Source organism: Glandiceps talaboti, chromosome 1 (genome assembly GCF_964340395.1).
Source record: "Glandiceps talaboti chromosome 1, keGlaTala1.1, whole genome shotgun sequence".
Lineage (NCBI taxonomy): Eukaryota > Metazoa > Hemichordata > Enteropneusta > Spengelidae > Glandiceps > Glandiceps talaboti.
In genome coordinates this window covers 25,516,199-25,588,287 of record NC_135549.1, presented here as the reverse complement: position 1 = coordinate 25,588,287, position 72,089 = coordinate 25,516,199, and the positions used below count along the sequence as shown (strand labels likewise).

The window sequence follows — 72,089 nt, the reverse complement described above, 5'->3', positions numbered from 1 at the left end:
ACCATGGCAAGTAAATTTAGTAGGATCATTGTGTAAGGGTCTGTTCAAGAATTTTCAGTAGAAATGACTGACTTGACCCAGAAGTTGAAGCTGACCTCGTTTGACCGGGCAATTTTCCACAGCACCAGCAACGCATGAGTTCTTGATACTCACTAAAATCACACTTCAGACCCACTATAAAAGTTTGATGTTTTCAGATAACATGTAACTTGTGATTAATTCTATATTGTCGTGCAATTTGGAGTGACAGTGAACCAGAATGAAGACAACTCGAGTAAGCAAGGCAAGGCATGCCAAGGCCCTATCCTAGGCATGCAGTTGAAGTTATTACAGTACGTACAGTGAATCGACCAAACTTTGTTTATTGGCTTACAGTTTACATGTTAACGACATGAACATGTCTTGCCATTTCCAAAATGCAATTATTTGGCAAGTAAAAATAATTAAAATAATTACAACTTTAATTTGGCTTCAGACTTTGCATTATGTTTTGCTTATCTTTCCCCGTTTTCATGTAAATCCGAAAAGGTTCTCTCTGGTCATGTCAGTGATTATACCGGGACTGCTTTGAGTACGAGCGAGGTGAGGCATGTTGAGGTACTTTGTTGATAATTATAAATATTGTGAAATGTCAAGTACAGGGTTTAATTACAATGGAGTGATGAAAAAATAATTGGTCGAGTCTGCTGACAGGCGCCGGTCACAAGCCACTCCGTAAAATAAAATATTAGACGATGTTATGTCTACTACAAGTTGAATGTTGTTGACAATTATGGACAGTGTTTTTGGTAAATTTGTTAGAAAATTTAAATTCGAATTGCCTCAAAATTATTTTAGATCCCTAGTTTATTTCATTCATCATTAACGTTTTCCAGGGTTAAAGCTGTAAGACACTGGAATTATTTATAGCCAACCTCAAAAATCCTTTGTGTGTGTGCGTGCGCGCATTCCCAGTCATTTTTGCTGAGATTTTATGTATTTTTCATAACAGTAGATTTTTTAATAAAATGGTCACTATGGTATAAAAGTTCAATATTTTACCAACTTTCTGTGTAAAATGTGTTTTATAGTGAGACATCATATGAAACCACTAACCACTTTATTACATCGCTACCAAAATAAAAAATGATAAAAATAAAAAGAACAGCGGAGCTATTCTGACCGATAGGTCACTTGTTCCTTATCACTCTGACTCTGAGTAAATCATTTGTCAAAGTTGCTTCTTCCCCTTCTTCTTCCTCTTTGTTGGTATAAACTCATCACTTGCTTTAGTTATTGCGGGGTATTCTTTCCATATCTATGTACAATATTTGAAGATCCTCTGTTTAGTTCTTTGATACTTGTCTGGCAGCATCAGCTGAGAAATCTACTATCCTGCCATTCCTTATCTTCAAGTGTACTTCTCTCTCATCTCTTCTCTGTTTCAACTCTAGCCTCAATTTTCTATCTTTATCTTGCTCTTGCTTTGTTAAATCTGGTGAGATGTAAATTTTCTGGAATTCCTCTGTACTACTGTTTTTAAGTTTATATACCTTTTTGAGCACTTTGTATCTCACATCTGGCGACAGAAGCTTAACTCAGATGGGCCTCTGGTAGTTTTCACCACGATTTATGCCAAGTCTCTGTACATCAACTATTTGTATTAACTCTCCGAGTAAATCAATCTATTCAAAAATTTCCTGAATAACAGTGAGGTCATCTCTTCCTTGTATTTCTGTACAGTTCCGTATTATGACGTTACATCTTCTTTTTTCTTTCTCCAATTCTTCTAACGCAATGCTTGCGACGCTACCTTTCAGATGACTGCATACTGTCAAGGTTTTGATCCAAACTGTTAACCATACCACTCAATTTATATAACTCACTTTACATTTCAGACTGATTCATTTCCATGGCTGTAATTTTTGACATCATTTTAACATCGAATTGCATTTCCGGCATAACCAGTGTATTGGGCTTTCGTCATCATTTACATTTTCGCTGAGAAATTCGTATACCATTCTTGAGATGTTTTCACTTCCAATATGGTGCCAAAAAATACAAACGCCACAAATCAATGCTGGAACATCATCCTTCACAATTTTCCTACAAGTACCAACCTCTTGCACTGTTCAATCTACTGACTCTTTTTGTCTTTGACTTGCCATGAGTTGAACCTGCACTTCCACGTCTCGCATGCTCATCCTGGTTGCCGCCATCTTGGTTTCCGTTCCGACTCAACTTTTGCCATTCGGTGATCGTCCACGGACTATACATTTCTCAGAAACGACTTCTGCCACAACATTTGTGTATATAGTGACGGTACTTCAGCAAAAACCTCAATAAACGTTACTTTAGACTGCCACATTCAGCACAAGGAGCTCCTAGAAAACACATCCCCCTCTACGAAGTGCCCTCATATCGTACTCGTCAGTATGAACTTGTCAGAAGGGATTAAAACACTTTCTATTTTGGACACTACAAATCATCACATCTCATCAGATTCCAGTTTCCAGTATACACTAGGTATGACCACCTAAAGTTCTCTAACATACCGGCGACTTTACTATACATGCAATACTAATGCCCCTATACCAAGGTTACGGACCAATTTTTATGTGAACTCATTTAAAAGTTACATTTACGTTAACTTTTCGGAGCTTGGAAATATTACTATGGAATACTAATATTACTTAGACTATGAATAACCTAAACATTGCCTGAATAGATGCAAAAAATCTGCCAGGGGGAAACCCCAAGGACTCCGTCACCCCCAGAGGTCACTCATGCAGTCTTTTAAATATCGATGAGTTCCGAGCTGATCTTATGGATAGGGGTAGATTGTTCCATAGAACAGCACCACTATAGTGAAATGCCCGTTTCCCATATTCCGTTTTAACTGTTGGGATGTATATGTTACCTTTACTGGCCTGTCTTGTGTTATGAAGATGAATTTGGTTGGAAAGATTGAACATTTCAGTGAGGTAACAAGGTGCATTGCCCGTTACGAAAACATGGTCATGGTTTTACTTGTATTCAGTGTTAAATTGTTTGATCAAGCCAGGCCTTGACATGCATTATTTCTTCTGTGAGTGTCACTTCAATATCAACAACTGAATTGCTTGAATAGAAAATAGCCAAGTCATCTGCATACATAATTACTTGAGCCAATGATCTTATAAAGTAGATGGAAGACAGTCAAGCAGTCCACACTGAGTCACTATCAAAAAATACCTGTCACGTGAATATTATTGGGGGGGGGGGGTCATCATGTTTTAGAATTAAGTGATAGGGGGGTCAGTCTGTTTTTGGTTTTACAGATGGGGGGTCAGTGATTTTTTGTAGGCCAGATTTAAGAATATCCCTCCCCCCCCCCCCCCCCAGGCTGGAGAAACTGACCAGTCCCAAAGCATGTTTGTTTTAGGGAGGTGGATTTTTTACTGATCGGAATTCAAATTATGGCATTTGTTTAGGACATAAAATATATACTACTCGCATTTGGTAGGGATCAGATTATTTTGCATATTATAGGAAAACATATACTTATTATTATTACTGGGAAACATTCATTGTTGATACTAATTTGTGATTACTCTGTTGTTGATATTTGTCAGCATTTATTGATTGTTTGTTTGTTTATATATTTGTTTGGTGGTTTTCGTAAACAAAACTAACTGAGCCTTGAGTTCCCTGTGAAGTGGCGAAGGAATTTCAGAATAATTGACAAGGCTGACTTGCGTGAGAAACTCGCGGTCAGCACCTGTCATGGACGCCGAACACTTTATATTTTATCATGAAACTGTTAGGAATGTACTGGATGCGAAAAAGTCGTCACCCACAAAGTCTGTGTCCCATAGTTTTGTGAGGAACTACTATCACTGAGTAGGTTTAAGAATAAGCGGCGCACCTCGCTTCTCGAAATCGATCGACAAATCGTCTGTACCACATACAAGTAAGAATGCCTTCTTACTTGTCTGTATCTGTACTAAGCGGGTTGAATACTTTCGTCGTTGTGATGAAGTAAAGTCAGCTTCCACTTATTCTGTATCAGACGAGATCTATAATAAATATAGATGATGCTGATCACACCAAAACTATCTGTTCATAGTTTCCTGGTAGGCTAGACACTACTCAGGTGTCGACTAGGGAACCGCCCATCAAGATTGGGAGCACAAAATCTGTCTGTGGACCATCCAACCATCATGTGCTGACTATGTGACCCCCCCCCCCCCCATGCTTGCACAAACACATGGCCTGCTAAAAACAAAGGCAACTCACAGACCAGATCAGTCACTGAGGGCACGATTCCACGGCAATACGAATGATCATGAGGTTTTATTGAATAGACTACAATTTAATTTCGGTATGACAGGCATGACACTGTCCTGGTTCAGATTTCAGATATTCCAATCGCCACAGGTATGTAAGTTCATTCCACTAATTTGTCCACGTCACATTTGAAATATGGTATTCCACAAGGATGGGTATCAGGGAGCGATCAGTTTTTATGGCTGCGGGTGGGCCGGTGAGTTTGTGTTCATGTTGTACTTAAAAATAGTGACCCCCTCCTGCAATTCATCCACAGAACAATCCAACCCCTATCCCTTTGACAAATAAAAAACCAAAATGACCCCCCCCCCCATCTGTTGGCAAGTTACACTCTTTTTGTTCTTGCAAAAGACACTCTATTCTCAAAGCATAATACTGTACACAGCATAGTTAATTTTACATGTTACATTTTCAGTAATTCTAAGTGTATCTGGTAAATTGTTAACCAAAATCCATTGTTTCACATGTATAAAGCTCTTTAGATAGGAACCCTATGAGAAGTATGATTGTCTGTTCACGGACATACAAAATATTCATGGTTTAGTAACCAAAAGTTCTAGGATATCTCTTAGATTGAGTGAACTATTAATATTGATTAATTCAGCTAATTGTCAAGTACAATATTATAGTAGTAGTAGTAGTAGTAGTATTTTATTTATTATTGTGACCTGCAACTCTAACGAGTTGCCCAGCCCTATGGACTTATAAGTCACCATTACATCTTAATAAATACAATAACAGAAAGTGAGAAATAAATAGATAAGTTATAAAAGTGAATCTCATCGAAATTAAACATACAAAATTATAAATGGAGTTAATATACTTGTAAACCCATGTCAATAACTGGCACACATAATGATGTACTTGCATCATATAATGAATTGTTTACATCATGTAAAGATATGTTCACATCATATAGTCAATATATTGTTTTCTTTAGACTTAACACAACTGCGGCTTTCCATACATGTTTGCACTCCCCAAGGCACTTGTGTGTCCTATTCATAATTGTTCAGTTTAATCATGGCACTGACTCAAAACGCCACCCCTCCCCCCTCATTCATTGACCACACTGCTAATTTTAATCAACATGATAGCCTTGAAAATAAATACATTGTTTTAATACCAAGGAAATGTAATATTATGATCTGCTGACAAACTTTTACTCGCAGTATAAAGTCATCACTCAATGTGGATACTAGATATTCTAGGGGAGATGATAATCTAATTTTCCTCATAACTTTGCACCGTGTCAGTACTATAAAAGTCCTGACTACAGTAAGTAGCCCTTCTAAGATCATCATCAAACAAGTCTGTGTTTATAACTTTGTTTATCAGTACGTCATTCACATAATATATATTATCCGAGAATCCGATTAATATTGTGTTCACTTTGGAATATATTTCTCCCTGAAAGTGAAACACAAACACAGAAAAGTAATTTTTGATAAGACATGTAGTTCATACTATAGATGGTGCTAGATGATGTTCAATTTACACAGAATGCTCACATAAACATATGATGTTTCAGTCATTTTTTGAAGATTTCCAGGCTTGTGGACTGGCGTATATCCTGTGTCCTGTGGTAGGTCATTCCAAAGCTTTGGAGCACAGATTGTAAAGGCGCGACCACCATAGGTTTTGTTGTTAAATGTACGCTGAACTAACAGGCTTTTTTTAGCTGATCGAAGGGAGCGTTGTAGTTTATATTCCTCGATTAATTCTGAGATATATCCTGGGGCTTTATTGTTTTGAGCTTTGTAAGTCAGGAGAAGGATCTTAAATTCAACCCTGAAGTGGACAGGCAACCAATGTAGGTCACAGAGAGTTGGTGTGATATGAGTGAATTTCTTTGACCGAGTGACTATTCTGGCAGCAGTGTTGTGAGTACGTTGAAGCAGAGCAATAGAGTTATCAGGGAGACCATAAAGGAGTGCATTTCCGTAATCCAGCTTCGCTGACAAGATAGTATGGATAAGTGTTTGACAGGCTTTGTTTGTAATGTATTTTCTAATTGATCCAATTCGACGGAGATGGTTATAAATGGAATTGCATGTATTCTTGATATGGTGTGTCAGCATATGTGTGTTGTCGAAAGTAACTCCGATATTCCGTGCTGTGTTCACAACAGGTACAGATGCTGATCCAATTTTAAGATGGTCTACTGGATCAGGCAATGTGTTGAATTTTGAGCGAATAAGGAGAATCTCTGTCTTTGAGTCATTTAGCTGTAACTTGTTTTCTGTCATCCATAGTCTTATGTCACTGATGCAGGTTTCTGTAGAGTAAATGGCTGTGGAAGCATCTTGATATGAAAAGGCGAGGTATACATTGTTATCATCAGCGTATTGATGAAACTGTAGGTTATGCTTGCGAATGAGATTGCCCAGTAGAGAGATGTATATTGTAAACAAAAGAGGGCCAAACACTGATCCTTGTGGTACCCCACAGGCAAGGTGTGATGGTTTACTGTGGGTATTTTCAATTTTAACTGACTGGTAACGTTGTTGGAGATAGACCTCAAACCACTTTAAGGCCATACAAGTGATGCCAAGATTAGACAGTCTGTTCAGTAATATGTTGTGGTCGATGGTATCAAAAGCAGCTGAAAGATCCAATAAGATAAGGAGGACATATTTACCAGAATCGATTGATAAACAAATGTCATCATTAATCTTGAGCAGGGCAGTCTCTGTACTGTGGTACTTTCTATATGCAGACTGGAGTGGTTCGAGAAGATTGTTGGTCATAAGATGGTTGTTTACTTGAGTCGACGTCGCCACTATCTTCTCAAGGACTTTAGAGAGAAATGGCAAATTAGATACCGGTCGATAGTTCTTTAATATGTTGCAGTCTAAGGATGGTTTCTTGAGTATAGGGGTGACAATTGCAGCCTTGAGCGCATCTGGTATTATGCCATTTTCGACAGAGCTGTTTACAAACATTGTTATGAATGGAAGCAGTGGGTCAATGCAATCTTTCAATAATGAAGTTGGAAGAGGGTCAAGACAACACGACTTTGAAGGCATATCAATGATGACTTTACGAATATGTTGAGTAGTTGATGGCATAAATGATGACAAAGTTAATTGATGTGGTATGGACTTCATAATCTGTGAGCTGAGTAGGTATAGTACTGGAATCAAGTCTATGACGTATATCATCTATCTTGGTAATGAAGTATCGATTGAATCTTTCAGCAAGTTCTGGAATCGAGTTATGGCTTGGCAGTGGAGTTGACTTGTGAAACAGTGTTGAAACAGTTTTGAAGAGTGACCTTTGATCATTGGCATTTTCCTCAATTATGTTGACATAGTAGTGGCATTTAGCTTGACGAATCAATTTGTTGTAAATGTGACATTTCTCCTTGAAAATCTGCTTATGAATCTCTAATTTTGTTAACCTCCACTTTCGCTCAGCTGATCTCCGAAGCTTTTTGGCTTGATCTACTTCAGGAGTATACCACTTTGTATTTGGACGTACAGAAATAATGCGTTTCATTATGGGTGCATACTTATCGAGAATACCATTTAACGCTGAGTTGTAAATACTTAGGGCAGAGTGTAGATTTGTGACAGGTACATGCAAACTTGGAGTAGCAATAATATCATTGGAGAAATCACTTATTTCGATGGAGGAGATACAGCGATAGACAATTTCACGTCTCTCAAGGGGTGGTTTTTAATGTTTAATCTGGCATGGACAGGACTGTGGTCTGAGAGAGACTGACAATCTACTGATGTTGAGCTAATGACATCTGAGTTTGAGTTGACTAAATCCAGGATATGGCCATGCGCATGTGTAGGTTCCTTAACCCATTGTTTAAGGTCACATGAGTCAATTACCTCGATGAACTTCTTGGTAGTTGGATTCGAGAGATTATCAAAATGTATGTTAAAGTCCCCAACGATACAGAGTTTACCAGCATATGAAGCATATTTCTCGAGGATTGATTGAAATTCATGTAGGAATTGCTGTACTGTGAATTTATTCTTGACGCTGGGTGGGGGTCGATATACTATAACAAGCTTTAAAGCTACACCTTGATGTTTCAAAGTGGCTTCAGTTGCTTCAAATGACATAATAGATTTCAGTGGTTCCATGAACACAGTTTCAAATTAGACTTGTAGATGAGGGCAATCCCACCACCAGATGTGCATCTTGGTGAATGTTGAAATGAATATCCACTTGGAGTGCATTCTTTGATTATGTGATCATTTCCATCATCTTTCATCCAAGTCTCAGTAAGAGCAATAATGTCACTGTTTTTCTCTGATATGAAGTCACCAACTTCAGTTGCTTTATTACAAATGGATCTCACATTCGAGGTAGTGAGCAGCAGTTTGCAATGTCTAGTGATTGGCTTACAGTTCTCATCAGAGGAAGGTGTATGAGATGGAATTTCATGTTGAATGGGCATTGGTGAAATGTGAATATGTTTAGTGAGCACAATTCTCTGCACAAGTTTTAAATTTTTTAATCTAAATTTTTAAAGATGGCAACATATTATGTACGTAAACTTAATTTTTACTGACACCTTTACTGATGACATGTACATTATTGCCAAAATGTATCAACCAACGAACATACAGTGACTGAACTTGGGGCTATCAATGTCTTGGTGGCAAGTATTTCAACTCTATTTCACATATTTTTCCCATTAAAAAATTGTGCAAGCAGAGACATTCCAACTTCCATCAAAAGTTTGTGAAGCAGATTCTTCCCCTGTAGTCTCAATGGTATTATTTCAAGTTTGATTGAGTCCGTCCAGTGTCTTCGGATCTGAGGCTATCTGACGCTATCTGAATCTGAATCTGAATCTGACGCCAACTTTATACTCGTTAAGCTGCTCTACACTGCACTGAGAAAGACTTTGTTTTCAGGGGTTTCGTGCCAACATTATTTTGTGTTTTCCTTGGATCTGCATTCTGCATTTGCTGGACAAACACTAGAAAAAAGAAGACCGAGGCGGGGTATTTAAGTGATTCAAACTCACCAGAAAACATTTTTATTTCTTGGCCTTAAGATAGGTTTACAATGAGCACGGAGTTCACAAACAGGTGAAATATTTATCATCGTTTCAATTTCGTAAAATATGGACATATCATTTTCAAATTTCACACTCTAAAGTGCAGATGAATAAAGAGAAATCATGTCTTTTTAGGTTTTCGATTAGAAATTTAGGAAGTACTATATTGTCTTCGAACCGTCTCCTTTTTAACGTGTTCTTTTCCGATTTCTCTCGATAACAAACTACCATTGTTTGTTGCAAGGCTTGTACATAATCTTTTATCTAGCTCTGTATCTCAGGATATAAATACACTCTCACATATTTATCAATGTAATAATCGACTTGTAAACTCATGGTGGGACAGAAGGAGGTTCAACACGCACATGCCATATCCCGGGTATGTAGGGATCACGAAAGCCGAGTGAAGTCGAGGATGGCAAGCTTTCCTGTGCTGAGAATAGGAGGTGGGCATTTCAACAACATTTTTGACAACTAACTTTTATTGGGACTTGACGAATCACAGATATAGACCTAAATTTCTTGCATAAATCATGAAATTGCAAGACTATACCCTTACGGAAGGCATTCAGTTTAAAACTGGTTAGTTGTTACAATGCATTAAGACGACAATTAGACTGTAAGATTCATACAGACTAAATTGACCCTCTTCTAAACTTAATAATCATTTCCTTATAGTTCGGGTCACATCATCTGACAAATCTACATAGATGTAGTTTTTGTTCTTGTTTTTTAGTCATTTGCATAAGTAGTGAAAATTACAAGTTAAGTTTAATACTATGTATGGTAGCTAAGAATGACTAATAATGGATGACGAAAATTAATTGAAAGACCTTACAGAATACATTTAGTTTACACACGGTTTAAATGTTATGAAGATAGATGCACATCCATCCATCCATCCATCCATCCATCCATACATATGTCACAGATGACATATTTATATTTCAGTAAACTGAATATTGTAACAACATCGCATGGCCTAGTTTGACTGAAAGGTCAATAGACTGTCTCAAGGATATTGGATTTAGACCACACAGGATTCCAAGCATACTCGAATACATGAGACGACAGTCTGCATTTCATAAATATCTAGGATTCATAGTGATCATTCATCAATGTTTTAAAATTACTTTTAGGGCATGGTCACGCCCAGAAATAATTATTTGGCCATTGGCCATGCGTTATGTATATTTAGACTTTAAGGACGTCACAATAAAGCACACTGAGACAGGCACTTCAGCTCAGATTTGGCAAGAGGACTTGGCTTGGCGGGAAGTCAATGAACGAGGCACTATGCTGGGTGTTTGCCTTCGTCTCGAGTGTAGATTTACACACAAACTGTGTAGTCTGAGCTAATTCCCTCTAAAGTTCAAGTGTGATCCTGGTACGTACATACAGAAGTTGAGTCGGATATGAGATATGAGAGTGATTCGGGCGTTATTACTTGGTCTATCAGCTGTGTGCGAAGATCAGTAGTAATATTGGTGGCGATCCGGGGCTTGAACAACCATTTGTGTGTATAATGAATCAAGTTTGAACCTTACGAAGACTTACCGAAACCTGATAAGAAGACAACACGTAACGCCATTGGGTGAGTAACAAAAAAATACTACATCAAATGTAAAATGGATGAACTGAATCAACAAAACGAACATGGACATGAGTTTGCTGATGTTATTAATGATCTGCGTCAAAGGATAAATACAATAGATGTTGTTTCCGACATAGTTCCTCCAAAATACAGTGGGAATGACAGTCCTGATTTATGGCTTCCCAAATTTAATGCATATGTTGCATTCAAAGGATACAATGACAGACAACGCAGAAATTTGTTTGGTTTATTTATGAAAGGCAATGCCGAACTTTGGTTTGCGACTTTACATGATGATATCCTAGAGAACTGGAATGACTTAGTGGAGGCATTTTTGCTACAATTTCATCATGGCAAACCTAGATGGAAACTTGACAATGAATTAGACTCTCTACGTCAACAGCATGGTGAATCTGTACAGGAATATGCTATTCGTGTGAAACACATGTGTCATCAATGCCAACGGAATCAAGATGAATTATTAAGTCGATTTATTCAAGGATTATGTCCCTCGATTATGAAGTTTACTGTGACAAACAATCCGGTTGACTTTGAACAGGCATGTGCCTTTGCCAGAAGATTTGAAATTATTGACAGTTTGTCTGACACTAATGGAAATACCAAGGATTTCAAGAAGACAGTACAGAACAACTGTGACAGTAGTAAAGACAGTGTGACCTCCGAGGATAAACATTTGACCTCTGTGAACTCTGTGGACAACATACAATACGGACAGACAGTTGAACAGCTGCAACAGACATTGATTAGTCAACAGGTGCAGCCGCAACGTTCATTAACTCAATGGGATGAACGGGAATTCCTGAATGACAAAGTAAGCGAGGAATACATTCCTCACAATTATTTTCAATCTGACTCTAACTTTCAGCCATTTTATCCAAACCAGTTTGAATGTCCAAGCTGTGACGGACAACAACACCACAATTGTAATAACAGAAATCGTTTTAGTCGATCATCTTCTAAACATTTAAGACGAAAATGTTATAACTGTCAGAAGCATGGTCATATTGCTAGTAAGTGTCGACAAAAGCGACCATTTCATACTTCTAACTCTACTGTAAAGCATGCAGGAGGTATCAAGGTAAATACATCCAGCATGCTAAATAAACCTTCTTTAAGTAATATGGAAATTGATGACTTTAAAGTTTCAAATAATAACATGATAAATGTTGACATATACAACCACAAAATTCCAGCACTGATTGACACAGGTGCAACAAATTCAGTTATTTGTACTACTTTGTTGAAAAAGATACCTAAATTAAATCGTTTACGAATTTCGAAATCACAACATCGATCTATAAATTTACCTTCCGGTCATCAATTGCCAATTATTGGAACTATTGTAATTCCAGTCAGATTTGGGAACCGTTGTATCAATATGCCAGTCCATATAATTAGAAATTTACACAAGAATCTAATTATAGGGATGGACTTTTTGACTAAACACAAAGCTGTTGTGGACATAGCCAGTCGAAAATTGTCACTGCGATCAGCATTATTAATGCGCGCAAATGAGAAATGTTTGATACCTGCTAATTCAGAATGCATTATAACTGCGCGACTTAGGAAAAATTATCCTAATGGTGTTTTAGGTATAACACCGAATATAAGTTCATTAAGTCATTTAGGTTTGGCTACAGCAAGAGTGTTAACCAAAACACACAACAATTTGGTTTCTGTTAGAATAGTCAACACAAATGACAAAGACATAATTCTCAGAAGGAATACTCGTTTGGGGTCATTTTCACCACTACCAAATGACACTGAACTATACCATTTTGACAGTGACCTACATACCAGAGACCGGACAGCTGTTAACACCACAACTACACAAGGACAAGACGAATTCTTTTCACAATTTAATCTCAATGAGGATGACTTGACAGACCAACAACTACATGACCTTCGCTCAATTCTTTGGAAGCACAGGGATGCCTTTGTAGATAAATCTGGTAGATTAGGGTACTGTGATTTGATCAAACATCGAATTGAGTTGGAACCTAATGCTAGACCAGTATCTAGACCACCATATCGTGTTTCACCAGAGAAAAGAAATGAAATTAGACGACAATTAGATAATTTGCTAGATCAAGGAATAATTAAACCCTCCACATCACCATATTCGTCACCATTACTACTCGTTAAGAAACCTTCAGGGGCGGGGTGGCGCTTAGTTGTTGATTATACAGAATTGAACAAACAAACAGTACCGATAGTATTTCCGTTGCCAGGGGTAACAGATGCAATCGATATGGTGGGAAGTCAGGCTCCAAAATACTTTACTACATTAGATATGACAAGCGGATTTTGGCAATTGGCTATAAATGACAAAGATTCGTACAAAACCGCGTTTGTTAGTCTTGATGGGAAATTTGAATGGAAGACTTTACCACAGGGATTACGCAATAGTAGCTGTTCGTTTCAGCAAACAATGCAGTTTCTGTTCCGAAAAATGCTGTGGGAAAACTTAGTAATATATGTGGATGATTTAATTTTGTTCAGCAAAACATTTAGTGATCACCTAGATCACCTGGAAATGGTCCTCACACGTTTGCGTTCAGCTAATCTCAAACTTGGTCCAAAGAAATGTCATTTTGCCAAACGAGAAGTTAAATTTCTAGGACATATCTTAAATGAGAATGGTATTGCAACTGACCCAAATAAAATACAAGCCGTCAAAACCTTTCCAGTCCCGAAAAATGTGAAACAGTTAAAGTCCTTTTTAGGCTTAGCCGGCTTCTATCGTAAGTTCATAAAGGATTTTTCCAAGATTGCGGGCCCATTATATGATCTATTCAAAAAGGACAAAAAGTTCGTCTGGGATGATAAATGTCAACAGGCATTTGATACATTGAAACATGCACTGGTCAATGCTCCGCTATTAGGTTATCCACGATATGGACAGCCATTTATCCTTTATACCGATGCATCTGCGTATAGTGTTGGCTATGTTTTAGCACAAAACCAGGACAATGTAGAACATCCAATTTGTTATGGAGGAAGATCGCTTAGCCGTGGGCAGCGAAATTATACAACGACTGAACGTGAGGCTCTTGCAGTATTGCATGGTTTAGCTCAATGTGATGCATATCTTCGTGGAAACCGTTTTACAGTAGTTACTGATCATGCAAATTTGCCATATCTATTCAAAACAAAAACATCTAGCGGTCGTATAGCCAGATGGGTATTAAAAGTACAGGAATATACATTTGATATCGAGCACAGATCAGGTTTGAGTATTCCACATGCAGATTGTCTATCAAGACGTAAATATCCAAAAGAGACATACAAAGATTCAGATTTTAGTACATCTGATACTTGCACAAGTCAGGCCACTCAAACTGACGATGTCATTCCCTCAGTGTTAACTCTGGAGATACCAGACAATACTATCATACCTGAAATTGCACATATGCAGACAAACACAGCTGATGATTCTATTGTTGATATAAGGTATTTATATGAGAAATCTGATAGTGAAGTTGCATTAAGCCGGCAAAATAACTCGCGAAACTCAGAGATTACTTCTTCACTTAATAACGTTATAGATGTTGATGACTTCGACATAAGGTCGGAACACATGTCAAAATTGCAAAGAGCAGACCGGCACATAAAGCCTATTATAGCTTATTTGGAGAATGGTGAACTACCAAAAGAAGCAAAACATGCACAAAAATTAATTCAAGGGCATGCGAATTATGTGTTATTAAACAATGTCCTATACCATTTTTGGTCCCCCACAGGAAAGTCGTACAAGGCGAAAGATTGTATTAGACAACTTGTCGTGCCTAAAACATTACAACTTTACATACTAAAGCGAATTCATGATGATGTCACAGGAGGTCATTTGGGAACTTCAAGGACATTACATGCGATCAGAACAAAATACTATTGGGATAATCTACTTAAGGACGTCAATGATTATGTAGCTTCATGTTCTCATTGTCATATGAGAAAAAGAGGGCGTCGTTATAGAAGTCAATTATTGCCAATACCTGTTAATGGTTTAATGGACCGCATTGGTTTTGATTTCTTAGGCAAATTAAAGACTACGAAACGCGGAAACAGTTACATTCTGGTAGTTACAGAATATCTTTCCAAGTTTGCATGGGCCTTCGCTCTTCCGAATACTCGGGCGAAAACAGTCGCTAAGGTATTATTTGAGGATATCTTTTGTGTATATGGATTCCCAAATTCCTTGTTATCAGATCAAGGAGCATCGTTCATGTCACATCTTATTAAGGAAGTATGTAGATTTTTTGATATTACAAAGACACGTTCATCTGCATATCACCCAGCATGCAACGGGCTCACTGAACGTATGAACAGTACGCTTTTAGATATGTTATCAATGTATACATCAGACGAATCTGATGATTGGGATGTATATCTCCAATCTGTGTTATTTGCATATAGGGCCACACCCCAAGAAACTACGAAAATGTCACCTTTCAAAGTGATGTTCGGTACTGAACCTAGACTTCCGGTTGATGCTGAAATATTACCGCGACTAGGTGTATCAAGGAATGTCGATTTTCATCTTCATGAAATGGCAAGATGTAGAAACATGGCGATACAGTTAGCAAAGGAGAACATAACAAAGGCACAAGCAGATATGAAATTGCGTTATGATGCAAAAGCGAATACATCACATAAGTTTACAGTAGGTGATATAGTGTATCTTCATCATCCAGCCGTAAAAGTTGGATGCAGTCCAAAGTTTCATCATCCATTTCGGGGACCTTTTCGTATCAAGGAACAAGTCTCACCTGTCAATTTCAAACTTCAATATATTGACAGTTCTAAGAAATACAATAAGGTGATTCATGCAAATAGGTTAAAACATGCCCGTTTACGGCCAGACCATCTTCTAAGTGGCAGAAATACTGACATGCACACTTCAGACGATGTAGAAGATAGCCAAGGCATTGATCCGTTAGTGAACCAAAGAACACAAAGTACAAACTACCATTTACAATCTGATACAGAATTGTATAGCATCCCACAGGACCAGAGTGCTCCTGAAACAGGAAGCAAGCAAATACAGACAACAGCCTCTAAAACTTGGCGTAACAATGTACGCACACGTGCTGAGAGACGGAGGTTAGAACAGAGTGTTGAGAATGACTCTGATGTAAATACTGATAAAGACGACGATGATAACTATTTTGGTATAGAGAAAATTATGAAAGGACGGTACAAAAATGGTCAATTGCAATATCTAATCAAGTGGGCTGGATTTTCATCCGACAAAAACTCATGGGAACCTAGTCAGAATCTGAACAAAGCTGCATTAGAGGTCCTCAAACGTGCACCAGTTCCAATTATGGGGTCACCAAAGGGCAAACAAAAATGTCCATAATCATTTATAGATACAAAGAAAATTGCACCCATATACTCGATGAGAAAGGACTATTTTCACTTGAGCAGCGTGCATAATTTCTAGTGGTATTGATTCAAAGGGTATATTGAATTGCAATGAGAAAATTGCCAACCTACTTATGGTCAATCAGGTTACTTGTAATGAAAACTAAATTGACTTATTGGATTAATATTAATGGTCTTAATAGTTCTGTATAAGTCGTTAACATACTGAAGATGTCAAATTTTAAACATGGATGAACAGCTAAGATGCCTGTAATGTTTAAATAATGACGTAGGGTTTCTTACACGACAATGATGGTGTTGGCGCAACTGACTTCTCTTGATGACTGTAACAGCTGATTAGTTAGTGTAACTTAAGGATAGCTGTAAGACAATACATTTAGGTCAGTGTTCTTGATAGCTGATATCAGGGTGAAATCACAAGTTACTAGACTTAGATTACTTGAATAACATTGACTGGTTAATTTTGACTTCACTAAACAAAGACGACGTCACTGACACACACTTTTATGCTACACCATTTTTCATAATATTGATTTCGTCTGCAGTTAAAGATTCAATTTGGAATATGATCACGAATATGGCATGCTGACCGTTTGCCAGTGACAATTTCCAATATTGGCGTGATGAAATATTTAAGAGTTAATATTTATTCATAGCATAGATATTTAATGTCATCATTTGATTTTACGAGACAGATACCTACATTACTTTCAGATAGGAATAATTATGTTATAATTTAGTAATGGACACGATGAATCGGGTATAACTTGGTCAACATTAGAACATTCTTCTATTTATATTTCTTTATGTTCAACTTTCAAATGCTGCAGATATAAAATTCCTAGCAGAGTTCTTTAGACCTGAGAATTCTATTGATGACTGTACTTGTCTGGTAGTGTTAATGAAAATAGAGGGGGCCCGAACAGTACGTTATGAATGGTCACATCGATCAGTATGATTGTGTGAATGATTGAAAAAGACTGGCCAGTCGAACGTATGTTTGTGATGTGATTGAGAAGTACACAATTCAATAGCCAACTCAGGATATAATTATTCTACGATTCAATTTTCGAATTATCTGTGATGTCTCTCTTTGATGTCATTTATTCATTGAAGTACATGTTGACTAAATAAGTATATCTGGTTTGGAATTTGAGAGATTTTAGTAATCTTAGTTTTCAAGGGTCGTATAAATTTTACATTTCTAACACTTCATACGAAACAGCATTAATTACTTCTTTTCAATTTTTATTTATGAAGGGTAAATTATTTTTTAGATATTTTAGTCTGTAACGAGGGCGTTACAAATTTTGGAAAGAGGGGAAAGTGTCACAGATGACATATTTATATTTCAGTAAACTGAATATTGTAACAACATCGCATGGCCTAGTTTGACTGAAAGGTCAATAGACTGTCTCAAGGATATTGGATTTAGACCACACAGGATTCCAAGCATACTCGAATACATGAGACGACAGTCTGCATTTCATAAATATCTAGGATTCATAGTGATCATTCATCAATGTTTTAAAATTACTTTTAGGGCATGGTCACGCCCAGAAATAATTATTTGGCCATTGGCCATGCGTTATGTATATTTAGACTTTAAGGACGTCACAATAAAGCACACTGAGACAGGCACTTCAGCTCAGATGTGGCAAGAGGACTTGGCTTGGCGGGAAGTCAATGAACGAGGCACTATGCTGGGTGTTTGCCTTCGTCTCGAGTGTAGATTTACACACAAACTGTGTAGTCTGAGCTAATTCCCTCTAAAGTTCAAGTGTGATCCTGGTACGTACATACAGAAGTTGAGTCGGATATGAGATATGAGAGTGATTCGGGCGTTATTACTTGGTCTATCAGCTGTGTGCGAAGATCAGTAGTAATACATACATACATACATACATACATCTAACCGGGAAAATGCAAGAGGTGGGGAGTAGCACTTTACATTCACAATTCTCTATCTTCTTATCTGACTTGAATACTACATCTTGGCAACTTCTCTATGACTGCACAGACCCAAATATTGCCTACGAAGCCTTTTACAACATATTTTATAACATCGTATCAAATCTCGTTCATACCAATACCGCCCGCCATTCCAATAGTATCCACAAACCCTGGCTCTCTAACGGCTCATTACCAGTTCATAAACTTAGTATATTTCACATCTGACTCTTTACTTTTGATTTGTTACAAAATCATTTTGCCCAAGATGTAAATCGCTATTTGGATACAATTTCACATTCCTATTCTACTCGTTCCGCTACACATTACAATTTCTACGTACCCAAAGTTAACAGTGTAAGATATGCAGCCACTCATCACTGGAATTTATTACCAAGTCACATTAAAGACATCACTGATAGGAATAGATTCAAATCAATTTTAAAGGTTCACCTGAGTAATTCATAGAAAACACGACATTTTTTTTCTCTTATTAATATAAACTTTATCTAAGTTATTATGAGACTTGCAAATGTTATGTACAATTATTGTATCGTATTTGTAGATATCCCTTTTCTTTCTTTACTTACTTTTTGTTGCCCAGTTAAACACTTGTATTTTTTCTGTATATTTATTTGTCAGGGTCACAGACTAGACTAGTTCAGATCGAACTATTTCTGTGGCCCTCACCAGATATCATCCAATCAACCTCCTTTTTTAAATGTACATAAAATGATATTCTGTTTTATATCTGGTGAATTAACAATTCAATTCATTTTTTTATTTCAATTCAATTCACATACATACATACATACATACATGCATGCATGCATGCATGCATGCACGCACGCACAAGCACATACATACATACATACATACATACATACATACATACATACATACATACATACATACATACATTAATCACGCGCGGTTGTCGTTCTGTTCCATAACATTCAGCTATATTCAGGTGTTTATGTCTTGCCTTTGAATACCTTGAAAAAGAATTTTTATTCGAAACGTTGGATTACATCTATTTTTTCGGACTGTCTCAAGTTCCTTATATATACATGCTGACAAAACTTACATTACATAGAAATATACGAAGCTGTGGGTCACAGCCTAAAATTCTGTGGATAGTCGTAAATGCGTTAAAAGAGCAATAAACAGTACATCATCATCATCATCATCAACAACAACAACAACAACAACAACAACAACAACAACAACAAAAGGCTCAGAGTTTCTATCGAGACAACCACGTCCCCAAGATTCGAGGGGCAACGTGACATTCCCTTCTCAAGCCCATTATATTTAGATGTCTTTTTTAAAGTCATAATGCCACTAAACTAAGCTTGTTTTGATTATTTCAACCTATGCATGAAGAGCCAGCCGTTCTTAATATATGGCGTGTGTGTTTGTGTTGGGAGAGGATATCCTCTTTTGCTTTTAACATAACAGGGAGAATGGGGGACAGAGATTTTTTGTCTTCCCATGAACTAAGCCAGCGCCTCCCCTCCAAACGAAGACAAGACATATATCCTACCTTGTTGTCCAAATAAGTCTTTCGAAGCACCAGGAATATCAATCTTCTACAGTGATTTTTGACTTTGGAGTTTTGACTCTTCAAGTAAATCGTTGCAAAATGCACTGTCCAGAGTAATTTTGCAAGATGTAAAAGTCAACAGCAACTAGTGTATTGCGACATCGAATGACGATCATTGTTTATGCTGAACCAGACTATGGTTGCTAATAGCGTCTGGATGGCTAGCTAATCTGATTGGACGCTGTGGTCAAATAACCGTGCAGCAGAGTCGACTTTGTAAAGGGGAAGTTAGGACATTGTTTTACCAAAACTAGACCTATTTTGAATTAGTGTAGAATTATACTCTATCTGTAGTACAACTTCGCCATTGTACTAATTCACTTGATTGTAGCCGGTAAGTAAACATTTATATCGATCTGTTGCACTTAGAGGCCGGTAATTTTAGATTGTTGGGGAGAGAGAGAGAGAGAGAGAGAGAGAGAGAGAGAGAGAGAGAGAGAGAGAGAGAGAGAGAGGGGGGGGGGGTTGCATGGTTTTGAAGTTGGTCATGTGTTTTCTAAAGCTGACATCACCATCCCAGAGCCGATGACCAAAGCTAAAGTGACCCCCCCCCCGACTGAAAAAGAAACTTTCCTAAATCATCCCAATCATATGCATATTTTTGACATCATACACATGATACAAGAACAACGTTCACATGTGAATGTAATTGAATATTGTTGTTTTAGAACGTAAATTTCTTTTGATAAAGTATTAATTTGGGGAATCTATGAAAAATACATATCGTTTATCAGGATATCTACACAAATGGTAGACATATATTTACCAACTGGTGACAGACACGAAGAGTTAATCATCTAATAATGCTACCTATACATAAGTTTATGCCTGTTTGAAATTTTACGGAAGTGTGCAGAATCAAATACAACTAACTGCGCTATTAGTATTTTAAATTCATTTATATGCTTTTTTATGGTTTCTGTCTGTTAATACATTCATATATCACTGTTACCACAATCCACCCTCAATTTTATTTCAGAACAAATGTTTATTTTGAGCATGGCAATGATTTTTCGATAATTGGGCACTATTTTAACTGTGCTAGCTCCATTTTTCATATAGTTTCGTATATTTAATTTTCCAATTAAGGGGTATATCATGTATAATAGAATTTTGCATTCCAACAAGTGTGAGACCAAAAAGATATGATTTTGCGTTAATACTTTGTTGAAAACCCATGTTCATATGGGGCAGAGAGACCTCGTTTGGCATATGAAATTTGAGTTCAAATAAAACGACAAGTATAAATCTGGTTAAAACTTCTGCTTTATTCGAATCCCTATAAAACTGCAATGTTTTCTTCCTACCAGGGACACTCCCTCCCATACCAATGACCTGACCACAAGTGGCATCTTGCTTCGTGAAGCATGTACGATTGCCATTTTCAGTGTTTATGTATGGTGAATTATTCGAAAACTCAAGTATTTTACATACACATTCGATGATATGTGTTAAATGATTTGTCATAGTGTAATATAATGTTGTACAAATGTATAGAATATCATTACATAGTTAGCTATTTGACTATGTTTGGGCTAAGTAAATTTGATCTTAAGTTTTCATTTTATGAATATGCTATATGGAAATTGGTAGATTACTTATTGTGGAGGTGTAAATAGATAAAACTGGTACACAATACAGTCAACCTATTGGGTCAAGGACTTCCAGTCACAATTGAACAATAACTTTATTGTGTCAGAGTTCAACAGACAACCCGAGGATATCACAAACAAGAATAACATGTTTACTTGTAAATATTTTCAAATACCCAGAAGCGGTCACCATTTGTTGTAACGGGGAGACAAACAAACACGCAGAAAATACCCGTTCACTTTAAATTGGTAAATATCGTTCCCTGTGTAAATTAATCGTAAACCAACTATGTCAATAAGATTGTTTGGACTCAGAGTTATAAATTTATATATTTACTAGATTATTATATGAAATTTGCAGAGTGCATTCGAATGATACCAAACTACAAAACCAGGTGTCAAGTAAACTGAAATGCTTTCTATGAGGATTGTTGTTCCTAAATCATTTGTTATCATCTATGTTATGGGAACAAGTCATCAAATCTAAGAAAAAGTACATTTTCTGATTCTGTATTTGTCTGGTTTTATAAGGTATCAGCGAGTAGAGCGTACTAATGTCCAAGACAAGTCTCCAAAGAACAAACAGTTCCCTCAAATACTTAAATTCTATCTGACTAAATGTCGACATGGTTTAAAATAAATACAACAATGTCCATGACATACAGATAATGGTTGGATTTTGATACTGACTGCGGTAAGGGTCAAAGGTCAAATTCTCAAAAACAAAGTTTACACATGATTTTTAATCCCTGCTATTTTTGCAATACATGTGATCATTTGGCTGTTGCCATGGGCGTGGTCTTGCTGCTAGGCATATTTGCATACACTTTTTGAATGTTCACTTGTCTAAAAATCCCTGGTGTTATCTGTGTGAAAAACACCACGGTTTGTCTGTTGCTATGGGCGTGATCAAACTACTCAGCAGATCAATCTGAAATTTGGTGGGAACATTCTCAGGGGTGTTTAAATTAAGAATTGTTCATGACATGATGATCCCATTTGTGATATGTAAATTAGGTGTAAAAATGTGGGGTTTTTGGTCAAAAATCTTAAATTCCAAAACCACTGGCAGATTAGCCTGAAATTTTGTTGGAATATTCTTCAGGGTGTTTATATTAAGAATTGTTTATGACATGATCATCCCATCTGTGACATGCAAATTAGGGCTACACAGTGTTTGATATTAAATGGAAACATTCTTAGTGCTGTTTAGATTAAGACTTGTTCATGACATGATGATCCCATAATAGTGATATGCAAAGAAGGTCTAAAATGTGTCATGTTGATCAAAAACTTATAATTCCATAACTACTGAGCAGATTGGGCTGAAATGCTAATGGGAGGATGCATCTGGGGATGAGTAGATGAAGTTGAAGTTGATGAAGATGAAATTAAAGATGACGTGAAGATCCTATGAACAATATGCAATTTAGGTAAACAAAATCTCAATTTAGGTAAAATCTTGAAGCATGCTGAATGGGGTTGAAAGTTGGTCGCGATGTTTCTGGAGGAACTATTCTGCAGTTATTGTTGAAAATGTTTCTACAAAATTGGCTCAAACAACCATGACCACGCCCTTACCAACAGTGAAATGACACCTTGGTATAATTGGGGAAATTGACAGCAGTTATCTTGGTAACAGTTTTTTTGCTATAAATCAACTTCATATATACTTTTTTCATGTTTTTCGGAAAGATATTGTATGTTTGGCTATTTTCTGACCGACTTACAGCTTTTCCAGTCATACCTGATGGAAGTATACAGAAACGTTTCAGTGAATGTTTCGATAAAAGTCCAACAAATTAAGGTGACCTTGAATTTTGACTATGACCCTGAACTCGAAGGTCATGTGATCATTGTGTTCCATGTCCCTTCAAATACAAATACTTGAATTATGATTATAGCATTTCTGAGGAACGAGATATGGCATTTTAAATGTTTTAGCATCCTTCAAAATAATGTCAATGTTACCATGGAAACCTCCTGTGGGTTTGCGCAAGAGAATCCAGAGGAGCAACATCAGTTTTCTGATGGCCCAGATGTTACTCTAATCAAATATACGGCCAAAAATTGTACTTCAAGCTGGGCAATTTTTATTTCAAAATTTCAGCCTTGGCGCCTTATCAGGTACAGCTTTCCAAGAGTTGGTTGTCTTGAAAATTGAAAAGTTTAAACTTCACAAGAATTGGCTAATATCAAACATTTTAACCTAAATAGAATTATTACACATTGATCTTCTTGCACAAGCTGTCATTGGTCAAAATCGAATCACATGACCTACTTTAAATAGACTATTACCTGTGCAGTGATATTGCCTGCGCATGCAGTCTAATGCCCGGCACTATTGCCCCTGAATTAATTTTGACCATTGTACATCTATTTTGCGCATGTTTTCCAGTTTTACGCACTCGAGATGGAAAACTAACTACAGTAAGTCACACAAGCTTATTTCATTCAGAAATTTGACTAAATACAATTAAAGATTAGCTCCTACAAATAATGCATGCCATGTCCGTATTTGATGCTTAACTACAAGTACAATTTGGAAATGCAACTTGAAAGGGAAACTTTTCCATCGATGATGAATGATGATGAATGAAGAGTAGATATGTGAATGATTGTACAAATGAATAGTGGATCGTGTAATAAAATTAACAATACCATGCGCTCAGGAAATATCACAATTTAATGTGATTTAAATTTACACATCAGTCTGAAATTTAGACTATCAATGCGCGTCCTCACCTTCGGCTTGGGCATCATCAAATCTTGGTAATGAGTGCCAACCCTTGTGCAGGCACTAAATTGTGATATTGCCCTCGCTGGCATTTGTTTTTATTTAATTAAGTTTCAGTATCATTGACCGAGTAATTTTTGAGATATATCTTTTTGACCAAAATTCACATTTTACACATAATTTGCATATCACTGATGAGATCAGTATATACTTAATATTTCTTCATCTATACACCCCTGATGCATCTTCATTAAATTTCAGCCCAATTTGCTGGGTAGTTTTGGAATTAAAGATTTTTTACCAATACGACACATTTTAGACCAAATGTGCATATTCCTGATGAAATTATCATGTCATGAACAATTCTTATTCTAAACACCCTTAAGAATATTCTCTCCAAATTTCATATAGATCTGCCCAGTAGTTTTTGATAAAAAAAATCACCCTTTTTGACCCAAATCACACACCGGTGGTAAGATCATTTTGATTTGAACAATTTCCCAACTAAACACCGAAGGTTACACACCCACCATTTATTTATCATTACAATCGGTCAGGCGGTTTTTGACTTTAAGTTGTTCACACACACTCACAGACAGACACACAGACAGACAGACAGACAGACAGACGGACAGACAGACAAAGTTACTGTGCCATGCCTATAGCACTACTGAAGCTTAGGCCTAATATAAAACATTGTGTTGTTCTGATTATGCTCAATTTTAGAAAATGTGGTTACCTAGATTTTTTATTTTATTTTTTTTCTGTGCAAGTGTCTAGTTCAGGTTTTCCATTGTTTTCCAAATGGTCCGTGTTGTTTATTTCTTCCTATCAGATGTACAGCTGTTACAGGTTGGAAGAACAATTTTATTTTGTTTCTTTAAGTTGACATCAGTTTCCGCATCCACTATTTCTCATGAGACTTCACAATTTTTGCGATTTTATTTTTTTTCTGGAATATGTAAAAAAAAAAAGTTTAGGGTCTGCAGTGAAAATCTAGGTGGGGTTGGGTAACCGAACCAAACAATTTTTCTTTTTAGGTCTTATCAGTTCAGTTTTGCTAAAAAAGTAAACATTAAACAAAAAACTAAAGATTTGTAAACATATATGGCCAATTCCAAGCCCCTGTTGTTTAACTTGAATATTAGGAACTGCTGATGTTCACAGACTGTCAATTTCTATTTCTTCAAATATTTTTTAAAATATGATTTCTCTAAAAGCTGGGTCCTTGGGTAAATGACACTGTCTAATCTGTCTTTCATCTCCTTTGTTGTTTTGCAAAGGACAGTCTCATAAAATGACAGAAATTATATTGTTTACACTGGCCATGGATTCTGAAGTAGCCTCCAAAAGACAATATTTACCCAAGAAGGGGTAGCATTATGAGACTAGAATAACTTTAAAGTTTACATTTCTACATGGCTATGCTAAACATTGTCTTATCTAGCTAAGAATGTTCTCTCCAAATTTCAGACCGATCTGCCCAGTAGTTTTTGAGTGTACTTTTTTATACCAAAAAGGCCATTGTTTGAGCCAAATCAAATGCCTGTGATGCGATCATTTTACTTTGACCAAGTTCCAAACTAGACATCAAGAGTAATGTCCCCACCAAATACCAAGGCAGTCAGTCTGGCGGTTTTAAGCTCAAGTCGTGTACACACACACACACACTACACTACAAGTACTTTACTTAGATATTACGGATTCCTGCAGCATTGTATGCTCACATATTGAATTTGCTTTCCTCTGAAGTAGTTCATCTTGTTTTTTTCCCAACTTGTAGTCTTTGTGTGTGCAAACAAGTACCCCTACAGCCCCAACCCCTGCCCCTTGTCAAAAGAGGATTTAACTAATGAAAGAACAAAGGTCATTCTGCTATCTTCTTCCGCTGGCAATGTCTTATGACACATGATTAAAACAACAAAGTATCCGAAACTCACACGTCATATGTCCTGGACAACCTTAAAGCATCATGCAACATAAGATCTCTTAAATTCCACAGTGCTTTAACTGTGTCACCCCGTGGACCAGGTCCATTGGCTAACCACTGGGATGGTAATTTAGCTTTCTGTTGATATGATAGTGGGACATCAGTCCATCTAATATTCAGATTTTTATCCCAATCACTCACCGTGTTGGGCTCAGTATGAAGCCTTTCGATGTACCTATATGCAGAAATGGAGTGAAATATTCTGTAAACCTAACCGAAGGATGTACATTCGAGGACCTGAAGATACAGTGCCAATTAACTTTACAAAGTCGGAGGTGGCGAGACTGTAAAATACACTATACTAAATGCATTGCGATTTATATCCAGCAAAAATATAACAACAAATTGTACAAAATTAAGGTGTATTCGTTTCATTAACACCACTTCAAGAGAGGATGTGTACTCAATGTACATGTATATGATTCAATTTGACAGTTTATAAAATAAAGGGATTTTTGAGGGTAACTTGCACTACTATTTATAACATGTTTTAGTAGAATTTGTACTAAACACAATTAGCTGAAACTGTCTTTGTACTAAAATAAATTAGCGTCAAATTGGAATCATTTTTACACTAACTTGCAAAATGTATGGCAGGTACAAGTAGAGCCTAAATGTGAAATATCTTCTTTATGGTCAGGCAATTTGTTTGTGTGCATGAGCAAAATACACTAGCACCAGACAGTTACCTGAGATATTTGCCTCTGAATGTAACAGTGACTGTTTTGGGATATACTGGTGCAAGCATAAGTGCTGACGGTGACTGGGGTGCTACAGGAATTTTAGGATGGTAAGGGAGTACTGCAGCATTGAATGGCATATTGGAAACTTGCTGGATGACAACCTACAATGACATACAATACCTCACTGTCAGAAAACAAAATCAACGAAATCTCTTTCTGCTCTCAGAAAATACACAATTAGCGCTTTAAAGACAATGTTGCTATGGCAATATATCAAAATATGGATATTAGCATAGTCAATGGACTTCCACTCCTTTCCCCAGGCTTAATAATTTTACAGAACATATGAAATATTTATAACAAGTACATCAAATCATGTATATCAATTTGGTATCTCATATGACACAATTTTAAGCTTTCTAAAGTTTTTGCTAGTAAATATTTACTTTTCAGATTGAAAATTATATGAACTAATCATATTTTTTCACATCACAAAATATATACAGGCATCATTCGTATATATGATATTAGTTTGAACCATCATCAAAACATTTCATAGTGTAGTCCGTCACTTTGGGATAGTACAGGTAAGTGAGGTATGATGCACATAAAAACAGTCTGTTGAAGTATTAATTATATTGCTGTGATCGATTCCTATGCAGTTTTCATTTTCACCTTGCTTTTGTTTGGAGATCCAAGGACCAAATGCCACTGAGTATTGTGAAATGATATATATAGTGCAAGGTAGGGAATAACTAATAATATGATACCATTAAAATCCCATCAGAAGAACACAAAAATACTTGTTAGGATTGTGAATTCTAGTTTGAACTATAGCATTGGTCCACATCCCTTCAAACAAAATATACATGTATACCTTGGTCAAAGACAGGACTAACCGGTCCACTATGTGTACTATGTGGACTGGGAAGTGGAGATATCAGTCAAAATAGCTCCACTTTTTGTTTTATTTGCTACATAAATGGTACAGAAGATGGACTAAATGAACGTCAAATGTTGTATTAGTAAAAACATGATAACTTTTAAAAAAAAAGGTTTCACCACATGGCAATGTATTGATATGTATTGAAATTTATTCCCCACAAGAAATAAACGTACAGAAAAGAAATAAATGATAACATCCAAAAGGAAAATGATTTCAAGTTGTGGGTGAGAGACTAGAAAATAGTTTTCGGAAAACTAATCGAGTCTAGCCACTCAATTTCAAAAGCATCGAATTGCATATCATAAAAAATGTTGTGACTGTAGTTGCTCAAATTAACACTGATTACATAGTCAGAAAACAACTAACAACAATTGTTTGCATTAATAAGAAAACAGAAAAACGAAATGTACATGTAAATTGGAGCATAATGAAAACAAATCACTACAAATCTATTCTTGTTACCCATGAAATATGCACATCATTACCTTTCGTAAGGAAGGTTTTAATTTGTATTAGGGGTTGGAAAGTCTGTGTGTGTGTCACCATTTAAAAAAAGAAAAGCTGGCTCAATTCAAATGAAATTTGGTAAACGTGTTTCGTAGGGTAATGGCAAGAACCGAATAGGTTTTGGCAAACATCCCATGAATATTAATGAGCAATTTACGTAATTAATGGTTTTTGGTAATTTACCTAGATCTCAAGAATGCACGCTTCAAATATTCATTTTAACATTTAAAATATATTTGTGATACCAAAGCACACCTGTTCTGGAAATATTATCGATTTAGCTTTTACCTTTAATAATTTATTGGTATATTTCGGTAATTAGACGCCATGGCCACACAAAAGAATGTTGTTGTTTCTGGTCAGAAAAAGTGACTAAAGTGGTGTGGCAACGCGAATTGTTTTGTTTATTGTTCATGATTAGTTCTGCAGTTGTCTTCCCTGAAGTAGCAACTGATGTAGGGTGAGTTATTTTGTGTTTTCCCTTGGATCTGCAGTCGGCATTGGCTGTACAAACACGAGAAAAAAGAAGATACAAGCGGGTAGTACCACCACAGTATATTTACGTGAAGACACTGTTCACTATATACCACATGGTTGTCAGCAGTGATATGCTGCCCTCTGTGAGAACTGATTGTAAAAAGTGACCCACCCTCTGATTCCCCCAGCCCACTTGTAATTACTGAAAGCTCCCTTAACATTCTCACCTGGAACTTGGCCAATGAGATCCAAACAAAGGAACAAGTTAATGCAATGCCTTCAAACAAATACACTGTAGTGGTAGTAGTTGAGGAAATGACCAATGCCCTTAAAACTGTTAACGTTGTGGCAGTGGGATTAATTCCTTGGATTCTGGGACTAGTGTCCTTTTCCATGTCTGACAGCATTTAAACCATTAAAAAAATAGTGTAACATGGGGGGGGGGCATATTCTAGAGAAAGGAAATTGAGGGAGGGTCACTTTTTAGCAGAACAGAATCAGGGGTGGTTTACATTTTACGCAATGCTCGGGCGTGATCTCCCATAGCCCTCCCCATTGTAATTACTGAAGGCCCCCTTAGACAGTTGCTTTTGGTGAGGACTTGTTGTCATGCAAATTTGCATATATCTTTTGAATATGTATTCATTTGCCTACCGTTTCTGTATTTACCTATTTGATGATTATTATTTGCACATATTTTTTGAACGTTTATTCACTTGACCATCGTATAATGTTATCATCTTTTCAATATGTACCACCACTTGGCTGTTGCTATGAGCATGGTTATGTTTCAACAAAAATTAGGGATTGTTTTGTATCAAATCTACTCAAAGGCACACACACCCAATATCAAAGCAATTGTGCCATCAATTTGACCAAAGAAATACCCCCCCCCCCCACCGCCAAAAAAAAATTGAAACCAAACCAAACAAACAAACAAACAAACAAAACGTGAACACCAAATATCAAACAAATCCGACCAGCGGTTTTGGAGAAAAAGTCGAAAATATTATTTTTGAGCAAAAATACGAAAACAATTTGCTAAAAATAGAAAATGAATCATATCAACCTGACATGAACAAACCTGAATAGCCTTCCCCAAAGGGGTATGCATACCAAATATCAAAGCATTTTGAGTGTTGCTTTTGGAAAATAGAAAATAGCTAAAAAGCTAGTAACAGTCAGTTGTAATGCTAATTTCAAACCCCAATTGCAACAAAACAAAGCAACAGCTGATGTTCACCAGAATGTCAATTTTAATTTTCCAATCTGCGAAATATGCATTCTCGAAAGACATGGGTTCTTGGGCAAATGACTCGGTCTGCCTTTCATCTCTTGTGTTGTTATCCAATGGAAAGACTAAGTTTATAAAAGGAAATATATTGTTTGTACTGGACTGGACAATATTTACAAAAGAAGTGGCATAGGAGACAAGAATATCCTAACAGTTTAAATATGTACATGTTTGTCGGCATAATGGTGACAGTTGTCATGATGTAAGCAGAGAGCTGTACAGTAAACATTTCTTGTTATCAGGTCTCCTAAATGAGAGCTTTGAACTTTGGCCAAGCAGTACCATTTAGTTTGCTATGATTGACAAACCCTGACCTCAGCCGGCCTACCACATTGTATAGCTAACCCCACATTTCTAATGTGTACACAAACCCAAGAGAGATAATCGATAACTGCCAACACAACGCATTTTATTTGCTACTGGTACTGTGCATTGGGTTTGTTGCTTCAATATATTGAACTGAGGAACACATCACATCATTTATAAAACATGCGAGTTGTTGGGGAGGCGGTGCTCAGAGTCCGATCGATGGACAAACCATGCCATAGGCCACGAAACCATGATCACTACTATAGAAAATAGGAATTAAGTTAATACAAGGACAGCATATAGTGCAATTCTAGAATATGGAATACTTTCAGTGATAAAAAGAAGAGGAATCCGAGTTAATTAATCTGATTCAATGTGCATGTAAAAATAATTCAATCTGAATTGAAGAATTAATGACATGATATTACAAACCATGGTCTACAAGACAAGGAAAGTTGACAGAAGGAATCAGAACAAACAGTTGTACACTGAAAAATTAAAATAAACTGCCTACGTGTTTGATCAGAGATCCATGGTAGAGCTCCAGGCTTGCTCGTTCTGTTAGATTTGTTAACAAGAGCATGTATCGTATGAAGCTTGTTAGGGCAGCTTTTTAACCCTAACGAGTAATTTGCTTATTTAAATATTTTTATTAATTAGGGTATATCTTAAGAACGCAAATTTCAAATGCGATATAAATTGGTACACACATCATTGTGAATTGGGACATCAATATCTTTGTTGGCACAAGGGTGTATAAAGCAATGGAGCAGAGAGTTGATAAGGATGGGCTGATACAAACTGACCACAAATTGAGTGATTCATGATCGACACTCATATTTGTTTATTTAATTCAAAACAAGATAAACTTGTAATGAACAAACTGTTTGGCACACACAAATCTTCGACCCATAGCAAACTGCAAAGGATTTTACAGCAAGTGACTACCAAGGGGACTGTAACCTTATGCTTATATTCTTTCTTACAGTAACCCATTTGAACTTTATGTTGATCAATTAGTTGTTTCACCTGTATGTAATTGTTTTAATTGCATATATTAACATATTTTCTATAAGTTGCCTTTTCTGTACAGGGAACATGGTTCATTAAGAATGTTGGTTAACAGTTGCTATTTCTATTGCCTTGTATAGTTGTTTATATTCACCGATGCTATGTACAATACAGCATACTGGTTGGCCTTGATAAAACCTTTACTACTGAGACACACACACTCGGACTAACAGACAAATTATGATGGCTGTTCTACCATTGAACCTTTGTACTGTTATGGACAAGAAAGGGTTAACTGCATTTCCACTGCTTTTTCTTTGACTGAGACTCAAGTCTTACTAAAAGAGATAAATCCAGTTATTTGAGTTTGACAATCATAGACAAGGAAGACTTCCTTGTCTGTGGTTTTATTTATAAACACTGTCAAGGGATGAAATATTTATATAGGAAACAAAGTGGCTTTCATTCTAAAACTCATACCATGCCAACAAAAGTACATATTGTCAAAAAAGACAACAAAACCAATAAAATAATCAACTTATATTGTTCAATTAACATGTGACTACAATTCTTGGATACAAATAGTTGTTGGAAACAGCTTTACAGCCCCCTTTGTAGATTTCATGGTTTGGTATTTGTCTGGTTTGACAACTCTGTAAAGAAACAGAAATTGCAGAAATTGCTTATAGAGTTCATAAAATATGAACAATGACCAAAAAAAAAATTGATCAAAATATAACGAAGTTTGCTGACTTTCTGATGTTGTAAATTTGTAAACAATCTTGCACGCTGATGAAAGGCTAACTTATTATAGTGAATGAATGCATCACATCTGTGATTGTATTTAGTTCTCCATAAGATCTAGTGTTTTACACCATCTTCAATCATACTTCCCCATAGTGATAGTATTTACAGAATGATTACATTTAGAAATACCACGTACTTGACTGATGATTAAAACAATTGAAACATGCTTTTGAAAATGACATGGATGCTATAAGCAATAATGACACACAGTGAAATAACTTTTTTAATTTAATTAAATTTTATTATTTATTAATTTTTCATATACAGACTTCATTGTGTTCTCCCAATGGAAACTATTGCAAGATACTACATAGAAAAACAAACAAAAAGGGACAAACTAGCATAAAAAGTTAGAGACACACTATACTTTACTTAAAGGGCCACTGCAATTCTATTTTTCACTTTTCATCAAATCAATAAAAAATAGCCACTTAAATTGTTAGAAATTATGCTGCTTTCACATTCATGACACCCTCTGCTGAGTGAGTATTTACATTTGCATATGAAGCATTCCTGTTATGTCGTCATAGTAGGAACACATAACCTTTAACTTCACCTTCCTAACATGCATTGCTATGGGGGCTCAGTCACAACAACAAGTTCTAGAAACTGTATCTTTCGAACGGCACGGTGAATGTTCGTCAGATTTTTCAAGAGAAGAGGATCACAGACTACATGTAGCTTTCATCGTTGATGGTGTTATTGAACCCTATTCCTTTGAACCGGATGGGACGTGAAAGTGCGACGGGGTGGTTCCGGCAATGATGATCTTAACAGGCCACCTACACAAGATCAAGATAGACTTTTAAACAAGAATTGGTATTAAAGTTGTCTTCTATAGTGTCCTGTCCTGTCTGGTACTAGTATGTCTTTACAATGTCTTGTTGTGTAGTCGTGTTCCACGGTATTCAATTCACTCCAGTGCTTTCTAAGCAGAGTGGCACATCGAAAAAGAATGTTTGAGCGACGGTGACGCATCCTTTGTTACATACTAGTAATACAAATTGACCTTTGCTAGCTTTGGCTTCTTTTCACTTTGTGGAGGTTGACTCTGCTGTAAATAGAAACAGTTCGTCATACTAAAAGGCAATATTCAGGATGATAGAGTTTACATGTGTTACAGACTTGTCTTTGGTGGTGATAGCTATTGACCAAATTCAAGTTGTAATCTCAGACGCACACAGTCTATCTCAGAGGTACCAGAATCTCAGGACACATATTCTGTGGATAAACTCACAAACACTCAAAACATTAATTTTGGTTAAGATGATGTATGCTCAAATCAACAATACGAGAGCTTTGGATTCGTTTTCCTTCACTTACAGCAGTCCAGACTAGACTGAGGCAATTAGTTCTCCGTAATATTTCTACTATGACACAGATCAGTTACCGTAAGTTAAAGACGTCTAGCTCTCCCGTTGCCCCACAACATCTCTACTCGTATAAGTTGGCCTTTCAGCATACACCATACATTCACATTTATTCAAATTCAAAGCTTCATTCCGTAATACAAATATGGTTAGTAAATAACCTGTTTACAATAAACTTCAATTCTTTTCCTTATTTAGGAAGTGTTTATGAAGTACAGTTAATTTAATTCAGAGATAAACAGTTTTGAAAATACCCTTTTCTACTATAGTTGAATTCATTAAAGTTGTGATTTATCACTTGTAGTGACACTTGCAACATTCACATAATTAAATATAATAACATGGCCTAGCTCACGTTACCATCTCAATTAGTCATCACACAGTCGGGTAGCCTACAAACAATTACTGTTTGTTTATAATACAATTATATACTTTGTAATGCCATCCCCGTCTCCATAATGTTTTGTCCCCAAAACAAGCAATTGAAATTGAAAAGAATAATAGAGTAATAAAAGGTATAGAAAATGTTAACAATTTGAGTAAAATTCAAAATTCAAAGGCACTCGGTGTAAGGCAAAATGTTATCATAGAATAGAAAAGTCGGTAATAATTGTTTTGTTTTGTTTTGTTTTTGTTTTTGTTTTTTGTTGTTGTTAAAATGTAAATGTTATTAACAGTTTAAAAGTCACTGAAAACACTTAAATGTTAGAATGTTAATAAAAGTATGTTAATAAAATTATTGAAATCACTTATGTCGACAGAAAATCACACACGTCGACATTGAAAGTTGAAAAGTACGTATCCTAAAATCGTAAACACTCTTATCCAAAATACCTTAAAAATGGACAAAGTTTCTTATTAAAACGCAAAATACTTGTCTTCAACAAGTTAAAACATCACTTATCTAATCTTAACGCATTTATCTTAATTATTACTCAAAATGTCCATGGTTGAAAATGTTTCTTCTCATCAGTAGAAGTTCAAAGTTGTCTCAAAGTGTAGAGTTCAATATTATTTCAACAGTCATAGTTGAAAATGATCTCAACATTCAGAGTTCAAAGTTCCTTATTTCAATATTAATGTTCAAAAGTAATAATATTCAAAAAATTCAGTAAAATGTCACAAATTGACATCAAAATTGAAATCATCATTATAAATAGGTACCATTAATATAATTTAAAAGTCAGAAATCAAAATTGACTATAATCATCCATCAAAATTCAAGTGACGCTACCTTTATAGCAAACCACGTTAAGCTCAAGGGGTCACATTGTGAATTTTCCTTATCATGTTTAACTGGAGTATGTAAGGTCTTATTAGCGCTGGATTTACTAGCATCAACACTATGAGGCTGTGTGATAGTCACATCTGGTATGCCAATATTCGCATTAGGCGCATCCTTGTTTTCTTGAATGAAGGGGCCTTCTAAGGGGTTGTCATGAATTGTACAAATAGTCAAGGTTGTCATGTCCTTACTACTATTGTTCCTACTATCATTAGATTGAGTGGGTAGCATCGGAATGGTGGACATCTCAACGGGACCTTCTTCATGATCTCTATTCTTAATCGTTAGTTTTCGCCAATAAAGTCTAAATGTACGAAGACAGTATTTGTAGGTGGCCATGAATATTACACAGAGAACAAAGATACACAGTGCTTCAACAATATATTTAATATAATCAGTGTTCTGCGTAGGTTCAAATGCTTGTGTAGGCGATGGGATCTTAGATTTAAACCAACGAATTTGCTGCGCTTCAACTTTTTTAGTCATTAAGATTTGTAATGCTATATTCAAATTTCCCATTTTCCACATCAGATACATTGTTAGTGCTAAGTTAAAACATGACAATGCCAATGGTGTCCAAGTCGGGGTTGAGAATAAAGTAAAACCCAGTGGATCATCACTAATTTTGATAATTTCCCTGCCCAAGGTTTGTTGCCATTCATTTTTACCTCCCGTAAGGGTACGGGAGGTATTAAAAGGGGAATGTTTGTCTGTGTGTCTGTCTGTCTGTGTCATCATTTTCTAAAAATCGGCTGGCTCAATTGTAATGAAATTTAGGATATATAATCTCGGTATAATTGCTGATCGAGATTGACATTCCGAAGTAGCAAAATTATACTTGTATCCCAAATCCCTTGTTTCCATATTTCAATGATGGTCGATCCAGTTCATTTAGACAATGTCGTAATGCTTTCAGCTTGTACTTTATACAATAGTTTAACGTTTTAATAGAAGCAGAGAATTCATCACACATTGCATCAGTAACATTTAAGAGACACACCTGTTTATGTTGAAACGTTGACGTAGCCTTTGTGATTTCAGAGATATCTAGCCATGGAACTGCAATGGTTAGTGACCAGCTGCTGGCGGAAGCTTCAATTACTGCAACTTTTTCGAAAATCACTCTATAATTTAGACGTTGGACATCGTCGGTTGCGACGAAATCGTCAGACCATTCACTTTTGGCATTTAAAAATGGTAAAAACGTGATGTAGAGTAAGAAAATTGTACCAACCATTTTAGATAGAAATGTTGTTCGTGCCATGGTGAATGATGAAATAAACATTTAGCAATAATATCAGTGGGTGGTGTGATCATGTCGGATTTTAGAAATAGCGAGACTGGGGTAGTCAAAACTTTCCTTACCATATAAGGCAATATTACGACGAATTTGTAGATAGTGATCTATATGAGATCCGAAGAATGCAAGAAATGTCTATCTCTAATTAGTATTCACTGTTTTGTTTGTTTGTTTGCTTGTTTTTTGCGTGGAAATAAATATGTGTCATCTATTTGTGGATAAGTTACCGTATTTGGATTGCCATGAGAACATGAACGAGTGTTACCACTGTAACGTATGGCTGAGAATGACTCTCTTTCGGGTACTTGGCAGGGATTGTCGCCGTCCGGAAACTAAGATGGCGATTAATACATTTCTTCCATATTTTATTGTATTCTGATAGAAATATTCTGAGCCATAACTCGGGAAACAAATGCCTGTGAAGCAGCCCCTCGCGGTATGATCACTGATGACATGACGAGAGAGAACCTTTTCGGATTTACATGTAAAACGGGGAAAGATACGCAAAACGTAATGCAAAGTCTGAAGCCAAATTAAAGTTGTAATTATTTTAATTATTTTTACTTGCCAAATATTTGCATTTTGGAAATGGCAAGACACGTTCATGTCGTTTAACTTTACATGTGACTTTCGGCCAATAAACAAAGTTTGGTTGATTCACAGTCCGCAGTTAGACTGCTCTTGCATAACTTCAACCGCATGCCTAGGTATGCCTTCCTTACGCAAGTTGTCTTAATTCTGGTTCACTGTCACTCCAAATTGCACAACAATATAGAATTAATCACAAGTTACATGTGTCAAAGGCCGCTGATAGATCGAGGAGGACAAGCAGAACACTTTTGCCGGCATCAAGTGAAGTGCAGATATCATCATGGACTTTGAGTAACGCTGTTTCGGTGCTGTGGTATTTTCTATAAAGCGGACTGGAATTGTTCACACAAGACATTGTCTGAGAGATATGCATTTAACTGTGTTGCGACAACCTTTTCAAGGATCTTGGAGAAGAATGGTAAATTAGATACTGGACCGTAGTTTTTCAAATTAATGCAATCAAGCGATGATTTCTTCAGTAATGGTGTGACGACAGCCGATTTGAATGAATCAGGGACAATGCCTTGCTGGAGAGAAGAATTTATGATTTCTGTAAGAATCGGTACCAGTTCTGTGATACATTTCTTGAACAAAGATGTTGGGATAGGATCAATACTGCAGGACTTAGACAGTGATTTGGTTATGATCTTGTGTACATGATCTGGGCTGAAAAGTTGGAATTCATTGAATGTGGAGGTTGCATTGGTCGTGATGTTAAATGTAGCCTGGGTTTCACCAAAATCAAATGAATTCAAGTTACGGCGCATATCTGCAATTTTGTCGATAAAGTAAGCACTAAATTGTTCAGCGAGTTCTTGTGGTGAGTCATGACTCGGTAGACTACTGTTATGCTTTGAAGATCCTGAAAGTGTGGAAAAGATTTTGAACAGAGCTTTTTGGTCATTGCTGTTGTCTTCTACTAGGGAAGTATAGTATAATTTTTTGGATTGACGAATGAGTTGTCCTACTTTACGACTTTCTTCAATGTAGATCTGGTGATGGACTTCAAGTTTTGTTTTACGCCATTTCTGTTCAGCATGTCTTCTTTGCTTTTTTGCATCATTGATGTCCGTGGTGTACCATTTTGTGTTCGGACGAATGACAATAGTGCGACTCTTTAGGGGAGCATATTTATCCAGGAGATTAGACAGATAGGAGTTAAATGTCATGACCACTGTTTCTACATCTGTTTGTTGTATGGATAAGTCAGGCATTAATTTCAGATCTTCTATGAACTCATTTAATACAGGGAGGGACTTCAAGTGCCGATAAACTATTTGACGTCGAAGTAAAGGTGGTTTTTGGAATACAATTCTCGCATGTACAGGAAAGTGATCTGATATCTGTACACTATCAATCATTGTAGACTTGACGTTTGCAGTAGAGTTTGACAGGATGACGTCCAATGTATGACCTTTGACATGGGTCGGATAGTCTATCCACACACACACACACACACACACAGACACACAGACTTCATCGGTATATTATAACCTTCCTTACGGAAGGTAAAAAGGGAACTACCAACCCACTAAACAATAGTTTCAACAAATAAAGTCTTGAGAATAATCTCCCAATATGGATAGAAGAAAATTTTCAAAACAAAAACACGGAACACACCTTAAACACCTTGGTAATTATAAATAAATCCAAGAGAAAATATAAACGGTGGTTTTCCTCTAGTAGCCTCTGTTTGTAGATGTCTACAAACAAATGTGGTTGTAGTATGGGCTCACCAGCTTCTCCAGAGATAGATGACATTGCATTCCACAAACTTGAGTGTCGCATTATTGAAACATACATGGATAAGATATCACTTTGGACACGTTTCAGAGATGTATATTCATGCTATGATTCCATTTCACACAAACTGAACTCAATATTCTGAGTGAAAAGATAAATGAAATGCACCCAACATTTAAAGTTCCATTGGTCAGCTCAGAAAGTTAAATTACATTCACGTCTTTCTCTCACACAAGACAAATTTATAGTCAACACAGAGGTGGTTTTATACGAGACAAAATGTAACATGAAGAACAGAAGAAAGTCCAGATTTGGCAAAGCAAATCGACTAGCGATAGCGATGAATCTGAAAATAAACAGAAAAATGTCTTCATAAGTTAGAGTGAAAAGGACAAAATTTTAACGATCACTGCATGACACGAGTGTCAATAAGCACGTCCAGTCGGCAAGTGTAGGACAGCCGTCAATGGTTAAGCGACTTTTGTCTGTGGTTATATGCATGCACAATGGGTCGCCATCTTGAAAACATTGAAAATCAACAAAAAGTAGTGACAATTTATACAAATTATAAAGCGGGGTATTCGGGAGATCGCTACAGAACCATGAAATTCATGACGATAATTAATAGAAAAGTGACAAAAGCATACACTGAAACATAATTTTGTGTTAAAATGACCGAGGTGAAAAACCTGGAAATGTAGACATCGATAACATTGACTTGTCGAGTACCAAAGTTTGTGTTCGTTTTAGACACACTTCTATAAAAACTGAAAACACGATTACCATGTTGCATTACACTTGTAAAGGTCATTTTAAAAAATACTGATCGTCTGAATGAAAGACTAAAGACGCAAATGGTATGAAAACAGATAAAAGAATGAGGTATTCACCTAGGTCATCAGCGTATGCTCTATCGTGAAATGGTCACATCGGTGTCACGTGAGATCCTTCCGGCCCCTTCTTCAACTCGCCATTGCTTATTAATTTTGATCTTTTTTAGCTCCGCTGTCAGCGAAAGCTGAAAGCGTAGCTTTAGGTATAGGTGGGTATTGAGGTATAGAGAGTAGAGTGAATCATAGGTGTCCGTCAAACTTTTATATTTTTACTATCTGCTCCGGAAGTGACAGTCGGAATTCTTCGATATTTGGTGTGCATGTTCCCTGGGGGGAGGCTATTCAGATTTGTTCATGCCAAGTTGATCTGTGCCATTTTCAATTTTTTATGATTTTTTTTCATAAAATGTCATTTTCATCAACTCCTTGAAAACCTCTTATTAGATTGCTTTGATATCTGGCGTGTTGATGCGCAGGGGGTAGCTTACTCAGATTTGTTAATTTCAAGTCAGCACATCCTCATTTTTATTTTTTATGATTTTTTTTTTTGTAATTTGAAAAAAAAATGAATATGTTAATGAGCATAATGACCGACGCCATATTGGAAATCAGTCGACGAGACTTTAAGTAAACTGCCACTTTTCAAAAGACACTATTGACGTCAAACAAGCAATGTAATATGTGCTATAGTCATAATTCTACGCATTGGGCGCCCAAATGACAAGCGTTTGTTCGAAACAGGGTTGTAAACTTCAAATCCAATTCTGCACCTTTCTACATAATCAGCCAGTCCGCAACATCCTCATTTGCATACTCTATCCTGATTCGACCAGAAGCTGAAGGTGACCTCATTTGACCGAGCGATTTTCCACAGCAAGTATCTTGAGTATCAACACAGGACGTTCTTGGTACTCACTAAAATCACACTTCAGACCCACTATAAAAGTGTGATGTTTTCAGATAACATGTAACTTGTGGTTAATTCTATATTGTCGTGCAATTTGGAATGACAGTGAACCAGAATTCAGACAACTTGCGTAAGGAAGGGCATGCCAGGCATGCGGTTGAAGTTATGGCCGACAGTTCACATGTAAAGTTAAACGACATGAACGTGTCTTGCCTTTCCAAAATGCAAATATTTGGCAAGTAAAAATAATTAAAATAATTACAACTTTAATTTGGCTTCAGACTTTGCATTATGTTTTGCGTATCTTTCCCCGTTTTACATGTAAATCCGAAAAGGTTCTCTCTCATCATGTCATCAGTGTCAGTGATCATACCGCGCGGGGCTGCTTTGAGTACGAGCGAAGTGAGGCATGTTGAGGTATTTTGTTGAGAATTATAAATATTGCGAAATGTCAAGTACAAGGTTTAAATACAATGGAATGATGAAAAAAATGGCAGAGTCTGCTGACAGGCGCCGGTCACAAGAAACACTGTGAATTAAAATATCAGACGATGTATGTATTAATCGCCGACAATCCACCCGTATGCACGAGGGACTAACCCGGAAGCAAGTCGTTGTCAGCCATACATTACAGTGGTAACATCGTCCGAGAAATCGCTGCGTTCAGAGTGTCATTATTCACAGAATTGTTGTTTTCGAGTGAAAACCCGTCTTGAATTGTATAACTCTAACAAATGAAGACATGTCAAGTTATATTTTGAAAGTTGTATCGCTAGTTTGAGACGATTTTCTCACGTACTATAGTACTATCGAGGCTTACTTGGAAGTAGTAGGACCTTACTCCAGTTCATCGGGAAGTTTAGCCAGTCCGATAATTCTTTCTGGTTTAGTTTACAACACTTTTGATCACGCAGATTTTGTTGTTGTGATGAAAAGAAATAAAAAAAAAGATCATTTCAACCATTTCGTTGTGTTTTCTTTGTGAAAGGTAACCGAACATGAACGAGTGTTACCACTGTAACGTATGGCTGAGAATGACTCTCTTCCGGGTACTTGAGATTGTCGCCGTACGGAAACTAAGATGGCGATTAATACATTTCTTCCCTATATATATCTACCACAACTAGTACAAGTTGAATGTTGTTGACTTTGTAAATTTGTTAGAAAATTGAAATTCAAATTGCCTCAAAATTATTTTAGATCCCTAGTTTATTTCATTCATCATTAAAATTTTCCAGGGTTACAGCTGTAAGACACTGGAATTATTTATAGCCAACCTCAAAATCCTCGTTTTTTCTTTTTCTTGTGTGCATTTCCCAGTCATTTTTTTCTGAGATTTTGTGCAATTTTTCATAACAGTAGATTTTTGTCATAAAATGGTGACTATGGTATAAAAGTACAATACATTACCAACTTTTGTGTAAAATGTGTTTTATAGTGAGACATCATATGAAACCACTAACCACTTTATTGCATCGCTAAAACAAAACTGCATAGTGAAGAGCTGAAGACCTGAACCACTTCTACATGTCACCAAAATAAAAAATTAAATTAAAAAAAAACCAGCGGAGCTATTCTGACCGATAGGTCGCTTGTTTTTTTATTTCTGTTGATTAGCATCTGATATTAGTATTTGGTAAGTACAGGTACCTGTATATGAATGTATCTTAGAAATCCAAGACAAGAAAACTTACCTGCTTCTCTGGTTTGGATAGATATTTTTAGCTGCAACTCTGAGATGGACTTCTTTACAATGACGTATCAATCTGGCCATCTGAGGGAAAGGTCTGGTCGAATAGAATTGGGAAAAACGATATGACCTTGTGTGCGCAAGTAAATGTTTATGATTAAGCATTAGCTATTTCAAGAGAATTAAGTATATAAATAAAGGTCTTTTGTTTTTATATTACTTATAATATTTTCTACCATCAACAGTGCACAGCAAAGTTTACGGCAACCTATTACCAAAATGCATTCATTATTAAAAAAGAAATGCATATATCACAGTAAAAGTGAGTGAAAATAGAAACACAGAGTTTAATATGTAAATGATAAACTATTTTTATGATTTCAATTATATTTTGTGTCAATTTGGTACAATTACCCACTCATATTGATGATAATACTGTCCTTACAATCCATGTTACTTACCAAGCATTCTGAGATGTCCTGAGTTTTCTAAGATATGATTAGTGAGGTCCTGTATGTCTTCAAACTGGAAATCACAGTCGGCCCAACCACACTCATAAACCACCATAGTTCCTGGTGGTGGTCCTTGTGCTTGATTAGCTGGTGATTCTGGTGTCAAGTAAGCTTCATTTCTGGCTGCTTCTTCCTTGGCAGCTGCCTGTAGAGCAGCTCTCTCTTCATAGGCAGCTTTCTGTTTAGGCTCGAGGTTTTTCCACTTGATAGAAAACAGTACCCAGTGTATAATTAGGGTTTTCAAGCATTGTGTTCAGAAGCATACCTGAATATAATACTTTATTACTGAAGGTCTGAGATATATTTCAACTATTTTTACTTACACTTTGGGAGTGAAGGAGTGAAGGAGTGTAAAATAATGATTTCCAAGTCAGGATAACAATTAATCTACAGCATACCATTCACAGCTCTGTTTGATACAGCCAAACAGGAACCAATTACAAACTTCACATGCTACATTTTAAGATAACAAAATTGAATGAATAGAGTTTCTTGCCACATTTTGTCTAAATGAAATGAACTGAAGAACCACCATGAATCATGGCTCACACGTAACTTTTTGAAGTTTTCGTCGGGAGTCCTAGTGGGCTACCACTTTCTGAAAGTGGATGGTGACTAGTAGTTGCATATTCATGAATTGAAAACAAAGTTCCTCTATTAGAAATATGCGCGTTATCAAAATGCTTTTATATGTTAAATCACATAAACAGTGATACATTGTAGCCTGAGGGGGCTACAAGCTACAAATTATGGTAGCCCCACTACAAGAATTAGTAGTCTACTGTTAATTTTGAGCCACAAAGTCAAAACATTTGTACCTATGATAGTATGTGTCTGCATCAAGTTGCAGTGTAGAATATGCAGTTTCTTATTGGTTTCTGTGTACATTGTAGCTGTATCAACCATAGCCATTGAATGGTAACTTGAACTAGGCTGTACCTTCACTGGAGTCTCTTGTACTGGTACAGGTACAGTTTAAACCACACGTTCAGGGACATCTTTGTTTTCTGGTTGCTCTGCAGCTTCCTCATCGTTTTGTTCTGATACCTTCTGTAACAATGGTGACGGTTCTTTCAGAGGGGTGATTGGTTTTCTCAAGAAGTACATCTCATCATCAATAACTTTATTGGCCAAAGAAAACTTTTTGAAACCTTTCAATTTCCTAATTTGTCTCTCAGCCTCATTATAACGAGCCTCACATACATAGACATCATCTTCAGCATGCTCTGTTGGCCGACCTAGAAACCATGTAAACCACCAAAATAAAGTTACATTCATACAATGCATTAGGAAATCAGTGTTAAATATTGGATATCTTTTCATCAAGTGGATTTAACACAGATTTAAATGCATAAAACTCAAGTAAATATGTAGCCAATTGCACATGTATTTTCGCAAGACTTGAGATTTGAACATCGTCTGAGCCCAAGAAAATAACTGTTAGGATTGAAGCAAAATAGAGGTTTGTGAGATAACAGAGTTGGGTTCAAATTGATGAAGTAGTTGTTATTTTGGTCAAGGTTTCAATCCTAGGTTCTCACATTACAATCAACAGCCATGGGGATTACATACATTTTGTATGATCATTCTTTTGTTTTAGACTGTCTTTTTCTTTCTGTCAGACAACTGTTTCTCACACCTCAATTTTTAATCCTAATTTGAAGTTATGTTTAATGCCATGTGCAAATGGTTTTCATATGGAACAATGGTTTGAGTCCTTCAGAGGCACTTTATTCTCAATATAAGTTAGATTTCACATTAAGCGCAAGAACCATGTATGTACAAACTAGCTAATGACATCAGTCTCTTCTTCAGGATGCAAGTGTATGATGAGGTGTGCACTTTGGGAAATAGGAAGGCCAAGGCCAAGGGTACAATGCATTTCACCACAAAGGAGAATAACAACCAGAGTTCCCCAATCGAGGAGTATAAAAGCCAAAATTAAACCCTTAACTCTTCATCAGACAATAATAATTATTAACAAGATAAGACAATCAGATCTATTGCTGGCATTACATTGACTTGCCTTAAATTCAACCACAAACATCCTAAAACTGATTAACAATTTACTTCAAGGGTATAAGCTACACTTTACTTCTGATCAGAAGAGTGATCTTTATTTCTCATTCACATCAACACAAAGTGCTCTTTCTCCGAAATGGGTGCTTTTGTACAAGAACTGTCCTGTTTTTCTTATTTGTCATTATGCAAGGAAGAGACTCAATTAATGACAGGTACAGACAGACATTGTTGCATCAGTCTTTAAGTTATGTATGTCAAAGTTTACCTGTCCACTTGTGCCAAAGTCTACTTGTGTACAAATATTGAGGACAATGTATGAAGATACCAACACAGCTTCAGTAAACATTTCTATTTATCATGTCTCATTTATGTGACTTTTTCAACTCGTTCCACTTACATGTCGCTGACTGGTAATCCTTGACCAGAGAGGGTCAGCCGCCCACATCATACCTAACCCCTATTTCATTGTGTCTACTTACATGAGAGATAATCTTTAAATGCCAACACAGCACATTTGCCACTGATACTTCGCATTGGGTTGGTGTCTTCAATGGAACTGAGGAACACTTCATTTTTATAAAACACACGGGTAGGGGGATGTTCAGTTTCTGAAAATAGGAATTGAGTTATTAGACCAGCATTTGAAAACTTTTCCAAACAATTAAAATAAGCTGTCAAAATTTGCATGGGTTTTGATAAACTGCATTCTATTCTAGAATTTTGAAATTGTTACATGGAAGGTTTCCCAAATTGGTTCTACACTGCCTCGTTCTGGTGATTCTCCGCCGTTCATTGCCGTTTGAAATCAAAGTTTAAGTTCGCAGTCAATTTGCTACCAGAAGCCCAAGGAATTTCAGGTAAACGATACTTTCATGTTAAAATTTGGTGTTTTTTCTATCAAATCATGTATTTTTAGTGATTTTTAATGAGGGAGTCCTCTGCACTAACGATTTTAGTTTTACTAGTGAACCATCAGTTCGGAATGACACGCGAGTGGAGTTTGAGTGTGAATAGGACGCCATTGTTCATGTACCAGGTCGCAGTGACCGTCACATACCACTAGTTCTAAGTGGCCTGAAAGTTGGTGAAAGTGATCAATATTGACTTTTTTCATAATAAAATGATCAGGAAGAAGTGTTGTGTAATGTTTAAGTACAAAATAAAAAAAAAATATTGTGATATTTAACGATTTTCGCTACTTGTGTGGCTAGGCCTGGATACGTGTCACACGTATACACAGACTACAGTAAGTTGAAATTAGAACAGTACACTAGCATATATCACTGTTGTAACGTTGTTGAGAGTTTACAAATCCGTATGAAGACTTCATTTTATTTTCATTTTCTTGTAATTATTGTCAACTTATAATTGTTTTAAAAGTATTGGTTCAAATTTTTACATGCTGTAGAGAATGATTGTGCATTTTAATGTTGATTCAAAGTTACTTCAAACAAGTGTTTATCATGACTGGATGATAGTACTATACTACATTACCAGGTCCAAAGATGCCACACTTACACAGTATTTCCTCTTTCTTTTTTTCAGAGAAAAACTGAACTGAAACGTTCATTAGTGGTTGTCATGGTGAAGACATCACTGTCTAGTTTGTCTTTTGTAACAGGATCATATCAGAAATATGCAATTTTGGAAAAATAAAAAATGTTGTTTTTTTTTGTGTTTTTTTGGTGCAGGGACAATTTAAAATTCAAAGATAACTTGACTAATTATAGTGAATACAGTTTATTTTATTCTCTTTCATATTTTACGTGTACATTTGCATAATTTGGCCACCTCATTTGCATATTTGTGGAATCTCATATTTGTAGCCCTATTACAATTTTTTTGAATGGTGACATTGGATTCATCACCATTGAAACATACAAATTCCAAATTTCATGTTGATAGCATAAATAGAAAGAGCTCTACAAGAAATATGCATACGTAATTAGGGGGACTTAGTTTTTTTCAGGAAAACAGTTTTCTGCCGCACCTGGTTTTTAGACAAAGTTGTGATTTCAGTGTACGTTTATTCACATATATGATATATACTTGAAATAATGCCACTTTGCCTAAGTTTACAAATACTTTTTCTGTATGTAAAACAAATTAAATGCTCTTAAGACGTCATTTTCTTGTTGAAACTATGGTTTAAAAATGAAGGAAACTCAAACTTTCAAAATTTCAAAATGGTGGCAGAAAAAAAATCGGAAAATTTAATACTTTAAAAATCTGTATCTTCAACAGTTCTTGTCCGATTTTAGTCATTCAAGTATCATTTTCTTTCTTTCACCGAGATCTATCTAAGTATGGCAGATGTGCATTGTGTGCATTGAAAAAAGTGCCTGACCTGCCTAGGTATATAACATACAGGTTTACGAGGTAATGGAGTTGGGTCCAGATTGATGAGTAGTTGTTATTTAGGCCAAGGTTTCAATCCTAGGTTCTCACATTACAATCAACACAACCATAGGGATTACACAGGATCATTGTTTGTTCTAGACCAGCTTTTCCATAGTTCTGACAACAACTGTTTTTCACACCTCAATGTTAATCCTAACTTAAAGTTAAGTTTAATGCAATGCAAAATTATTGTCATATGGAACACTGGCCCTAGAGTCCTTCAGGTGCACTTTATTCTCAATATCAGTTAAGCAAGAACAGTGGGTTAACTTTTTACCATTATTCTCAACTTTAAATATGGCCACTGCTCCGAGATGAAAGACCGACCTCCGCCGTTCCTTCAGTGGCAGGCTGTTTGACACAGATTCTACTATAGCAGAATCACCAGCCGATACTAGTGAGAAGTCACTGACTCTACCGAGAAACGATTGATCGTTCAACAATGGGTGGCTCAGTCATTTTAATTGGCTTCGTTGCATGTCAGACTGTAACGTCATGCAATGCAAGCCCCGATTATTTGAAAACAAAAGCAACAAGTCATTGAAAATGACATAGTCCCCGCTATGATTGGGTTTTAAGGAACTGGCAGTTTATGTTGTCATTTTCAAACCTGTTTAATGTTGTTTGGCCTCATATGGTTGTTTTTGATATCACTACTCTGTTCAAGCATGTCTGAGTTATGGCTTTGGACATGAAAACTGCGGCAACAAAATGGCTGCCAGGCACACATATCGGATTGTATCACAACGAAAATGGATATGCACATGTATGTCACAGAACACTGTCCTAATACCAACTTTGAACGAGATCTGTTCAAGCATGTCTGAGTTATGGCTTTGGACATGGAAAATTCACAAACAAAATGGCTGCCAACCAGCCATATCGTATTGTATCACGACGAAAATAGATATGCACATTTATGTCATAGAACACTGTGCTAATGCCAACTTTGAATGAGATCTGTTCAAGCATGTCTGAGTTATGGCTTTGGACATGGAAAATTCGCAAACAAAATGGCTGCCAGGCAGCCATATTGGATTGTATAACGACAACAATGAATATGCACATGTATGTCATATAACACTGTCCTAACAGCAACTTTAAATGAGATCTGTTCACGCATGTCTGAGTTATGGCTTTGGACAGGGAAAATTCGCAAACAAAATGGCTGCTCGCCGGCCATATTGGATCGTATCATAAAAAAATACCGCCAATGGCGTTGTAGCACAACTGTACAGTTTTTTAAAATGTTTATCCATATGGTAGTCCATGCTAACAAGAAGTGTTCATTTGTTGAATGACTATCCAGTTGCCTATCCAACCATGTTGCTATCTTTATGATATATGCTATCATTTGGCTGTTGCTTTGGGCGTGGTCATGTTGTTAGATATATTTGCATACATTTTTTGAATGTTTATTCAATTGTCTATTAATCCCTGTTGTTATCTTTGCAATATATGTGATCATTTGGCTGTTGCTATGGGCATGGTCTTGTTGCTAGGCACATTTGCATACATTTTTTGAATGTTTATTCATTTGTCTTTCTATTCCTGTTGTTATCTTTGCAATATACGTTATTATTTGGCTGTTGCTAGGGACGTGGTCTTGTTGCTAGGCAAATTTACATACATTTTTTGATTGTTTATTCAATTGTCTACTAATCCCTGTTGTTATCTTTGTGAAATACACGACCGTTTTGCTGTTACTATGGGCGTGGTCATGGTTGCTAGGGTATTTGCATACATTTTTTGAATGTTTACTCATTTGCCTACCAGATGATGCTTTTATTTGACCAAAATATACTGCCATTTGGTTGTTGCTAAGGGTGTGGTCATGGTCGCTAGGGCCAATTTTCTCAATGTTTTGAAGAAAATCTGCAGAATAACACTTTCAGAAACATCTCACCAATTTTCAGACTCAGTGACAACGTACTTTTTGAGATATAAGTTTTTGACCAAAAATGAACATTTGTACACCTAATTTGCATATCACTCATGGAATCATTGTATGCTTAATATTTCTTCATCCATACATCCCTAGATGCATCCCCTTTAAATTTCAGCCCAATCTGCTCAGTAGTTTTGGAATTATAGATTTTTAACCAAAAAGGCACATTTTTAGCCCTAATTTGCATATCACTGATGGAATCATCACGTCATGAACAAATCTTACTTTACACCCCCTTAACAATGTTCCCACCAAATTTTGCACCAATCTGCCCAGTAGTTTCTGAGTTTAAGTTTTTTGACCAAAAATCACATTTTTGGACCCAAATCACACACATGTGATGCGATCATTTTGATTTGAACAATTTCCCAACTAGACACCCAAGGTAATGGACCCACCAAATATCATGGCAATCGGTTCAGCGGTTTTTGACTTTAAGTTGTTTACACACACACACACATCCACACACACACACACACACACACAGACAGACGCCGGGCGATCCCTATAGCACTACTGAACAAGTTCAGTTGTGCTAACAAATTGACGTGCATATGTATGCTATAGTATGTTGCCCCTGTACCAAGTTTGAAAAAAATCGGTCCAGGCATCTCCAAGGAACGACTGCGGACGGACGGACGGACACACGGACAGACGGAACCCAATCCATAAGTCCCCGTCCAGACTTCGTCCGGCGGGGACTAAAAAATCTGTCACTGACGTGTGCAGATTTACAAATTAAACTTCCCAACCTCAACTCTTACACGGCAATCAAGACTCTAGTCAAGTCACATTAACAGTGTTCAACTGTTGTCCATGAAGTTGGCCACCTCGTAGCCAATCTAAAATCATACATTGTACACAGCTAAATTACATTACTCTCCATACTAATTTGTTATAGCTAAACGGGATCACCCTTGCGAATCTCCCTTGTAAGTTGTATTTACCGATTTCATGCATGTTCAAAATTTGAATGGTTTAGACATTGACTATTACAAATGACCTAAGCTCATCATGGAGTTCGAGGAATGTATTGAAAAGGTACTTTCAAAATCTCTTATTGACCAGATACATGGAGTTGACTGTGTTGGGACTAATACTTGATGAAACTCGTGGCATAAGGCAATACAACAGAAAATTGCTATCAATGCCCAATATCTTGAGGATGCGGAGCAAACGGGCCAGATATAGACTGAATCACCTAAGACTGAACAGCAGGTTAATTTATTATACTGGTTGACCCTGTCATACAATGTAGATGACTTGTATTTCCTGGATCACAGCCAAAAAGTTTGCTCCAGGAGCTGCTGGTAGAATGTAAACTACAAACTACATTTGTACATGATAGTGTTGGACATAACAGAATTGTTATTTCTAATCATGACTGAATAAAGACTGGACTTAAAAGTAATATGTATTTGGTTTTTTTCCTTTACCAATTCAATTCAATTAATATTAAAATTCAATTCACTTTGAATTCGTTCATGCTTATTTTGATATGTTCACTGTCCTATCACCTCCTTAATCAGACATCAATTTCTTGATTTTGTGAATGACCCCCAAATATGCAGTTGGGACCCCAAAATTTTTAGATTTTAGACCTTGGGTCACAAAAACCCCCATAATCCAAAAGTGATGTAAAACCCTGTTTTGCACATGAAGAGAATTAATCAACGACAGGTACAGACAGACATTGTGGCATCAGTCTTTAAGTTATGTATGTCAAAGTTTACTTGTCTACTTGTCCCAAAGTCTACTTGTGTACAAATATTGAGGACAATGTATGAAGATACCAACACAGCTTCAGTAAACATTTCTATTTATCATGTCTCATTTATGTGACTTTTTCAACTCGTTCCACTTACATGTCGCTGACTGGTAATCCTTGACCAGAGAGGGTCAGCCGCCCACATCATACCTAACCCCTATTTCATTGTGTCTACTTACATGAGAGATAATCTTTAAATGCCAACACAGCACATTTGCCACTGATACTTCGCATTGGGTTGGTGTCTTCAATGGAACTGAGGAACACTTCATTTTTATAAAACATACGGGTAGGGGGGTGTTCAGTTTCTGATGGATGGACATACCACGGACCATGAAACCATGGATCACCACTGTAGAAAATAGAATTGAGTTTAATATTAGAACAGCGTTTGAAAACTTTACCAAACTAAACACAACATTCTACAATTCAGCAATTAAAATAAGTTGTCAAAATTTGCATGGGTTTTGATATTACTGCATTCTAGAATTTCAAATTTATTGTACGGAAATTTCCACAAATTGGTTCTACATTGTCTTGATCTGCATGACTTACATAGAAGATAAAAGGAATCAAAACAATTCAAATTCAGATTAAATCATCAGCTGATTTGATTAGAACTGTTAGTGTTACAGGTAAAATTCAGTTGCTACATGTAGGTTAGCAATAGCTTTCAGTAGGTACATTGTAAGGATTGGCAATAATTTATTTGACAAAGTTAGCAAAATACACATTTATACGTGTGCAACCTGGCACACATGATTCACTCCCAGATTATCACATTAGTGTTTTCATATCAATGGAGTTATAAGGATTACATAGGATCATTCTTATAGCTCTGTTCAACACCTGTTTTCTCAAGTTCTGTTGTTCATTCATCACATTTGAAGGTGGGTTTGTGTTAGTTGAGATGCTACACAGGGTATCAAATCATCTCTTATCACTGTCTAGCTCAATGGAAAGTCATGAACCAAAGTTGTTCAATGACAAGTAAATGACCCTAAAAGTTAGAATGCTGTAAACAATGTAGAAGTAGGATCCTGAGCTGACAAAATTTTGAACATTATGTACATGTAACTGGCACCAATAAACTCTAACTGATCAGTGGGTAGAAATCTATGATGACTATTAACAAAGGCATGACCATGTGGGTGGCTTTGGTTGAATTTGAAATTTCATTTCAGAGCCTCACTGAGCTAGACGTAAAGAGAGATCTTGAGATTCAATACATGGATAGCAACTATACTAGGTAATACTGTGAATTGTTTCAGACTCGACTTGACATGTTCAAAATTCCGAGGCTGAAATTCCAGGTAAAATAATTTCATTAATGAGTCTAAGCAGAGTGAGCAAAACAGTACCATGTGGTACATAGCACTGATAACAGTCTGTTGAGTCATGGTTGAGTGTACTTGCTCTGTTATCTTGGTTATTTGATATTGATGGAATGTTAGGAGTATTTAATGAGAAACAAAACAATTCCAAATCACCTATATTGTTTTACCTACACCATTATAGTACACTTATTCAAAGGTGGGTTTGTGTGATGATAACACAAGACAAAATCTGTCTTAAATTGTGTCAGAGTGCATCGACATGCACATGAAGAAGACATATTAAAAACCACAAGAGTACATTTTTCATATTTTTTATGGTTGTCTTTCCCCTGTGAAACACAGACGAACAGAAATATTCATGTTTACACATAGTCTATCATTTCATACTGACATTATAATTGTACTTACTTTGAATCTTTCCACATCCTATCAATCCTAGCCAAGTATGGTTTGTCTTCATCAGATCTGAGATACACACAATCACCCAGTTTGTAATAACCAGACTGGGGCTGTATATCTGTTGAAAGAAGAGTGACAGAGATAGTGAAACATGTACAAAACAATATTTGTACAGAGGAAAAGTTATAGAATGGGGCAGTCTCAGATGGTTATACAAGCTCAGGATGCAAGTTTATAACCCCCCCCCCCCCCCCATTGAATGAAAGTTCACAACTAAATTTGTATAATTCTCTTTGTGGAAAAAATATTAATTTTAATTTGAACTTGCAAGGACGCCCTCTATGGTCACTGTTTGTTTTGCTATATAACTAACAAGTTAGCAGTAAGTTTGCACTATTTTGCTCAGTTTTTTTTTTATTTCTGCCTGTTGTGTTACAATTTTCTCCCTTCCTGCCCACCCTTCGGTTGAAATGGAGTGTGTGCTTTCCCCCAAGATATCATACCCCACTTTTCACCCTAAACATCTGTGATTCAGCCCGTTTTTTTTTTTTTTGGTACTGGTAGTAATTATGTGGACATGCCAAACAATAACAGGTTTCTGTCATCTTAGCAGAACAGGCTGAGATACACGGTAACACCCTTACACAGTTTGTACAAATGATCAAGATTTAACTTTCTATTCAGTCCATTCACAAACAGTTTGACTTTTATATTGTTTGCAGCCTCACACATCAGAACTTTGTATGTACACGTGTATGGTGATTTAGTTTTGATAGTCATGTTAAAACTAGTGAAATGAAAAGAACTTGAGACTAAGCACATTGATGAACATGTCTAGTCTTCCAATAAAAGTTCAACACATCAAATATATCTAGTGTTAAACATTATTTATTAAGTCATGTCAGAAAAATCTGCTAGTCATTGAGTAAATTAGAATTTAATAATAATATTTTTCATTGTCATTAATGCATTTTTAAAATATACTAGGAAAATGTCGCAAAAAACAAACAATTTGCCATTAAGCTCACCAATTTGATGACCTACCCTCCACTCCACCCCACCCCCATATATTTAGGTACATGAGCTTACAAAATGACCAGAGAGAGTCCCTGAAATGTCCTATAAAGACACTACTGTGGTCAATACTAGGTGCTGGAGTTATGATAAGAAAAGTTAATAACACAGAGTCATATCAACAAACATACTTGATATCTGCCGAGAGAGAGAGAGAGAGAGAGAGAGAGAGAGAGAGAGAGAGAGAGAGAGAGAGAGAGAGAGAGAGAGAGAGAGAGAGAGAGAGAGAGAGAGAGAGAGAGAGAGAGAGAGAGAGAGAGAGAGAGAGAGAGAGAGAGAGAGAGAGAGAGAGAGAGAGAGAGAGAGAGAGAGAGAGAGAGAGAGAGAGAGAGAGAGAGAGAGAGAGAGAGAGAGAGGGGTATGGGGTGAGCTTAGAACTATTTTGCTGCATATTTGATAGACTTGAATGTAAGTAATTTGTGGTACTTTAAAAACAATGTTTCACCACAGGTACTTAAAAGCAGGACTACCCAAAGCCATACGAGATATCTGTTGTTTTGTCAAATTTTGAGCTATGGCTACTTTACTATTTTACATTTAATACATTTTTACATTCTAAGGTGGCAGAAATACTTAATACATTTAATACATGGGAGACAGTCCTTGAAGCTTCTATTTAATACATTTAATACATTTTTGACATTCTAGGGATGCACGTAACACTGTACAATATCTTACCCACAACTCTCTCTGATTGGTATGCTTGGAGGTTCCTTATTTTATAACTTTTTCAATAATCTATACTTTTCAACATTTTAAGCATAGTAATTAAGTTTACTTAATATGTAGCAAAAGAACGCTTAGGAATCAAAAATAAAGTTCTAAATTTTGTACACAATTGAACTAACAACTAAATTAAGCATGTGCTGTGAATAAAACACTTTTCACTGTCAAAGTGTCAATAACTTGGGTAGTCAGTGTGTATGATGAGTTTTAGTATGTAAATTTCTTTTGTCATACCTATTCAAATAAATCTATATCTTTGGCAAAGTCATAACAGGTGCATATATTTTCCTTAGTTTTGTAGAAAATATTCCTTAGTTTCGTGCAATTATTCTTCATGTCTTTCAAGAAAATCTGCTGACAAATTCCTAAAATTGCTACCCTTCTACAATAAATCACTGATACCAGAACCGATGAAAATGGGTATTCAGAAACTCATCAGTGGCAATTCTACGCTTGCAAAATGAAAAAAATGTTTATACAAAACCCTATACACTGGTGAGATTTGTCTGACTTCAAGGAGATGATGTCCAACACTCCGAATCAGAGAGAGTTGTGGGTAAAATGTTGTACAGTGCGTAATACATTCTAGGGTTGCACGAAATACATTCTAGGGTTGCACTAAATACATTCTTGTACTGGGCGACACTCCGGGGCACTTCAATTTAATACATTAAATACTTTTAATACATTTAATATACTTTTTACATTCTAGAGTTGCACGAAATACATTCTAGTATCGGGCGATGGTATGGGAGCTTGCATTTAATGCATTTAACACATTCTAGAGTTGCACAAAATACATTCTAGTTTCAAGCGACGGTCTGGGGAGCTTGCATTTAATACTTTTAATACATTTAATACATTTAATACATTCTATAGTTGCACGAAATACATTCTAGTAACAGGCGAAAAAAAGAGGATTTTGAGGTTGGCTATAAATAATTCCAGTGTCTTACAGCTTTAACCCTGAGGCAATTCGAATTTACCAAGTCAACAACTTGAACATTCAACTTGTAGTAGACATAACATCGTCTGATATTTTAATTTATGGAGTGTCTCGTGACCGGCGCCTGTCAGCAGACTCGGTCAATTTTTTTTTTCATCATTCCATTGTATTTAAACCTTGTACTTGACATTTCGCAATATTTATAATTCTCAACAAAATACCTCAACATTCCTCACCTCGCTTGTACTCAAAGAAGTCCCGGTATGATCACTGACATGACCAGAGAGAACCTTATATATTTTGTTGAGTGTACCCATCTCACCTTATCACTCACACTGTACGTGAATGTTGTTGTTAAAATATGATGATGATGGTAGCAGTGATGATGATGATGACGATGATGATGATGATGATGATGATGATGATGATGATGATGATGATGATGATGATGAGTCAGATAAGAGTGACACTGATAATGGCAATACTGAAGTTGAATGTGATGATGATGACAATGATATCAGGGAACTTTTACAAGTGACCAGATCAGGCAGAGTATGCACAACATGGAAGCACGTTTTAGATACTAACCAGATTGTGTATGATTATAAGAGATTTATTAGTTAACTAGCCAGTCTTTTACTGTCTGTCACTTTATATGTAGAACTATTGCTTTCTAATACAGAGTCAAAATCATTTAATTTGTATGTATACATATAATGGGAATATTGATTAACAATCAGTATATGCAATTGTCATGGGGAGGGTCATGTTTTACAAAATGGGACAGAGGGGGGGAGGGGGTCACTTTTTACAAATGGAGAATGGGGGGAGGGTCATGTTTTATTTAACAGACAATGTGTGATTTCCTCCGGCCCTCCCGGATACTGAAGGCTCCCTTATTTGCAATCTGTGAAAATAAACAACTTACCTGTCAAGTGTAACTTGTCGTAGTACTGGTAGCAATACTACAAGCATGCTTTGGCAGCTGATCTGAGCTGGTCCAATGGTCGGTCCAACCTATCACGTGTTTTGATTTCTTGCAAGGATTGCAGTAACTAGTAAGGTACCTGGGCACGCCAATCATACAAGAGAGTTTTCGGTGATATAGTTACTGTCAGCAGTGGCCCATAGATGTTTGATGTAATACTCTTCAGATTCAACGGAAATATCGATACAAACACTTGAAAACTCTGAAAACCTAGTCTTTCTCACTGTAGAACAACGTCATCGTGTCCCCGTAGCTTTCTGGTTTACCTTACATCGATGTTGGTGGCGCACTTTCAAAACTTCATATTATATTTCAATGTGGTTCCATCTTCAGTAATAGTGTAATGGAAATTCATTTCTGTTTCTTTTTTTTCTTTTTCTTTTTAACAGACACAGGCGTAAAAGCTGTACGGAATATGGCAAGCCCTGGAATATGGATGATGTTGTACATGCATGTAAACTGAACAAACTATTACAGTTAGCAATTGTTGATAAACAAATTAAAGGAGAATTCCAGACCCAATTTTTTTTCGAGTTGTAAAGGCTTTAAGTTATATTTAGTTATTATTTAGCAATATACTACTTTTCATTTTGATGCTCTCCCAGCTGTTTCGGAGTTATTTTGTCTCAAAATCACTTTTTGACACGATCGCTGAAAACGCTGAGTGAAATGTAGACGACGCATGCGTGCAGCGCGTGACGTCATGAAAGGTTTACATGTTCGTCAGTTTAAATAATGGCGGCCTCCATAAGCCCTTTGTTCGCTAAGTGTCATTGAATTCTATTCAGTTTTGACCATTCAGTTAGTATAATGGTATACACATGTGTTGTCTACGGGTGTAGCAAAAGTTCATGGAAGCATGTACGTACGTTACATGAGTTTCCGACGCATCAGAATGATTCTGTAGCCACTTTAAATGCGTGGAAGCGGTTTGTTCGGCGAACCCGAGCGGATTGGAAAGGGGTGACGAAATATTCAAGAATATGCAGTGACCACTTCGAAGAGAAGTGTTACGAAAACTTGACAGCTTGGAGGATGAAGGGGGCTGACATGTTACAACTGAAAGTTGGGCAAGTTCCCACGAAGTATCCCGAAGGAACTTGCCGAACTCAGGCATCGCCAGCAAATCGAATCAAAAATCTCACAGAGAATGACAGTGTTGTATATGTTGCTAGGGGTAACCCGGGTAGTGCATATGCCACTGTTTCGCCCGTGCCTACCGTCGACAATGCTGATATTAGTGATAATGCACCTGCCACAGTCAACATGGTGACGGATCCACCACCTTTGGACTTCAACACCCCCAGTGCTCCTAAAAGGCCAAGAGGTGCTTTCAGGAAAAGGGAACTATTACGCGTAAGAATTTTCTTTTTCTTTGAATAAATTGAGAGGAGTTATGTTTGCATGCAACCCCTAAAAGATTCATTGATTTTAAAGATAATGTATTTTTGTCAAATGCCTTGACTTAGATTGATTTAGATATGGTTCTAGTTAGAGTTCATGAAAATTTATTTCTATTTTTTAAATGTCTAACAAAACGTTTTTGCATGAAAACAAAAAACTACTGCATGCCTTCTGCTAAGTTAATCTATGACTGTTTTGCCTTTCATTGTTACTTTGAGAGAAATAATCCAGGGTCATGATCAACAGGAAATTTTATTTTTACTGATTGATTGATTGATTGATTGATTTAGTTATGGTTTTAGTAAGAGTTTCTGAAAATTTATTTCTATTTTTTTTTAATGTCTAACAGAAAGTTTTTGCATGAAAACAAGCATGTTTAACCTAATTTAACTGGATGACTGCTATTTTCAAATCACAATTCTGCAACACAAATGGTAAGTCCCATTCACATTGACCATTTTTAGGACCCCCTCCCTCAAAAAAAACTACTGATTTTTTAACTGGGGAGAGGCCTCCTTTAAGGTGTTATTTGTATGATTTCACAGATTATTTTGCAGTTTTGAGAAACAATATCACAGGCATTGTCATTGCCTGTAGAAAAAACTATTTTTGGTTGTGTGTCGGTGGAGGAGTAAACGTTTGAGAGATTTTTTTTAGTTATAATTTCATTCTTAAGTCCCTTTGTTTACAAATTAGCTAACACTTACGATCCTCTCATGGTTTTAGATTTTTTCCTCTTATGATGATGATGGTGATGAGCACAAACCCCAGCCCCTTGAGTCCAACTCAACTGTTCTGGCAGATACTGACATGCCATCACATCTGACTGACTCATTGACTCCTGTAATGGTGGATGCATCAACACAGTGGGAAAGACAACCAGGAGCCGCTACTTGTCGGTCAGTGAAGTGTCAGGCTAATTTTCAGAAAAGAAGGCCACTGTTCCGTAGTAAAGGTAAATAATTTTATAAGTAAATACTACAGACCTGCTAAAATTTATTTACAGGTTTTGTTTTGTTAGATTTCAAAAGAAGGTATTATTGAGTTTATCATATGGAGTGTTGCTTTACTGCATATTTTATTTCTGGCTTGCTTTTTTTTCATTTTAGAATGAAATCATTTATAATAGCACTTGATACAGTGATGTTTACATAACTGTGAATGTATGCTAGACAATCATTTTATAATGATGAATTCCAAACATGCATTCCGATCATGAATTATGAAAAAAAATTGAGTACATGTTTTTTCATAAAAATCAATACAATCTAAGGAATTAATTTTCGTTCTATTCAGCAATTCAAACTGATGCTTCAGTAACTACAAACACTGCTGTGAACTGTACATTGCTGCAGCCAGAAAGTTCAACTCAGGTCACCAACCTGTGACACAAGTGATGAAGAGGAGGATGACCAGCTTATAAATGACACCACGTATGAGCCAGAAGAGGACGAAGACTTATTTGAAGATTGTAATTTTAAGTAAGTATATAAACATCAAAATTTGTAGTTTGCACATGTATGTAATGTTGGTTGTGATTCACGTAGAGGCACCTGTCATTGATTTTTGCACAGAGGATTGTACTAATGTAGTAGATGTAGTCAAAGCAAATGTGGCCTTGAAAAAAGATTTTCATACTGACATGCAAGTGAATGTGCTTTACATTTGTATATCCTTTTCAAAGTTATGAGGACACTTTTGTCAATGTCTAATGGCCATCATTTATTTGGAATAGAAAGATAACCTAGACATGAACAAGGAAGCCAATCTTATTGTGTATGCATACATCAATATTCTCTTGTTTCATTTTTCTACAGTTTCTCCTCTGGCTGCCATGTTGATGAGGAAAAGTACATAGTTTTCAAAAGCTGTCTGTGGGAACTGTTTGCAAAATGTCCGTTGTGCAATAAACCCTGCCTTGCTGAGGAGAGATATCGAAAAGGCACAAAAGTTGTAGTGTCGCAGCACTGTCCCGACTGTGAATTCAAACGGGACTGGTCATCACAGCCCTCCTACGAAGGTAACATACCAGCTGGCAATCTACAGCTTAGTGGTGCCATAATGTTTACAGGTGCTTCCCCTACCAAGACACTAAGAGTATTGAAGGCTATGAATATTGTCACATGCAGTATTTCCACCTTCAACAACCATATGTCTCGTTTCCTGGTGCCAACTATTCTGACAATATGGAAGGAAGAACAACAGCATTGGTTCAACATCTTGCATGCAATGGAAGGTGATTTAGTCATTGGAGGTGATGGTAGAAATGATTCACCGGTGGACACTCTGCCAAATACGGATCATACACCATACTTGAGGAAAGAATAAACAAGATAATTGATCAGCAGTGTGTACAGGTTTGTACTCATTTTTTCTTACTCAGTGTAAAATTATCAGTCACCTTAGTAGTGAAGCACACTTGTCCTTGTGAATTGACTACAGCAATATCAAACTTAAACTTGTACTAGACACAGTCAAGACAAAGTTTAAATATGACCCAGAGACTTTCCAGAATACACATTGTATTTTTGTTTCCACAAGCAGACCAGACAGACAGACAGACAGACAGACAGACAGAGAAAAATTATACACTGGAAACAATTGATGTGTTTACCACTTGACATGATCAGATATAGTGCTGGTCGCGAAGTTGAAATAGCCGCCAAGAGTGTGCCGAGGATTGTGGGATATATAATCAATTTCCGTCATGCAGTCCAACTTCCGTCAAGCAAAAAGAAAGTTTTGTCCTCGCGTATTAATGTTTCGTCCCCAAACATTAATGTTGCATCCTGTGTTAAGTAAATCTCGTCGATTAGAAAAGGAGGTTGTATAGTGACAAATGTTGTTTCTGCAGTCAGAGTATAAGATTGTAAGGGACTTAAATTCATATTCCGGCTTGACATTTACATTTTATCCCGCAACTTAAATGTTATCACTCGAAAATAAAGGTTGGGCCACACGAATAAAAGTTTTCGTTTCGCAAATTAATTTTCTGCTCCGTAAAAAGAATTTATTTGTCACAGAAATTGTAGTTTTTTGCTTTGATATTTCTATATTGACCCAAGAAATTAATGTTTTGTCGTATGAAATAAAAGTGTTATCCTTTTATTAAATATTTTGCCCTCAAAAATCAATTATTTATAGCACAAATTTAGTTTTCGTCTGTCACCTGTGGGCCACCGTACGCATGTACATACACATGCATGTATATTTATACACACATACATTGTACATGTATACACAGACAGATATGATACATATATACATTACATATCAGTCATAAAACAAATACTGATCGTCGTTAGACTCAACGTGTGTGACTGAACAGATATCTATAACTTTTCCTCCCAATGAAGTTATGTACATATGTTCTTAAAATTGGGGTCTCTTTGGGGTGACAGGATGGTTACTGCTTGCAAGGATATACTTTGCATATAAATAAGGATTAAGATGACGTTCATGCTTCATGACTTTGAGCTTGTAACTCATAATGCGCCTGTGAAACTGTCGTTTTTATCTTCCAATGTTAGACTATCACATTATGAATATAAAGAAATCTGTCTGTATTTTTTAAATTGCATTTTGGGGACTGTATTTATGAAAATGTTGGCTTGATACACGTTGGAAGTGTCAGATACTGACTCAGGACTGAAAATAATTCCTTTACTGCCATAATATGAGCATGATCTAATTGCACATGGTGGGTGATCCCAAATCAAATATTATTTCAAATATTACACAAAGTTTGTGGAAGTAGAGGACAAACCCACTATTTGCATACTACGGCACCTGCCAGGTATTACACTGCTCATGTACCAAATGAAATTTTCATCTCAGTCAGCTCTTTTTAAGTGTGGGAATAAATAAACCACACGGTCTTGTTGCCATTGCAGAATTTAAGGTTGGGGATAGGGCCACCATTTTGTTGCAGAACGGATGTCAATGATTCTAACAAAAAAAATACGATAATAAATGATATTTATTCCAATTTCTTAATATAATTTATTTACTTATTTTGGAAAAGAGACAATATCCTTTGAAATGTTGTATCTACTTCATGTATTTACTTGAAGTCAGTTCCAAAGTTGTAATTATCAACCGCATCATCAGCAGACAATGAGAAATTCATAGCAGCTGTCAGTTCATCTGATAATTTGGTTGCTAGAGTATCTGAAACGAAAATTAAAAGATGAAATAAAAATTATGTAAATTGTTGTCACTTTGGCAATGTGTAACTGTGCTGTTCATACTTTTTAATGTATAGCTTAGAGTTCAATATGGGAGATACTCATGGCTAAGTTTGGGCATAGACCCTACACGAAAGGGTCTGTGGTTTGGGTGGAGTGAAGTGGAGCCAAATTTATACCTGAAGATCTCCACTTATAGAGCTCTAACCAACTTAGATGTTAACAATTTGTTCGTTTGATTAGGGATGATCATACAATGTCACACAAGCTCAATAAGCACACTTAATTCATTTAGGGGGGGGGGGATTCTGGCATCAATGCGATTGTTGAACTCCAGATTTCGATGGACCCATGGAAAGCTTTCACTTCTTCAATGATAACAGCTTTTGTGTTTACTGTTGATAAGTTGATAAAAATTTACTTCTTATGTGAGATATGGTGCTGGGTTTCTGGTAGTATTTGTTTATAATCATATTTTTACATTACATAGATCTTAGTGGTGTGACCGCTACAGTTCTCATCATAGTTTACACCATATATAAACGTTTGATGTCACACTTGTGAACGTCATTTTTGGGGAGGGGATTTTGACCTAAACGAAGGATGTTCGTTTGTTGAGCTTGTGCGACACTGTGCAATCGTCCCTTCTTAATAATGTCAAAATTGTTACTTGGAGGCCCATTCAGTCATTTGATGTACAAAACATGTATTGTTAGCATGTCAGTGTGTTGGGGAGGATGTGGAGCCTAAGCCATTATTTAACTGCTCTCAGTAAGACAGTTTCTACATGAATACAGTAGTAAATGAACTACACAGATTTCTATACGGTGATACATCAGGTTTGACTTCTACAAATAAATGGCAAAAAATTTCTTGATTATAAATACAAAATACTGATATCACTGTATAAGGTAGAGAGTTATTCACTTACCAGCCCTCCGCCTGGTTTTCTTCATTTTCTTAAAACTTTTCTTCATTTCTTTGCCCAATTGTAAATTACCTTCAAGAGTACTTTGTACACCTGGTTTTTTGGACTCTTTCAGTTGTTTCAGGAGTTTGGTTTTGTTTTTGACAGGAACTTCTATGGTGACTTTACCGAGCTAAATGACAATAGACAGGCGGAAAAAATACAATAAATGAATTAGTTAACAATCTATTATCAATTAGTTAGTGATGGCGAAAAGCACACATGCTATTTACAGATCAGGAATATTAATGCTTTGGAACGATCCATTTTCACACTTTGATACACATCTTCATCACTACACCTATCATTCCAAGTACTACTACTATGCAGTTGTCAATGGTTACAAACATACACACATTCTCACCTCTTGGTTCTCAGTTCCTCCCGACTGCTCAATATCCTCCTCATCACCGTGTTCCTCCATGTCTTCATCTGATTCATCTAATGCCTCATCCTCCACATCTTCCTCTTCATCACTGACACTGTCCAAGTCAACATCTTCCATCACACCATCGGTGGGACCACCAGACTCAAATAAGATGGCACTGCTAGCCTTTGGTATTATTAAATCTACAAGAACCAACACAGTTTTGTACATTAACTGTTTGGGGCATATGTATTTCTATGAAATTAGGAAGAAATTCCATGAACCGTTGTACATATATATTATCTATACTGTACTGCTGTACGAAAACTTGACAGGTTTAGGTACATTCAGCGTCATTGTGAGTAACTGACTATGACTTCAGCAGTGCATCTTATATAACAAACAAAAAAGGGTGTATGTTTCCATCCTAAATATGGAACTGGACTGGTGTGTCAGGAAAATTAATGAAACTATACATATATGTATATATCAGAACAGTAACACTGTGACGGTGGTGGTGGAGGGTGGTGGTGGTGTGTGGGGTGGGGTGTGTGGGGTGGTACTCTTTATCAAATGTCTGGGACAATATTTGGAAGTCATGCATGGGTAAAGAACGTGACTTCACATCCCTGAAGAAGACATGTAGACTCAAGTTGATAGCTAGAATTTTCCCAAGCATTTAGGCGCAGTATAAAGTTATAATTTATTTGTAACAGAGTGTAATTTCCATGTGTGTTCTAGCCAATGTGCCCTCTAAGCCAATATGATGCACCACTGATGCATACAATTTGTAGTGACGCACCAAAATTTGGTGTTCCCCTGTCTCTTACTATGTGGTGACTCACAAGAAATCCCATTTTTTCTCATTTTGACTCACAACAACAAAATTTGGCCATCATTAGAGGGCACACTGGTTATAGCATACATATAGTATGCAGAAATCATTCTAACATTATCATTCACAACAGGAAATGATTGCTTTTCTCAACTAAGTCCTTGTAATTTTCACTACAGCTTAAAAGGCCCAACACACAAAGTGAAACATATATTTTGAAACATTCATATTTTTGAAAAGTACCAAAAAGATTGACCGAGTAAACACATTTTATGAGATTACCTCTGCTTTGAGATCCTATAAAATTACTATGACTTCCTTCCCCATGTTGTTAAACTATGCATTTTTTAAGAAAATGTTATCAAGATTACATAGAGTGTATTGCTGAAGTGTGTTTGAATGAAAATCTTACCATTAAGCATTTCTTTTTCCTCTTTTTCCAGTGTTGAGATATCAAATGCTTTACTGAGTTCCCCTACAATATCGGCACTGATATGTGTAGGGAGAGTGTGTTGTTCAGGAGGCTGGGTGTAGTAGGTAATCTTACCACTATATTAAAGAGACACACATTAAATGAGATGTTACAAAAACAGTCCTTCCTTCAAAACTAATACCTGTAAAAATATTGAATTTTCTAGACCACATAAATAAACATCAACGTACTTTGCAAAGACTGGCACAACAAAATAACTGCACAATGATTTATTACATGCACTGTCATATTAGATTATATTATATTAGATTAGAATAGATTAGATTAGATTAGAATACTTCATTAACCACAACTACTGTAAAGGCGAGCAGGAATGTGTCTTGGCATTGTTAAACATCAAAAAACGACGAAGACAAAAACATATGTACAGTTATAAAACAATACAATACAATACATTACAGTATAAAATCATGATAAAGCAGACAAAACAAAGTCTTCATCAAAATCACAAATTAAACTGTTTAGGTAAAATTCTTAACATGCACTTCTTGGATAAAAGCCATTCTTAAAATGTACAGTTCTTGATCTGAACCTAAATGATTAACATATTCCATATCAAGGCAGGATTTAGAGATTTAGATTAAGTTGGAGGTCAGATTAAATGCCCTATTATATATTTATCACCAGCCACAAGTACTCAAATATCATGTACAAATGTAGGTGTCTCCTGACACAAAAAGAGATATATTCATTAACTCATTAACTTGTCAAATCACATGTTCTCACCTATTCCAGTTTGTCAAGACTGTCTTTGCAGCTTTGTCAACATCTGGGACACCACCTTTCTTCAGTTTTCCTTGCTTTCTTGCCAGTATTGGTAAAAAGTCACCGATACTATTGAATGTTGGGATGGAATAGTACATCACAAGCTGAAAGAGTAAAGAGAACATCACAGACATGTAATTGCAAGTATATTGTTTGGAGAAATTAAGAATATTTCTACATCAGTTTGCGTCAGTCAGCAAAATATATATAAGGCACCTTGCAAAAATAAAATTGATCTACATCTTGGAAGTTTCAACTGATGTGAAGCAAATTCTAAATTTATCTGGATGAATAAAGATGCCTATATGAAGTGTTATCATGACTAAATATGTTCATCAGCTTGGTAGACCAAATAACTTACACAGGTTATATACACCAACAGTTTAAAGTGTTAATATGATTGACTTGGTAGATTTTAATAATCTCAGTGACCTAGTCCCTAGTAATTGTTATGTGTTGTATACTGTAAAATGATGTAATCACACATGTTACTGGAGTTTGTATCATTTCTCACCTGTTCTTTATTGCACCGTTTCAAAATAGCTTCCACTGGTGTGATGGGGTCAGCTAGAGATTCAATCTGTGAAATATAATCATAATCAAATAATATTAAATTTACATTTGCAACTGTAAATAGACGTGCATTTTACAGTCAATGATCCTCAATACCCTACATATATCTTTGTACTGCTATAATTGGTATCACAAATTGCCAAGCCCCCTACGCAGTGTTGCCATTAAAATGTTGTTGTCACTAATTCCGGTTGAGTGTTTCAAGACAATGTTGCATTCAATTGGGATTTTTTTAAACATTGTAGTGTTCAAATACAAATGTCAAATAAGTGGCGAACATGCAACCAACTCTGTAATAAGGCAAATATGGCTGCCAATGAGGGCAGCAATGGATAGCATTGATGCATAGGAGCATGAATAAATTTCTAAACAATTTGAACTATCTCCTCGCCATTATAAAACTAAGACATACCTTAACACAGTTTCTTAGAACCATGGCAACCTCTGATGTTGCAGTTGCCATGACAATACCTGGCGAGTCCAGTAATTTGATATTTTTGTCAAGCTGGACTTCTTGCATTGTCCTGTACAAAGAGAAAGCACAAATTTGTGATTTGACGTCCTTTATGAATGTTTGCAAGTGTGTCTGTGTGTGAGCAAACATTATAAATAACATAACATTGCAAATGAAGATTATAGAATACGGTAGAATTTCTTTGATCAAACTATTACAGACATTGTAACTTCTAGTCTGAAAGGTCCAGTTGTTGGTCTCCTTAAATGACCACTCACTATCAACTCGTTGAGGATTGCAGAAACAACGACCAAATCTTTCAGGCTATGTATCTTCAGGTTGCTGAGTAACTTTAAAAATGAGTTTAGTAGGAAAAGACAATTTTTAAAAATACAAATTTGGGATCCAATAGCAATCAATCAAACAATCAATCAATCTGTAGCCAAGCAATATCTGACAACTTACTTTGTAACACCTGGTGTACCACCAACCACACACGTCTTGGCTCTCTTCAAACTGTTAATTAAACTACTTTTACCAACATTGGGAAAGCCTGGATAGACGAATAGCATCAAACACATGTCAATGTACATACATGTACATATGCTGTACATATGAAGACGCAAATTTAACTGTCGAAAACTAATACACTATAGTCATTTCTAAGGGTTCACAAATCTGCATGTCCTTGTTACCTACTTTGTACTGAAAGCTACAAATGTAGCGTGTTAACATTTGGAATTTTGGTTTGTTGAAGAGTGTTATTAAAGTATTTTTCTGTTTTTGCTTTTCTTTCGTTTTGCGGGAAATTGCTTGTGATAAAGGGACTAATCCATATCTTATATTAGGATGACAATTAAGGCCCCAGATGTTACTCAACTGAACGCTTAGAAATATTGGTGAATATCATAGCTTTAATGTAATACATATTGTACCACTGTACCACCATAGTAAATACAGGCTGCTACATACAGAACAGAAGATGGTACGTCTATTGTCAAGAAATGATATCACAGAGACAGCAAGTCTACTCATTGCAACAATGATATTTTGACAATAAACCTTCCCTATAAATAGTTGCAAAGACAAAGAATAAGAGATATGACATACATGTACATGTATATGAGATTAACAGCCTCTAAGCCATTTTGACATGCCACTGACACACAATTTCTAGTGATGCACCAACATTTGGTGTTACCCTATCTCTTACTATGTGGTGACTAACAGAAAATCCAAGATTTTCTCATTTTGACCCACAGTAATAAATTTGGCTATCAATAGAGGGCACACTAATAGTTACTTACCAACAACTCCGACTGTGATTGATGTTTTGATGTCAGCACTTCTACAATAATTTGCTAATAGTTTCAGTAATGAGTCGGCTCCTAAACATACACTGGATTCCACTAACTCTTTCTTAGCTTGGTTCAACTGTACTCTACTTCTTGACTGATGATAACAGAACATAAAACAGTATTATAATCTGCATGTATAACATCACAAAAATAGCCTGGAAGTAAAATATGTCATGTTTGAATTCTCTCAGTACATTCTGCTTTTTCGACCTCAAATTTCAACAGAGAAATCTCTGAGATTTACTCTGAAATTTTGAAATGTGGCTAGTACATGTGTATATGAATTCTAACCATGCTGTTACACCCACACCTAGTAATAGTAATACATTTCTCATCAGAAGAAAATATTTGAGTATTTTGCTGGCTTTAATATTTATTATTTTTTTACTTTAAAATATAGAATACAATTGTGTTAGGGTCTACATAATGTACCTGAAGTTTTTTTAATTAATAAAACCCGTTTTATAGCCCAGTTTTGCTACATTGTCTGACTCAATGTTCTCTTCAAGTTCTGGTTCCGTGATCCATTGGCACCTATGCACCTGTAGTTGGACTAATTCTAGTTTTATCAATGAACCCATAAAACGTAATACATACTATATAGATTAAGAGTCCACTTACCAAATTCTGTTTCTGTGTCTGAGTAGAGGCTTTGAATGCTACTGTGGGGAATTCATTTCTCAAATGTTTCAGCCATTTTTCTGTGACATCTTTTGGGATAAGATCTGTGTATCAGAACAAGAAGATAACAGATTGAGAATTATGAAACATTAATATTATTTCACCTACCACACAGGTTCTCCAACTTCTAGGTTGTAAGAACTACATCAATGAAAACTTATCATTTTTTTATTTATTTATTTATTTATTTATTATTTTTTTTTTACATTTTTCTACATTTACAACTTTTTTCTACATCCATCAATACATTTATGATTTAAATGAATGATGGTCAAAATTCATCAAAACAACACTCAAAATATACATTTATGCTAAATAATTATTTTCATAAATTATACACAATAAGTCAAGTTTTTTTTTGCTTGTGTGTGTATAGCAGCATTTGTTAAACGACCACAGATGACAAAATCAAAACATACCAACCAATGATGACTTTCTAGCAATTATAGTTTTGTCAATCTGACACATTCAAGGATGTTAATAGTCATGAATATTCTTACACTTTAAAGGGAAAGAATACTGAGTGAATTCACCATGCATCTTATCTCATTTAACATCCCAGTTTTATTAAACATAGTGAATTCCTAAGGTATCATTGAGTCTGCTTCTCCTGATTTGTATACATGCTTCCAATGCTGTACAGTATGAACAGTTTAGTTGTGTAGGCAAGCTTTGAGAACATGTATACTTTAAGTTAACTCTTGACAAATTAATAACCATAAATTTTACAAGAAATGGCAAATTATCCTAATGTATGCAAAACAACATTATACTGTAAATATTCAAATATCCTTTGATGTTTACCGCAGTTGCATATCCTGTGGGTGGAGGGTCTATACTTTTACAAATACACATACCTATCTTGTGGGTGGAGGGTCTATACTTTTACAAATACACATACCTATCTTGTGGGTGGAGGGTCTATACTTTTACAAATACACATAGCTATCTTGTGGGTGGAGGGTCTATACTTTTACAAATACACATACCTATCTGTGGGTGGAGGGTCTATACTTTTACAAATACACATACCTATCTTGTGGGTGGAGGGTCTATACTTTTACAAATACACATACCTATCTGTGGGTGGAGGGTCTATACTATTACAAATACACATACCTATCTTGTGGGTGGAGGGTCTATACTTTTACAAATACAAATATACATACCTATTTTGTTGAGAACTAAAACAACCTTTTTATTAGTTCCTGAGGCTAGAACAGCTTTTTCAACTTGTGGACATCTACATCCCAATGGATCTCTAGCATCAAGTACTTCTAACACAACGTCAGCAGCTTCTACAACCTTCCTAAACTCCCTGTAGTAAGCTTTACGTGAATTCTCAACACCGCTACCAGCATCATACTTGCCAGATGGAAACTGCTTCATGACAGCATTCTATAAATATGGTAAACATACCATTGTAAAGTTAAGATGGGTTATATCACAAGATTTGCAATACAAGGAATAACAAATTGAAGTTCTGTTCAGGATTAAGCCATTTCGTTATATATGTCCTGTGCAATTTGAAACTGGGTATCAACTTACAAATGATATCCTTCTGGTGTACAGAAGTACAATACGCCAAATTAATGTTACAAGGAGTCTACATAAAGACAAAGCATACCAAATTCAAGTTTACACAATTTTACCTAGGCAAGGGTAAGAGACACATGGTGGAAAAAGTGTTCCCTTTACTAATTTTATTTTTATTTGAATGAGCTACTGTATTTATTTCTGTCTATATTTCAGTATTTGGAAACACTGGAAACAAAAGAAATATTTCATGTATTTTATCACTGACCTTCCTATCAAATTCTTTTTGCTTCCTCTGTGCATCTTTGGCTAAGCTTTCTAAATTTCTCTTCTTTGCCTGTTGTTTCTGTCTTTGAGCCTTCTGTCTTTGTCTCTCTTCTTCAGCCTAAAAACAAAATCCATTATACAATGTTACATAGTATTCAACGTTTTTATTTGGTAGAAACTTCTGTGGAAAATGAATTTATGCTCATGACAATGTTATTGATATCAATGATCTTTGATAAATATTGCAAATAAACAGTGTTTTTCTGGCTGTTTATTAAAGGGACACAAAGTAAAGTAGTACAAGTGTACTCTGTAAAGGGGATTATCAGATAAATACCCCCTCACTGCCCTGGCTCACTGTTGAACTGTATCTGTGTGCGATGTAAAAGTAATTGGAGTAAACTGGTGAAAACAATCACTCTGCAATTGTCAATACTCACTGTAAATACAGCTGTAAAACACACACACCTGAATTACTCCTATTGTAAGGGACATGCCAAAACCTCTAATTTCCCTTGAAAAAACAAATGATTTGAACTGAAACCGTTTACAACAGATCCTCTTTTCATGTGAAAGCAAACATAATAAATTTGGTTGGTACACTGTACATGTCAATCCATGTACAATGTTTCATTCAGAATTTTCTGAAATCAGTTTCATAACTGTATATAATTTCATTAGTTCACGTGATTCCCTTTACTCAGAACAATGAATCAAAACAAATCTAACTGTAGTGTTATTCAATCAATCAATCAATCATCCCAATCAATCAAAAGAATTTCTATTGCTCCAAAATCCAATACTACATAATGTTCCATGGAACTGAAAAGGAATAATAGTATTAGTACATAGTTTTATAAATAACTCACTTTTAATTTCCTGTCTTCAGCTTCTCTGAGAATCTTCTCTTTGAATGGTGCCATGTTTGGGACACCTGGATCCTTCTTTCTTTGAGGTTTACCTTGCTTCCTCCTTGCATCTCGTCTCTGTTTTCTGTTGTGTTCTTTAACCTATGATTGATAAAAATGGAGGAATACACACCAAATTACATAACTGTACAATCTGTCAGACACCCTTTATAATTAAAAGTAGATAAGTAAGTAGTTGATTGACCATAGACCCTACACGAAAGTAGGGTCTATGGATTGACACATAGTCTTATTTATTTATTTAACTTTGACAAAAGTCAGGTGACGTAGTCCACACAGGTGCCAAACAAATAGTACATTATTAATGTTGGAAAATCTAACTATGGAGGTAGGAATGACTACCTCCATGAGTTTACCCATGAAAAGATTTAATTTAAGAAAAGGTTGTCTAACAAAACTTGGGTTAGTTTTCAATCCAATGTCTGCCTCCGGTTGTGTCATGAAGTGGTATATGGTCATGTGGTACGACAACATATATACACGTAGTGACGTACGGTACATGTACATTTGAGGTGGGTACATATGTATCTTAAAGGTTTATGACCCACTAGTAGTTTATCTAATAACACTGTAAGGACTACGGCTAGGGGGAGGTGCGAGTAAAAAAAAAGGAAACCTCTCATATATTTTAACCCCAAAGTGGTGTAAAGACGAAAGTACACGTTATTTAGTAATGACTAATGTTACCTTCTTTTCTATCTTGTATTTCGTCCGGCAAGACATACGCTTGCTTTTCATTTTACCTGCAAGACAGAGAGCAAGAGAATTATTACATTATTATTTAGTTGTTAACTTGTTAAAAGACACAATCGACGGTAAGAAAATCAACTTACGAGGTCTTCCTTTTCGAACCATGTTGGTAAATCGAATTCACGATCGCCAGCTGAAGTAAATCGCCGTACACACGTGTGGTGCAACTGGGGTCATAGATCACCCTCGTACAAATACAGATATTCGATATTTTTCAAATGGAAAATTTTTCTTTCTATTTCAGTACTTAATGTTTATATAAAAGAAATATAATGTAATAAACTCATATTAGTGTAGTAAGAAATAGTCTTCTGTTTTGTTTTTATAAATGAACTGCATCAAACATGTTGCTAATTTCTCTGTTGACTGAGGATGTACTCTCGTTTAAAGAGGCAGTTGTTTCGAGATTTTACGTGACTCAACAGTTAAAATGGC

The 72,089-nt window shown here is 36.1% G+C and overlaps 4 protein-coding genes and 2 long non-coding RNA genes across 6 annotated transcripts in view; 2 read left to right on the top strand and 4 right to left on the bottom strand.

The window, feature by feature from the left end:
• Positions 1-37,115: 37,115 nt before the first annotated feature.
• LOC144434971 (uncharacterized) lies at positions 37,116-38,156 on the bottom strand. The gene has a single exon (XM_078123503.1). The coding sequence runs from the start codon at positions 38,154-38,156 to the stop codon at positions 37,116-37,118; it is 1,041 nt and encodes a 346-aa protein (XP_077979629.1).
• A 3,821-nt stretch (positions 38,157-41,977) lies between these two features.
• LOC144449519 (uncharacterized) lies at positions 41,978-43,541 on the bottom strand. The gene is made up of 3 exons (XR_013482170.1): positions 43,420-43,541; positions 42,430-42,682; positions 41,978-42,065 (listed from the first exon to the last, which is right to left on the bottom strand). It is a non-coding gene; the product is annotated as an uncharacterized LOC144449519 (long non-coding RNA).
• Positions 43,542-50,806: 7,265 nt separating this feature from the next.
• Positions 50,807-56,194, bottom strand: LOC144449387 (uncharacterized). The gene is made up of 3 exons (XR_013482164.1): positions 56,029-56,194; positions 52,364-52,472; positions 50,807-50,970 (listed from the first exon to the last, which is right to left on the bottom strand). It is a non-coding gene; the product is annotated as an uncharacterized LOC144449387 (long non-coding RNA).
• Positions 56,195-57,033: 839 nt separating this feature from the next.
• LOC144449286 (uncharacterized) lies at positions 57,034-58,244 on the top strand. Its single transcript, XM_078139838.1, has 3 exons — positions 57,034-57,444; positions 57,842-57,926; positions 58,219-58,244. The coding sequence occupies exons 1-2, from the start codon at positions 57,124-57,126 to the stop codon at positions 57,854-57,856; spliced, it is 336 nt and encodes a 111-aa protein (XP_077995964.1). The 5' UTR covers positions 57,034-57,123; the 3' UTR covers positions 57,857-57,926; positions 58,219-58,244.
• Positions 58,245-61,526: 3,282 nt separating this feature from the next.
• On the bottom strand, positions 61,527-71,834 carry LOC144449187 (guanine nucleotide-binding protein-like 3 homolog). Its single transcript, XM_078139726.1, has 15 exons — positions 71,738-71,834; positions 71,592-71,647; positions 70,845-70,985; positions 69,977-70,093; positions 69,342-69,570; positions 68,113-68,216; positions 67,441-67,585; positions 66,599-66,686; positions 66,092-66,203; positions 65,621-65,686; positions 65,068-65,210; positions 64,261-64,397; positions 63,011-63,216; positions 62,611-62,779; positions 61,527-61,662 (listed from the first exon to the last, which is right to left on the bottom strand). The coding sequence occupies exons 1-15, from the start codon at positions 71,757-71,759 to the stop codon at positions 61,556-61,558; spliced, it is 1,842 nt and encodes a 613-aa protein (XP_077995852.1). The 5' UTR covers positions 71,760-71,834; the 3' UTR covers positions 61,527-61,555.
• Positions 71,835-72,078: 244 nt separating this feature from the next.
• Positions 72,079-72,089, top strand: part of LOC144449034 (protein polybromo-1-like) — a 34,078-nt gene continuing 34,067 nt past the window's right edge. Inside the window, exon 1 of the mRNA XM_078139480.1 lies at positions 72,079-72,089. This exon is cut by the window's right edge and continues 88 nt beyond it. The gene's annotated coding sequence lies outside the window, so the exon portion shown is untranslated.

What these genes read in the sequence shown, in the direction of transcription:
- LOC144434971 (XM_078123503.1), bottom strand. Translation starts at nt 38,156, where the DNA reads ATGATTGATAGTGTACAGATATCAGATCACTTTCCTGTACATGCGAGA.
- LOC144449286 (XM_078139838.1), top strand. Translation starts at nt 57,124, where the DNA reads ATGAAGGGGGCTGACATGTTACAACTGAAAGTTGGGCAAGTTCCCACG.
- LOC144449187 (XM_078139726.1), bottom strand. Translation starts at nt 71,759, where the DNA reads ATGGTTCGAAAAGGAAGACCTC. An exon ending in AATCACAGTCGGAGTTGTTG is followed by an intron (nt 66,687 to 67,440) that starts GTAAGTAACTAT and finishes TCGTCTATCCAG; the next exon opens with GCTTTCCCAATGTTGGTAAA. An exon ending in GTCTTGACAAACTGGAATAG is followed by an intron (nt 64,398 to 65,067) that starts GTGAGAACATGT and finishes TCTTTAATATAG; the next exon opens with TGGTAAGATTACCTACTACA.